This window comes from Lepisosteus oculatus, chromosome 14 (genome assembly GCF_040954835.1).
Source record: "Lepisosteus oculatus isolate fLepOcu1 chromosome 14, fLepOcu1.hap2, whole genome shotgun sequence".
Lineage (NCBI taxonomy): Eukaryota > Metazoa > Chordata > Actinopteri > Semionotiformes > Lepisosteidae > Lepisosteus > Lepisosteus oculatus.
In genome coordinates, this window is record NC_090709.1 from 23,546,704 (window position 1) to 23,616,608 (window position 69,905).

At 43.8% G+C, this 69,905-nt stretch overlaps 17 non-coding genes and 5 pseudogenes across 17 annotated transcripts; 17 read left to right on the plus strand and 5 right to left on the minus strand.

The window, feature by feature from the left end:
* Positions 1-8,108: 8,108 nt before the first annotated feature.
* Positions 8,109-8,181, plus strand: trnav-cac (transfer RNA valine (anticodon CAC)). Its single transcript has one exon. It is a non-coding gene; the product is annotated as a tRNA-Val (tRNA).
* Positions 8,182-9,396: 1,215 nt separating this feature from the next.
* On the plus strand, positions 9,397-9,469 carry trnaf-gaa (transfer RNA phenylalanine (anticodon GAA)). Its single transcript has one exon. It is a non-coding gene; the product is annotated as a tRNA-Phe (tRNA).
* A 109-nt stretch (positions 9,470-9,578) lies between these two features.
* On the plus strand, positions 9,579-9,651 carry trnav-aac (transfer RNA valine (anticodon AAC)). Its single transcript has one exon. It is a non-coding gene; the product is annotated as a tRNA-Val (tRNA).
* Positions 9,652-30,479: 20,828 nt separating this feature from the next.
* Positions 30,480-30,551, minus strand: trnat-cgu (transfer RNA threonine (anticodon CGU)). Its single transcript has one exon. It is a non-coding gene; the product is annotated as a tRNA-Thr (tRNA).
* A 259-nt stretch (positions 30,552-30,810) lies between these two features.
* trnai-uau (transfer RNA isoleucine (anticodon UAU)) lies at positions 30,811-30,904 on the plus strand. Its single transcript has 2 exons — positions 30,811-30,848; positions 30,869-30,904. It is a non-coding gene; the product is annotated as a tRNA-Ile (tRNA).
* Positions 30,905-44,961: 14,057 nt separating this feature from the next.
* trnai-uau (transfer RNA isoleucine (anticodon UAU)) lies at positions 44,962-45,055 on the minus strand. Its single transcript has 2 exons — positions 45,018-45,055; positions 44,962-44,997 (listed from the first exon to the last, which is right to left on the minus strand). It is a non-coding gene; the product is annotated as a tRNA-Ile (tRNA).
* Positions 45,056-49,005: 3,950 nt separating this feature from the next.
* On the minus strand, positions 49,006-49,077 carry trnat-ugu (transfer RNA threonine (anticodon UGU)). The gene has a single exon. It is a non-coding gene; the product is annotated as a tRNA-Thr (tRNA).
* Positions 49,078-51,259: 2,182 nt separating this feature from the next.
* On the minus strand, positions 51,260-51,332 carry trnak-uuu (transfer RNA lysine (anticodon UUU)). The gene has a single exon. It is a non-coding gene; the product is annotated as a tRNA-Lys (tRNA).
* Positions 51,333-59,720: 8,388 nt separating this feature from the next.
* Positions 59,721-59,839, plus strand: LOC138218420 (5S ribosomal RNA; annotated as a pseudogene).
* Positions 59,840-60,438: 599 nt separating this feature from the next.
* Positions 60,439-60,603, minus strand: LOC138243593 (U1 spliceosomal RNA). The gene has a single exon (XR_011192248.1). It is a non-coding gene; the product is annotated as a U1 spliceosomal RNA (small nuclear RNA).
* A 1,480-nt stretch (positions 60,604-62,083) lies between these two features.
* Positions 62,084-62,202, plus strand: LOC138218258 (5S ribosomal RNA; annotated as a pseudogene).
* Positions 62,203-62,739: 537 nt separating this feature from the next.
* LOC138245388 (5S ribosomal RNA) lies at positions 62,740-62,858 on the plus strand. The gene has a single exon (XR_011193998.1). It is a non-coding gene; the product is annotated as a 5S ribosomal RNA (ribosomal RNA).
* A 537-nt stretch (positions 62,859-63,395) lies between these two features.
* On the plus strand, positions 63,396-63,514 carry LOC138219215 (5S ribosomal RNA; annotated as a pseudogene).
* A 535-nt stretch (positions 63,515-64,049) lies between these two features.
* LOC138216824 (5S ribosomal RNA) lies at positions 64,050-64,168 on the plus strand. The gene has a single exon (XR_011180536.1). It is a non-coding gene; the product is annotated as a 5S ribosomal RNA (ribosomal RNA).
* Positions 64,169-64,705: 537 nt separating this feature from the next.
* Positions 64,706-64,824, plus strand: LOC138244138 (5S ribosomal RNA). The gene has a single exon (XR_011192752.1). It is a non-coding gene; the product is annotated as a 5S ribosomal RNA (ribosomal RNA).
* Positions 64,825-65,361: 537 nt separating this feature from the next.
* Positions 65,362-65,480, plus strand: LOC138216573 (5S ribosomal RNA). The gene has a single exon (XR_011180285.1). It is a non-coding gene; the product is annotated as a 5S ribosomal RNA (ribosomal RNA).
* Positions 65,481-66,017: 537 nt separating this feature from the next.
* LOC138218396 (5S ribosomal RNA) lies at positions 66,018-66,135 on the plus strand (annotated as a pseudogene).
* Positions 66,136-66,671: 536 nt separating this feature from the next.
* On the plus strand, positions 66,672-66,790 carry LOC138216652 (5S ribosomal RNA). Its single transcript, XR_011180364.1, has one exon. It is a non-coding gene; the product is annotated as a 5S ribosomal RNA (ribosomal RNA).
* A 537-nt stretch (positions 66,791-67,327) lies between these two features.
* Positions 67,328-67,446, plus strand: LOC138216575 (5S ribosomal RNA). The gene has a single exon (XR_011180287.1). It is a non-coding gene; the product is annotated as a 5S ribosomal RNA (ribosomal RNA).
* A 537-nt stretch (positions 67,447-67,983) lies between these two features.
* Positions 67,984-68,101, plus strand: LOC138218130 (5S ribosomal RNA; annotated as a pseudogene).
* A 537-nt stretch (positions 68,102-68,638) lies between these two features.
* On the plus strand, positions 68,639-68,757 carry LOC138216663 (5S ribosomal RNA). The gene has a single exon (XR_011180375.1). It is a non-coding gene; the product is annotated as a 5S ribosomal RNA (ribosomal RNA).
* Positions 68,758-69,293: 536 nt separating this feature from the next.
* LOC138216548 (5S ribosomal RNA) lies at positions 69,294-69,412 on the plus strand. The gene has a single exon (XR_011180260.1). It is a non-coding gene; the product is annotated as a 5S ribosomal RNA (ribosomal RNA).
* The last annotated feature ends 493 nt before the right edge of the window (positions 69,413-69,905 follow it).

Consider the following 69,905-nt stretch of genomic DNA (forward strand, 5'->3'; position numbering starts at 1 on the left):
TTTATCAATGCACGATGATGCCAGGTGTCCCTACAGCACCGACACACCTTTGGTTGTCCCACATAAAAAACATAGCCATTGCAGGCGCCCAGCCGGATTGTAGAGGGCAGGTGCCTTAAGCCTCCATTTACATTGTCCGGTAGCAAGCGAACCTTGAATTTCCTTGCTCCTGTTTTTATACCGTCAACATCTCTAACCTCAGTTCCATGGTGGACGGTGCAGTACTGGTTAAGCCAGGTGTGAATGTCCTCCGTCTTTGCCAGATCCGAGAACATAACAACATGCACCGTTTTCCTCTCTCTCTGTGTCAGAGGCTGCAAGTTGATCTTCTCAAGGGCAGGAACTTTCCCTCTTTTTGCCTCAAACACATCCACACATTGTTCAAACAGAGAATAGATAGCAAAAACAACCTCAAATGCTTTCTGACCTGGGAAAGCGAAGATGAAATCCAAGTGCCAAGGTTCAAAGCCAAGTTCCTTCTGCAACACTTTTCTGCTGAATTGCATGCGATCCATGAAGAGGTCATCCAAAAGCTCAAAACGCACAACATTCTTGCGGGATCCAAAAGTTGTCATTTCATAAACTGCAAAACAAACACTGCTTCCACAAAACAAGAAAACAATCCAACTACTCCACCTACAGGATGATCAAGGTATCACCCCTGCCAGGTAAGTATAAGTTGTATAAGGCCCTGCAAGCTGCCCGCACCCACAGCACAAAGCGCGCAGCCTAGGCCAGCTCCTCACCCCGCACGCCACTGTCTCCTGCTGGGCCCACTCTTTCGCACACTCACACGCCACACTAACACTCAAAAGGGTGGGCAAAACGAGAAAACGAGCGCGCCGTTTCCTACACATCTGCAGTCGCCAATGCGCATTCGCAGCATGTCCCGGGATGCAATTCGGCCTCATTTGCATAACACCAGACCGGCAGATCGCTACGCAAGCTCGCGTCGTGCGCCTGCCACAAACCGAACAAACACCGGAGCCTTTTCAGCAATTTCCAAAAAACGGGCCTGCTCGCCTGCCCACAAGGCTCCGTCTCTTACCCGCTCTCCAGAGCCTGCTGCCTTCTGTGCTGTTCTCTCGGCACCGCTGCAGCGCACACAACTCCTGCAGCGCGGGGAGAAAGTTTCCACGCTCCGCCGCAGGGAAGGCTCGCTCCGTGCGCACACGTCCTTTCAATGCCAGTTCAACAAGTGCTCCGCATTAGCAGCGGCGGGGCTCTGGCGTGTCGCACCTCACCTCACCTCGACATACGACATACGACACTTCTTTACGCAGAGAGTGGCGGGAGTGGGATGTCAGGGCCATATGACACTGCTTTATGCAGAGAGTTGAGGGACTGATGTCAGGGCCATATGACAGTGCTCCACTCAGGCCTCTGCTTGAATTTGTACTCCTCCTCTCTCTCCCTACCTCTACCTCTCCCTCTCCCTACCTCTCTCCCTACCTCTCCCTTTTCCCCTCCCTACCTCTCTCCCTACCTCTACCTCTCCCTCTCTGTGGGCCAACAGGCGGTGCTCACCCTGCCGTCTGTGTGGGTCCTATTACCCCAGTATAGTGATGGGGGACACGATCTGGCCCACCAGCGACGAGCAGGTTACCAGATCTAGACAAAGTGGGCAACTCTTAGCAGTATGAGCTTAGTCACACATTGCAGCGATTAAAAAAACAAAACAAACATATTATGTCCGTTACTAACGACTTTTTTTTCCTACATTGAAAGTCTCTTTCCCGGGTGATTTTCTAGCGCAACTGGGGCTCTTCATTTCTCCTCGGTGTCTCATTGCGGGCTGATTTGAAACAGACCACAGAACCTGTCGCTGCAGTGCTCTCGGTTAGGGGCTCTCATCCTGCATCACCAATCTTCCACAGGAGGGACGGAGCTGGATTTCTGTCTGGAAAATAAACTCCAGAGTGAGAGACAGAGAGCAGAGAGGGGTAGGGAGAGGTAGAGAGAGGTAGAGTGGTAGAGAGGTAGAGAGAGGGAGAGGTAGAGGTAGGGAGAGAGAGGGAGGAGGAGTATAAATTCAAGAAGGAGAAAATCCACAACACAACACAGGCGTCGGCATGCGTGGGCTACAAAAGGAACAAGTAAAATGTTTCTTCCGGGCTGAAAAGAGAAGGAAAGAAAACACACCGTTGCGGCGCTACGACACGAAGACGCCGAGCCAGTTGAGCACAGCAAACCCAACCTGTTCTCACAAGTTGCTTGCGCTTCAGGCGAAATTAAAGCTGCTGAGATAAATCAGGAAAGCGGTAACTATTAGGACTGCTCACTGTTCCTCAGGCTGGGACAGGAGAGCACACACTGTATTATTATTATTGAGAGACAGGCTCGCTGTCTGTTCCTCAGGCTAGTACAGGAGATCATAATCTGCTTTATTATGATTGAGAGACAGGCTCACTCCTGTCTGTTCCTCAGGCTGGGACAGGAAGTCACACATTGTATTATTATTATTGAGAGACAGGCTCACTGTCTGTTCCTCAGGCTGGGACAGGAGATCACACAGTTTATTCATATTATTGTTAAGAGACATGCTCACTGTCTTTTCCTCTGGCTGGGGCAGGACATGACACACTGTATTATTATTATTGAGAGACAGGCTCACTGTCTGTTCCTCAGGCTGGGGCAGAGGATCACACACTGTATTATTATTATTTAGAGACAGGCTCACTGTTCCTCAGAGCTGGACAGGAGATCCCACACTGAATTATTATTATAATTATAAAGAGACAGGCTCACTGTATGTTCCCCAGGCTGGGTCAGGAGCTCACACAGTATTATTATTATTGAGAGAAAGTCTCACTGTCTGTTCGTCAGGCTGGGACAGGAGATCACACACTGTATTATTATTATTATTATTATTATTATTATTATTATTATTATTATTATTATTATTATTATTATTATTGAGAGACAGGCTCTCTGTTTGTTCCTCAGACTGGAACAGAACATTCCACACTGGATTATTATTATTGAGAGACAGGATCACTGTCTGTTCCTCAGGCTAACACAGGAGATCACACTCTAGATTATTATTATTGAGAGACAGGTTTACTGTCTGTTCCTCAGGCTGGGACAGAGGATCACACACTGTATCATTATTATTTAGAGACAGGCTCACTGATCCTCAGAGCTGGACAGGAGATCCCACACTGAATTATTATTATAGAGAGACAGGCTCACTGTCTGTTCCCCAGGCTGGGAGAGGTGATAACACTGTATTATTATTGAGAGATAAACTCACTGTCTGTTCCTCAGGCTGGGACAGTAGATCACACTCTATTATTATTATGATTGAGAGTCTGGCTCACTGTTCCCCAGGCTGGGACAGGAGATCCCACACTGTATAATTGTTATTTAGAGACAGGCTCACTGTTTGTTCCTCAGACTGGGACAGGAGATCACTCACTGTATTATTATTATTATTGAGAGAGAGGCTCACTGTCTGTTCATCAGACTGGGACAGGAGATCCCACACTGAATTATTATTATTGAGAGACAAGCTTACTCTCTGTTCCTCAGGCTGAGACAGGACATCACATACTGTATTATTATTGATTGACAGGCTTATTGTTCCTCAGGCTGGGACAGGAGATCACACACTGTATTATATTACTAACAGATAGGCTGACTGTCTGTTCCTCAGACTGGGACAGGAGATCACACACTGTATTATTATTATAGTGAGACAGGCTCACTGTATGTTCCCCAGGCTGGGACAGGAGGTCATACATTATATTATTATTATAGAGAGACAGGCTCACTGTATGTTCCACAGGCTGGGACAGGAAATCACACTGTATTATTATTATTGAGAGACAGACTCACTGTTCCTCATGCTGGGACAGTAGATCACACTGTATTATTATTATTACTGAGAGTCTGGCTCACTGTTCCCCAGGCTGGGACAGGAGATCACACACTGTATTATTATTATTGAGAGACAGGCTTACTCTCTGTTCCACAGGCTGAGACAGGACATCACATATTGTATTATTATTATTGATTGACAGGCTCACTGTTCCTCAGGCTGGGACAGGAGATAACACACTGTATTATTATTATTTAGAGACGGGCTCACTGTCTGTTCCTCTGGCTGGGACAGGGGATCACACACAGTATTATTTTTATTGAGAGTCAGGCTCACTGTCTGTTCCTCAGACTGGGACAGGAGATCACACACTGTATTACTATTATTGACAGATAGGCTCACTGTGTCTTCGCTTGGGCTTCCTCAAGCTGGAGCAGGAGATCACACATGATATTCTTATTACTGAGAGACAGGCTCACTGTCTGTTCCTAAGAGTTGGACATGAGATCCCACACTGGATTATTATTATTGAGAGACAGGCTCAGTCTGTGTCTGTTCCTCAGGCTGGAGCAGGAGATCACATACTGTATTATTATTGATTGACAGGCACACTGTTCCTCAGGCTGGGACAGGAGATCACACACTGTATTATTATTATTGAGAGACAGGCTTACTCTCTGTTCCACAGGCTGAGACAGGACATCACATATTGTATTATTATTATTGATTGACAGGCTCACTGTTCCTCAGGCTGGGACAGGAGATAACACACTGTATTATTATTATTTAGAGACGGGCTCACTGTCTGTTCCTCTGGCTGGGACAGGGGATCACACACAGTATTATTTTTATTGAGAGTCAGGCTCACTGTCTGTTCCTCAGACTGGGACAGGAGATCACACACTGTATTACTATTATTGACAGATAGGCTCACTGTGTCTTCGCTTGGGCTTCCTCAAGCTGGAGCAGGAGATCACACATGATATTCTTATTACTGAGAGACAGGCTCACTGTCTGTTCCTAAGAGTTGGACATGAGATCCCACACTGGATTATTATTATTGAGAGACAGGCTCAGTCTGTGTCTGTTCCTCAGGCTGGAGCAGGAGATCACATACTGTATTATTATTGATTGACAGGCACACTGTTCCTCAGGCTGGGACAGGAGATTGCACCCTGTATTATTATTATTGACAGATAGGCACACTGTGTCGTCGTTTGGGCTGGGACAGGAGATCACACACTGTATTATTATTACTGAGAGAGAGGCTCACTGTCTGTTCCTCATGCTGGGACAGGAGATCACACACTGTATTATTATTATTGACAGATAGCCTTACTGTCTGTTCCTCAGACTGGGACAGGAGATCACACACTGTATTACTATTATTGACAGATAGGCTCACTGTGTCTTCGCTTGGGCTTGAACAGGAGATCGCACCCTGTATTATTATTATTGACAGATAGGCACACTGTGTCGTCGTTTGGGCTGGGACAGGAGATCACACACTGTATTATTATTACTGAGAGAGAGGCTCACTGTCTGTTCCTCATGCTGGGACAGGAGATCACACACTGTATTATTATTATTGAGAGACAGGCTCACTGTCTGTTCCTCAGGCTGGGACAGGAGATCACATACTGTATTATTAGTATTTAGAGACAGGCTCACGGTCTTTTCCCCAGGTCTGTGTCTTCTAGGATATAATGCCAGCGAACTCTTGTTTTTATGTCCACTATAACTACGCTGGGCAAACGTTCTGAGGTCAAATTCTTCCAGCACAGGGGTACCTTTAAAGCGGAGACGACGGCACCAACATTTTTTGGTGCGCCTTCTCTTTAAAGCCCTGGCCAAATATAAAGACAATAAATAATTTCCTAAGATACGCGATTAAAAAATAAATAAATAAAAATTTGAATCTCCTGCGGAACACATTCCATAAGAATCAGCGGTTTTACAGTATATATCGCCTTTAAAGGTGGCTTCTCAAAACGCTTTATGGGATAAAAACAACCAGAACAGCAGCAACAACAATATTGTATTTCGTTGCACTTTGAAAACCAAGTAATAACTTAACTATACAGTACGTGCAAACGTTTCGTATGTTGCTGTCGTGAATGCCTGCGTACCCATAAGTATCTTATTTGCCTTGAGTCTGTCTACAGTATATCTGTCCCACTACCCCCCTCTCTCCCTCAATTCAATTCAATTCAAGGTGTTTTATTTGCATGACAGATGGGTACAAGCAGTGTTGGGTATGTATATTGTAACGCTTACTGCCGACAGGCACTGTGTAAGACCCGGCGTACCAGAGCAGCGCACCGAGGAAGCGTTTGCATTTATAACTTAGTTTTTAAAATTAGTCAAGCAATATGAACTCCCGGAGTGCTGGCTGTGATGAATTAAACCGGTCTCACAGGTATTCAAAGTAGGAAGTACAGTGTTAAGTGGTAGCTGGGCTATTCCCTCAATAGAATCGCTTTAAGGAAAAGCATTTTCAGAGAGCAATCACGCTGCGATTGGGTTTATGAGCAATCTAATTACCTATTCGCTTAAAACGCTATATAAAATAAAGTTTATTTAGAGATGAATGATCAGTGTCGCAGTTTAAATAATGGGAGTCAGGAAACTAACACACAGCGCCACCGGATTTAATAATGCAATAAAAACGCTATAAAATAATGTGACTAGGCACAGAAAAAGTTTACAGCACAGTACAATAAATGCTGACCATGACTTTAGAAGCATAAATTACCTTACACTCAATTTAAACACAAGCTGTCTTTCTGTATGAACCTCTAAGCTGGTTCATACAGAAAATGTAGAAATGCATTAGCCTGATTATGATTAAAAAACACATAATTAAACACGCGTTTGCGATTTAAATCAGAACACGATTTAAATCAATATAAATGTTAATATTGTAACACATACTGTCCAGCCTCCATTTCTCTATAAAAATGTACTCTGTTGCACACACACACTAGAAGCAGGAACCGCTGTCAGAAGGGAAGATATGTTCAAAATATCACAAATATCGATCATGTTGCGATATTTTGAAATATAAAAGTCAATTGATTGTCCATAATATCGCTTACCTATTTTTTCGAAGAAATGTTTGTTAAAAGAAAAGTCCAGCACCAGCTGGATTCAAACACACAACCTGCCAGTTGGTAGTCACGCACCTAGACCAGTAGGCTACAAGACAACTCGCATGAACAGGCAGGCGAAACAGCCCTACACAGCCCTGTCGCAGTACACGGATATAATCATACCGTTAATAAATTCTTTAGATACGCGATTCCATATTATATTCCCTTTTAATCAAATTCTAAAAATATGCTTGTTGACTCCGGTATCGCGTTAGTTAAAGACTTCGAAGCTTACAATGTTTAGGGAGAAATGGAATACTGGTGTGTATTTTTTTCTTTAAAGTACCAAGACCAGCTATATACTGTATGTTTATGTTCCAAAATTAATATCGTTTATGGCCTTCACACGCGTTACAGTATGCTCCTATTCTTTTTATGCTCAGCTACTAAGATTTCCTTTCAGTGGTAAAATTCAATATCTACAACGGGCACAGTAAAAACGTTTACAGTAAGTCTTTCTACGACAGACCAACGGACCACGAGTGCCCCTGTCGGTCAACCAATCACGCACCGCGGTACCCCGTGTCATCTTACCTGCGGTACGTGTCTGTACCGCTCACTTTGAATGGCTGCATCTGTAGTTTGCTTGCATGATGCCGGGAACAGCATGGTTGTTTGCTGAAATATGGTCTAGCGGTTAGGATTCCTAGTTTTCAGCCAGGCGGCCCGGGTTCGACATCCGGTATGAGAACGTGTCGTTTTTGCCTCCTGCTTTCCAAAAGATCAGCACCGTGTACGAAGGAGCCGCATTAAAACTACTCGAACGTGCAAAACGTGCGAGAAGAGGGGGCGCTTGTTTCCAACCGAAACTTCTCGCGTGTGAGACGAGCTGATCATCGCTGTGGGAGGGTTACTCTGGTAGACAGGGCTGACCTTCAGCAACAGGATTTATAGTCTCCAAGATGATATTTGCACTTTCTGGAGAGGCGATTTTCTCCACTTCAGTAGCCCGATTTTGTCGATTGCGTGGAGAGGGCTGTAGAATGTGGCACCGCCTTTCCTGCTCCATCCATGACAGGCGTGCTGGTCTCTGGAGAGAGAGCACGGTCCATCAGCGCACTCCAATAAACGCACTGGAAGCAGCTGAATCGCATTGGCGAAGCTCAGCGCTGGGCCGCTGGGCACGTCTTACCACCGTTTCCGTAGTGTAGTGGTTATCACGTTCGCCTCACACGCGAAAGGTCCCCGGTTCGAAACCGGGTGAAAACAGCCTTCTTTTGTCGCCACGCACAAAAGGGGATTGGGGATTCGCCTAGCGCTGTGATCGAACAGACCCACTCACCTCTTAGTGTGGCGGGATCTGCACAGTCGCAGCGCATCCTGCTTTCACTTCAATGCGCGTCCTGATGTACCCCGGTCTCCCGCGTGACAGGTGGGGACAGGTGACAGGTCCTATACTAACGAGGAAGACATCGCTCTCTCTGACCCCCGGCATCGTGTCCCGACCCAGCGTGCTGGAAGCCGACGCATGCTGTGATTCCTTTACGGAGCAGAAATGACAACCGAGGAGCCGAGAGATCATTTCATCATTTCGCGTCTGAACGGAAAACACAAACAACCAACTCGGAATGACTTGCCTTTGACGCTTTTCAAAGCGTTCTTTGTGCACGACGACTGCGCCGCCTAGCAGATACAAATGGGTTGTACAACTTTGAACTAGCAAATGGAAGAGGGCTAAGCCCCCTCTCTTTTAGCCCAGGTTCGATCTGTCTCCCAGAATCACCAGGGCGCACACACACACACCCGTGTCGTTGAAGTGCTCTGCTTCATTTCTAAGGGCAACTCAACATTCACTCCTACCCCGAGTGCAGAAAAGACAGCGTCCGCAGCAACAACAGCTCAGGTCTCTGCACAGGAGCTAAGCTGCCCCCATCTCCTCTGCTCTGCGGCTCCTGCGGAGTGGAGTCCTGCCTGGAGCCGTGTTTGCAGGCGGCGGCTCCCCGCGCCCTGTCTGTGCGTCATTTCCAAGAGCTTCTGGGAGGAAGAGAGAGCCCTCCCACTCGTGGGCTTTTCCACGGTCTGTGTGAGGAGGGTGTGTCCAGTAGCTTATCGAGCGGAAGCCTGGGGTGGCGGAGAGCTGTGATCGTGCAGACCTTGAGGTGTCACCTCTTTGTCTGCTTTCCCGCCCCCCCTCCGCCCAAGCTCTGCTCCAAAGTAGCCCGGCAACCCCTCACACCTGCACGTGTCACAACCTAAGGTGTGGTCATGAGACACCCATGGGGTGTCTTTCTGTTCTTGCTAATTGTTTCCTGCCCGTTGCAGGCAGAAGTCCATGCGAGGAAGATGCGCTGGACAGAGCTCAGAGGGCGCACCTGGGTGGCTTTCCTTCTGAGTGACGTTCCTGCAACACTCTCCCGCTACTCTTGGTGCGCTCATGCCGCAACACAGGAAGGCTGGAGCAGGTGGCTGTGGGCTCCGCGCACTGCCGAAATAGCTCGATTGGGAGAGCGTTAGACTGAAGATCTAAAGGTCCCTGGTTTGATCCCGAGTTTTGACATTTTGTTTCATCGCGCCCTTTGTTCCTCTCTCCAGCGCCCCCTGCCTAAAGTGACGTGTCCCTTTCTCAGCCTGAAACGCAAGCGAGACACCAGCAGCGGTCCCTGCAGGTTTCCGTAGTGTAGCGGCTATCACGTTCGCCTAACACGCGAAAGGTCCCTGGTCCGAGACCGGGTGGAAACAGCCTCGTTTTGCACGCTCCTGTACTTCACAGAGGTCTTGAGCGTCCGGTCATTTGTTCCCAATGTATTTCCGGTGCCTTCGTGCACTCTTGTACCAAACGCACGTTCCTTCTGTACGCGGAGCCGATCATTTGCAATTGGGCTGTGCCAACAGACCAGGACGAGCTCTTTCGGCTCAAAAGCAGCGCAGGACCTGCAAGAACAACAGAAAGATTAGCATCCAGCGGGGGCCTCTTAGTGAGCCCAAGATCTCATCAAGAATCGGCTCCAGCAACAGGGCTGGGCGCATTGTTCCATTCTCCGACCACTCTCGGTGTAAACAAGTCCCTCCTGGTCTCTGCTTGAAATACACTTTCCTGCGTTTGCTTTGGTGTAACTGGCTTCCCCTGCATGGGCGAATGTGAAGAAGATCCTTAGTAAGTCATTGAAGAAAACCGAGAAGAGGTCGGAGTGGCCTCTGTCGTTCATCAACGATCCAGTCAGGCAGTACTCCTCTGTAAAGCACCGTTCGTTCACATCGATTGGCTTTTTTTTGCCTTCATTCGTGCAAGTAGTAAAAGCAGACGCCCCTATTCTGCCATGACCCGGCTTCAAACCGGGGTTGTTGCGGCCACAACGCAAAGTACTGACCGCTATACAATCACGGCGAGTTACCGAGACACATGTGGTAGGACGGAAAAGGCTGTGCTCTCTTCGTGTGACATAATTCGGAAAAGTCCTGACGTTGCATTTCAACTGAGCCCCAGTATACATCGACCCTTCGACACTCCGAGTGACAACTCTCTTGCGTGTTTTCTCATATTTATGTAGTTTGCTTGCATTATACTGGGAACAGCGTGGTTGTTCGCTGCCATATGGTCTAGCGGTTAGGATTCCTGGTTTTCAGCCAGGCGGCCCGGGTTTCAACATCCGGTATGAGAACGTGTCAGTTTTGCCTCCTGCTTTCCAAAAGATCAGCACCGTGTACGAAGGAGCCTCATTAAAACTACTCAAACGTGCAAAACGTGACCGGGGAAAAGTTAACTTGAAGGTAGAAAACGATTTTGGCACGCCTGTAGGGCTTTCGCGAAATCTCTTAGAATTACAAAAACACATGCTTTGTGTATAAAATACATTGTGAATGCTTTCTCAGCCTTCACTTTGTCGTTTTTATGACGTTTTTTTGACCACACTCGAATATTCTTTTGTCCATATCTTCGCAATGGAAGCACAGAACGCCTTTAAACCAAATGCATTTTAAAGACCACGACTTGCGGATATTTCCACAGCCTCTACACCAAACTATCAGTGTGCTAATTATCTTTTTTTAAACCTCCGGTTTTTCATCGATGCGTAATTACGCACGAACTGGAACCTGGGGACCGCTGTGTGCACACGTTCACAACGCGAGAAATACTGTTCAATACGGTCAATATGACCATAGGAAGCAGAAGAGCGCAGTCTCCAATTACCCAGACTGTAAGCACGGGAATAAAGCTTTGTTTGATTTCTGAAACCCCTCCTTTACGTCCTGTTTTCATTCAGGTAAGGGTCAACTATATTGACAATACTACTGACAGCAGGAAGATTAAAATATTCTTTACTCAGCGGCTTATTAAAAACAGCTCCCATGATGTTCCAACCGACTTTTTACACAGAACGCTGACACAGCTTTGTGTTCTGAATCTCTTTTTCTCGTGCTTTTATTTAATGTGGCACAATGCACTGGGATAGGGGTATTCTGTTCACAAACCAATAGCATTTAAATCACAACACCCACAATGCTGCATGTAAGTGTTTTGCACATTAAGCAGGTCCTCTGACTTTTCCCAGCTTTGTTTTGGGTTGTGGCCCCTTTATTTTTTTATGATTTTCTGAAGATAACACTAAAGGTAATACACTGGGATAGGTGGGTCTTTTTCATGGCTCAATAGCAATTCAAATACAACAGCCACACTGCTGAAACCAAGTGTTTTACACACCAGACAGGCCCCCGAACCTCATACAACCTTGCTGTGGCTGTGGCCCCTTTCTTTATGTTTTATGATTTTCTGAAGATAACACTACAGGTAATACACTGGGACAGGTGGGTCTTCTTCATGGCTTCATGATTTTTTTACTGTAATCAAGTGTTGTGCACACAAGGCAGGCCTCCTGACCTTTCACAGTCATGCTTTGTTGTGTGAAACTTTAATTCTCTTTTTAGGATTTTTTGAACATCAAAACTTCCAACTTTCATGGAGATGAACGGGGTGCTCTTCAATAGCTTTTTCATATATACACACAAGCGTATATAACCAAGACACTCAGAACAAACAGAATCAACCTGAAGTCATAGAAAATCAAGAATGCCCCCGAGACACCTGTACCCCCCTCCTGGACCACTCTGGTATCAACACCCCCAAACCAAGCCATACCAGCTAACAAGACTCAGAATCGGTGTAACCCTCCAACTTGGACCAAGAGCAGGATGGGACAAGAACCTGCACCACACTACGCACCCCTCAGACCTGTGGTCAAGGGCTGGTGGAGTAGGGAATATGATCAACGAATTTCTGAAGTTTTCTAAACTCGAAAAAAAATAGTTGGAATGACAATATGTGGTCAACACTGTCAAACAGAGTCCTTGGAGAGGATTGCCCCAGCAACAAGAAATGGTTATCAGTGATTTGGCATGAAGATAGAAAAAAAGTAAGAACCCAAGTGCTTAGGGTGCAGAAAGAGGAGAGTATTGGTAGGGATTCCAAACCAGATGACAGTACACAATCTATAGTCAGTATTTCAAGTCAAAGTGAGGGACATAGTTTGGAAGGCAACACAGAGCTCAGAAGTTCATCAGAAGATACAAAAGATGCATGGGCAGCACACGGCAGCACAGACAGTGGTGACATGTTAGAGGGAGAAACAAAAAAAAAAAAAAAGCCTGAAGAGCACAGTGAATATTCCCAGGGGGCAAGCTCGTCTGGGACGTCACCTCAGGATAAAAGGGGATTAAGAAAGATTATGTCTGTGCCTAAAACTTTCAAAGTATGTCTAAAGGCTGAACAATGGAGAAAAATAGCACCTCTAAAAGGTACATCTAAACTAAGACGACCATGGACCCAGATCTTATATATCGAGTTCAGGAAGATAAATCCTTGCTGCCCAATAGCCTTCAAATACCAATACATCAGGAAAGAGAACAGCAGAAAAAAAAAACTTTCTGATGATAAAAGCAGTCTGTACCTTCAGGTCCTGCAATGTTAAATACATAATGACAACAAGACACAAACCAATGGGCAATGATGACATCACAATTTATGTTGTACAAGTAGGGCAAATACAGCACAGTAAAAGGGAAACAATTTCAACAAGCACGTCAGCCTTATCGTCGAAAGATTGCCAGTGCCCTCGCAAAAGGAATCAGCAATGTATACTACAGGAACCTGAGCAGAACTCCGCTTGCTGAAATTGCAGCAGGCAATTTATCTAAACCACTAACACAGAATGTCCGGAAAGTCATTTCATCAGAGTTCAGGAACATAAACGCATTCACTATGATTCAGTGATTGAATTACATATGGCACAAAAATATATGAAAGCATGCGACTTCAACACTGTCCATTTTTCAGGATATATACAGATTTTGCAGTTAGACACATTTGCTGCCTATCTTTACACAGAACAGAGTATGCGAAATCTTATTGCCCATCTAAAGATGAAGGAGAAAGTCAGCCTTTACCTGGATGCGACAGGAGGGGTAGTCAGAAAAATTCCATCGGAGAACAAAAGAATTTTGTACTACAGTCTTACGTTACCTGGAGGTGGAAAAGAAAGCCTCCATTACCAGTGTCTGAAATGTTGACAACTGACCACACCATTGTCAGTATAGAACGTTGGCTACGTAAATTCATGTTTGACATCTCAACATGTAGTACCAAGAGAGTGCAGCATGTAGAAACTGACTACAGCTGGGCCCTGATTCACAGTGTTTTTTTTGCCTTCAATGGGGACACCATCCATGCATACTTAAATTGTGCAATGAAAGTCTGCCAAGGCAAACTTAAGTACACAGAACTTCAGATGTTCACTGTTCTGCACCTTTGCTCTGCCCATGTCATAAAGGCTGTCTCTCAAGCAATTAGTAAAAAAACAACAGACAAAGGACTGCGAGACTTTGCAACATTTTCCTTTGCCATCCTGCAAAACAGCACAAATTTGAGTGTCGCCAGAAATGTTTTCAAACACATGTGTATTGTACTCTCAAGCAGGAGGTTCACAACTGAAGTCCAATCTAGTGTCTGCCTCCTTAACGCTTACATTTCTCAAACAACCACACCAGACCAGATGGAAAAGGAAGCAGAAGTCAAAGACACAGATGAGGTACTGTACCCAAAAATGAGAGGCAGACTGGGCCGCTCAAAGGTTCAAAGGTATTTATGAAGACAGCATATCAGCTCAAGGACATGATGACTATGGGACACAACACAATGTGAACCCCTATTTCTGTGAAGACATAATAAGATTTCTGTTGCAAAGATACATGGCACTATTTCCACTGTGGAGTGGAATTTTGTTGGGTGACCTGGCAAGATATGCTTCAGACAGCAAAAAAGACATATCAATGTCAGAGGTAGCACAGACAAGAGCCACTAATTGTCATGTTGAGACCTGGTTTGGCATTGTCAAGCATTCAATACTTCAGCACAGGAGGAAACTGAGGCCAGCAGAGTTTATTACGATAATGAGACAATCCCTCCAAGGCCGGTACAGAGAACATATAATCCAAAATGCTCTCCCCAAAAAGGTTTTGACGGCTCCATTGATCACCACTAAGACACGTCATGAACATGCACAGGAACAATGGGCAAAGAGAGCACCAGGTGTAGGCAAAGAAACAAAAAATAAATTCTACAGCGCACCACAGAAAATTCCAATCCCCCAAAAAATGAGAACACAGGAAAAAAAAGTTAGCAATAGAAATATTGAAACAAATGAAAAATCGCCAGATGACAGCAACGGCCTGCAAGTACAGCAGGGGAAAGCAGGAACCACAGAATATAAAGAATGGCAGCACAAAGAAGAAAGGAAAGTGTCACCCAAGCAAGCTGCCGTGGGCATGGCTGAAGTGATCACACCACACTGTGATGCACGCCCCATCTCAAAACTTATAAAAGAGAAAACAGATTTCAAAAAGAAGGTAGGATTTGTATTTTGAATATTTCTCTGTGTGGATATTCACTTCTTTTTCAGAGCTTATGAATGTCATCTTCTACTACTGTAGGTGTTCTTTGTCGTTTCTCTCTAACTTGTTATACTTGTTGACATACTTGTGTTATACTTGTGGTGTGTAATCTCAATTTTCATTATGTTAGGTCCAGTGATCTCTTGTATATGCTTTTGGCTTGGTAAATCTTTTTTAGGTACACGCCCTTTGGAACATCAATCCGAGTGAATTAGTGGTTGCAGTTTTGCCATTCATGCACAGTGCAGACACATATATTCTCAGACACTCGGAGTTTGTGTCTCTGAAACCAGATGAGTGGCTCATAGGCGAGGTAAGATGAAAGTGTTTGATTGCATGCATTTGTTAAGGTTTCTGAGCTTTTGTGTAATCAAATGTGTGTGAGTGCGTGAAATCATATCTTCTTCAATTGTATTTGCTTTTTCCATAAGACCATTGAGTGTTACTTTCAAGTAGTGAAAGAATCCATGGACTTGGGGAAGAAGGTTTTCCAAATGAACCACTACACAACTAGTGTAATCATGAGTGGGAATAGAGAGCACATGGCTAGACAATGTTTGTCCAAGGTAAGGACATCAAACACAAATGTTGATGGATTACATTAGTGAGGGGCAAACATGGTTTTTCACTAACTGATGATTGTTTTATCAATAGAGAAACAAGGAGAGCTACAAGCAATCAAAACAGGTCACAACTGTGCCCATGGTGCTGCCTAAAGAAACTACCTTTATAGTCAGAAATCAAAATTCAAAGGTAGCACACCATCCATGTGAGGCAGCCTGTCGTGCTAATCTCGTCATTCTTTTCATTACAGGTCAACTTTGAAAACTATGAAGCCATAATTAGTTTTTTTTTAACACTGGTGTCCATTGGAAGTTGTTGGTTAGTGTGGTGCAGGTAATCCAAAACAGCGTAGGTTTATAATTAACCTTGGAACCATAACACAGTTCAAGTGATTATCCCTGTTGCATCTAAAAAAATTACAATGTATTGGTTCCTCTCCTGTTAAAAAAGGCGGACATGGATAGTGAGTATCCAAGGCAATAGTGACAGTGCACTTTTCCTAAAATATTATTGTGAATACTGCTGTGTAATAAACAGAAAACCAAGTGTCATGAATTACACCCCCGCAGGCAGGCGCTCATGCATTCCCACGAGCTCCTCCCATCCCAAACGTGCATGCACCAATCTTTCCTCTATTTAAACCCTCGCCAGACCCCCTTTCAGTGCTCACGATTGAGATCTTCTCCCTGAGCTTAGTTCCTAGTTTACATTCTGCGATACTACTCTTTGACTCCTGGATCTTGACCCTGCTGTTCTTCTGCTACGTCTTTGCCTCCCGACTTTGTACCTACGCGCCTACTACTCCTGGATTTTGGACCCTGCTCTTCTTTCCAGACGACGCCCACGCCTACCGATTCTGTACCGACGCTCATACTACGACTACCCGGATTTTGGACTCAGCTACTTCTCCGACTACGCCTTCGCCTATCGTTACCCTTCCGAAGAGCTCCGCATAGAATCCCTATCCTCCGCAGTCACCCCCTCTGTGACACCAAGCAGGTCAAAGTGTCATGTAGGAAAAAAATAAGTACTGTTAGGTCATTTCCTGACTGTCTTTGCTGAGGTTTGCAAAATATTACATGTTAAATAATATATAAATAAAATATTTAAATATTAAAAACGTTTGTGTCCACAACATTAAACTCCTGAAACTGCCTGTGTGTCTGGCCCCACATTAAATGCAACTTCATGTCTGATGACGGGCCATTTGTTTCTTGCAGTATCTGTATGCTCCATCCCAGAAAGTCTTTGTGTTCGACCCTATGGGGAGTGACGAGATGGCAGACTCCACAGCAGTGGCAAAACGTTTCAGGTAAGAAATCAAGCATTGGTTTCGTGGTGAAACTCAGCATGGGCACACATTCATTTCACATTCATATTCAGCATGTCAAATATGTCCTCATTTATCAATAACCTATTATTTTGATTCACAGGGACTTTCAAGATGCGAAGGAACGTCCTAGGAAAAGAAGACTGGTTGAATATCATCTGGCACCCAAGTGTGATTGGTCACACCAAGCAAGCAGATGCCTCAAGCTGTGGGGTCTTTGTGATGCAGGTCAGCATAACCTTTCCATGCAGAAATTTTGGACTGTCTCAAAACTATTGTATGAGAGATTTTTAGGGAAATAATAATTGTGACAAACCTTCGTCTGTTAGATGGGCGCAGACATCGTGAACAATTTCCCGGATATTCCAACATACATCAAGATGAACAGCAGCGCCAAAGAAATAAGAAAGTTGCGGGAAGACCTGTCAATCAGAATTCTTGAAGCTTCAGGTATTGTACCATTTGATCATCATTGCCTGCGTTTATTGGTGTATGTTGTTTTCCTGAAGCATGCTCTGTCTATGTAACAAGTCTGAATGAAAAAAGATTCTCGATTTATTTATATGCAGAACTCATTTGGGTATTATTTTTGTACTGTATAACACAGAGATGAAAAGTTAATTAAATCACATTTCGCACAGTTAAAATTCAATGACACTTTGGCCTTCGTCGTGGTTGACACAACCATAGTCTGGGAAAAGTGTGGGTCTTGATTGCCCATAGTGAAACAAACTTATGGCCAGCAGCCATATCACCCTGCAACTCACAACTGGCAACCCACTGAAGCTAAGCAGGTGTGAGCCTGGTCAGTACCTGGATGGGAGACCTCCTGGGAAAAACTAAGGTTGCTGCTGGAAGAGGTGTTAGTGGGGCCAGCGGGGGGCGCTCACCCTGCGGTCCATGTGGGTCCTAATGCCCCAGTATAGTGACGGGGACACTATACTGTAAACAGGCGCCGTCCTTCGGATGAGACGTAAAACCGAGGTCCTGACTCTCTGTGGTCATTAAAAATCCCAGGGCGCTTCTCGAAAAGAGTAGGGGTGTAACCCCGGTGTCCTGGCCAAACTTCCAATTGGCCCTTACTAATCATGGCCTCCTAATAATCCCCCTCTATGAATTGGCTACATTACTCTGCTCTCCTCCCCACTGATAGCTGATGTGTGGTGAGCGTTCTGGCGCACTATGGCTGCCGTCGCATCATCCAGGTGGATGCTGCACATTGGTGGTGGTCGAGGGGAGTCCCCATTACCTGTAAAGCGCTTTGAGTGGAGTGTCCAGAAAAGCGCTATATAAGTGTAAGCAATTATTATTATTATTAAACTGGTTGAACATGGCTGTGTTATCATGTGCCCCCTTAAAGTCATAGCAACAAAAAAAGGGTAACAGGTGTTGACAGGAGTATTCTGAGACATGACAATGTGCGGTTTAAGAAGCAGTAGAACACCTAATCAGGAAAGTGCATACGAAAAGGTCTCTATCAAATGGTCTTCAATTATGCAACAATGATCTGTAGATAACATTGGAGAAATCAGTCTATTTGGCATGTTTATTATAGCTCCTCTCCAGGACATGTGTCTGATGTGTGGAGAAAACACTGGTGCTGCAGACAAACTGGGAAAGTGAACATCATTTCTATCTGTATGTGTAATTGTTATGTCCCAGTGTGTGGTCTGTGTTTTTTTTATGTTCCACACTGCTGACCCTTTGATTGTTCTCCCTCCCTCATTGGCCCACAATTACACCACTGTTCTGTATGACATCATGATCAATCAGCTTCTCAGCCAGCGTGCATCTTATTCACTATATAACATGGAGGTTTTCTGAAGGAAGAGCCTTTCGTTTGACTTTGGTCCTGCTTGGTTTTGCTTTGCTTCATTTAGTTGTGGTTATCGCTTTGTTTTGCTATTGTTTTGGCTTTGTTGGTTTGTTGTTTTCTGTTCATTTCTTTGTACTTTCGTTTGTTTGTGTTTGTCCTTGTTTTGCCATTATCTTGCCCTAACATGTTACATGTTCAACCTTTATGTTCTTTTGTACCCTGTTCCTGTCGATTAGTCTCGTTTTCCATTATCTGTATTCCTAGTTCACTTGTGTTTTTGTGTAAACTTTTGTGTATAAGGTTAGTTCAGGTTGTTGGGTACATTCTACACACTTAAATGATTTTGTATTAGTAACAATAGTTAAGTACGGGTGAATGCCATTTTTCTTGTATGGTTTTGAGTAGTCAGGGGAGGTTAGCTAGGGTGTTGAAGACGCAGAAGACCGTGTGTTTCGGGTTTTCTTTTGCAGTCAGGTTAGCTTTCCCTCACTTTTTTTAGCCAGCTCCATTTTGTTTGGTTATTTTCTTTTCTTTGGCACCACTCTAGTTCCCTTACCCCTGTGTGTTATCGTGTCTTACCAGTCACTTATTTAACTTAAAATCATCACCCACCTTTGTTATTGTGCTTCCTAGTCACTTACCAGAACCCACCTGCTTCCAAAAGAATTATTCTAAATGTTACACCCCTTTACCCCTAGATACTTGGGGTCGTAACATTATTATGTGTAATGTATGCACATGATAACAAAACATGCCAATGAAATGTGATAGCTGAACTAATATAAGGTTTACTCTGTGTAGGTCCAGTGTGACAGTTGTGAAAACTGGTTCCATGAATTGTGCATCTCAAAAGAAGAGTATGAAAGCACAAAGAATGAAGTAACGTGGATATGTACATTTTGCCAACCCCAGTTTGGTGAGTATGCTCTGCATGCAAACTATCACTATGAAAGGGTTTTTTAAGCAGGACATGTAGTTTTAGATTCAACAGAAACATAGGATGACATTTTTCAGTGGATGTTATAATTGTTTGTTATTGTTAGGAAGTTTGAATTTCAGGGTTATGTTCTGGCATTAATGGTTCTATAAATTAGAGATACCTTTTCAAAAAACACTCCAAAGAAGGCATAAAAAGGCATAAAAGATTATTGATAATCTTTGCAATTTATTACATGACACAGGCATCTCGAAGATAGAATTACTGTGTATCAGGTTGATGATTAGATATGGATGCATCAAATCAATTACTAGGTTTCTTTCCAATAATATAGAAACAAAGGCACGAACATGAACACCTTAAAGAGCTTGCCATTTAGCACAGAAACAATATAATGTCTTGCTATAAAAACACAAAGTAAGAAAAAAGGAGTTTGATCAAGAGAGATCTGTCAAATTCTGCAAATACCTAGATCTTGATCTGTGACCCATTAATACTCTTTGGATTCTTTGCAGTTCGTAACCCTTCTTACGGTTTTATATTTCAGGCACTATTGATGAGTGAGCAACCACCCCCTACTCCCAAGCATTACATAAAAGACATGCTGGAAACTCAAGAAGACTGTCAATGTGTTCTCAGCAGAATTCAACTCCAAAAGACATGTAAGTACAAGTTTCAATATTCCCCCAAAAATCTCTTGGGTAAGAGTAAACTTTCAGACACTTTGCGAAAAAATAATGAAAAACACTAGAACACAAAAAAATCACTAGAAACCATTTGTTATCTATTGCCAGAAACCAAACAAAGTATTATGAAAACGGTAAAAAAGTTCATCATAACACAACACAGTCCCTTTTATATATGATTACTACACAGTGTTAACATCAAAGTAGTAGTGCAAAGAATTCTAAATCAACAGTATGTCACCATGACATGATTTATTCCACTCCGATGTAAGAAAGATCAAAGAAAACTGGCTTCTATCCAACAGAGGTGTATCTAACGTGATTCCTTATTAGGTTACCCAAATAGTACCATCTCTACAGTACCTTTCAGACAGGACACAGTACTAAAAGGATTCTAACCGAAAGAATAAAACACAATCACATCATCGAAGTCCGAACCCCACTGACTTTCAATATCATACTGTGTACATCTCCAGGCTTGGAGACTCATCAAAAAAGAACAGCCTATACACCAAAATGATCCTTTTCTTCCAGTAAGATTATGGCATTTGCAGGATGCTGTCTAGATCAATAAACAGATTACATTAATAATAGCGAGCAGGTAGCAGAGCATTTAGGCACACAGCCCCTAAATTGTAGAAATATGTCATACCTTATTAAGGATGCCCCATACCTACAAGCATATTTAACAATGCTGTAGTCTTCTACATCATCTCTGTAGTCTTATTGATCCTGAGTGATCTAATTCTTTAGGAAGTGCAGAAACAGATATCAGGTGGGTAAGTAGACAACCACGTTGCAATTGTTTTTTCTGTGTCTAACCCATTTTTTTTCTCCACACCATGCCTGCCACTGTTCTCTCTTCGGTGCCTTTGGTTGATATTGAGCTCTGTTCCGCATGACAAGGGATCCTCCTGGATTTCTGAAGCAAGGAACCCAGCCGATATGAGTCCCTACAAAACTCAAGATCCTGTACTGCTCAACCCAGTGGATGGGACATACTCAACATTAATATCTAGCCTGACATAATACAGGCAATAGAATTCACCGTGTCAATCTGCATGGTGGTGCATGTGAACTGTTTCTAGTAACTACTTGTCATACCTGGAGGGGAGGTCAATCATCAGGCCTTGGACCCCCAGAGATTTTTTTGATTTTCTCTCCTTCGTGCCTGATGGTTACACAGTCACATCTGCATACCACACCTTCACTGTGATTTGCTACAGATACAGCTTATTTAAAATGTGAAATTAGGAAAAACTAAAAGAAAGCGTGAAATAAAAAGAATGTCAAATCTAAAATTTTCAGATGTTGTGATGAAGCTTTTGACTCATGAATAGCACCCCCCCATCCCAGTGTAATGCATGTTTAATGGTGCCGTATTGAAAAAATAATTAAAAAAAAGGTTTCACAACCCCAAGCAAGGTTGTATAAGGTGAGGGGGACTGTCTGGTGTGTAAAACACATGGTTGCAGCATTGTGGGTGCTGTAGTTTAAATGCTATTGGTTTGTGAACAACATACCCCTATCCCAGCGCAGAATGCCACATTAATTAAAAGCATGAGAAAATGAGATTCAGAATGCAAAGCTGTATTAGTCTTCTGTGTAAAAAATCGGTTTGAACATCATTGGAGCTGTTTTAATTAAGCTGCTGAGTAATGAATATATTTAATTTTCCCGCTGTTAGCACTATAGTGTATATATAGTTGACCCTTACCTGAATGAAAACAAGACATTAAGAAAGGGTTTCAGAAATCAAACAAAGCTTTATTCCTGTGCATACAGTCTGGGTAATTGGAGACTGCGCTGTCCTGCTTCCTATGGCGATATACTGTTTTTTTTCACACAAAGCTGTATTGACCAGTATTTCTTGCATTGTGAACGTGTGTACACAGCAGTCCCCCGGGTTCCAGTTAGTGCGTAGTTACACATCAATGAAAAACCAGAGGTTTAAAAAGATAATTAGCTCACTAATAGTTTTGATGGCTTAAAAATGACAGTGAAGGCTGTGAAAACGGTCACAATGTAGTTTGCACACAAAGCAAGTGTTTTCATAACCCTAAGAGGTTTTGTGAAAATGCTACAGGTGTGCCAAAATCATTTTCAAACTTCAAGCTAACTTTAACCTGGTCAATGACAGTACCTACAGGCTATCGATAGGTTTGCTGGCACTGTGGGTTTGTTGTTCCTGACAATGTGCACGCTGAGAAATGCGCACAGACTGGCTTTCTTTCGGAATGAAAATGTTACGGCTTGTACCTCATGTAAACACAGTTTTAACCATTAGCACACTCATATATATCCTGAATCAAGAATGAATATGCCCTGGAATCCGCTGTACCACTTCAAACTGAAAGTCAGATATTTAGAGTCTTGGTAAAGACTTTTTACAGGAAGAGATGTCATGCTTCAGCTGCTCTGGCCTGCAAAGTACAAAGGGGCTTCATTTGAAATACCCGATTGTATTTCAAAATCCAAGGTATTTTTGCTGTGCTAGAATGTATAATTTATTATAAATGTTTTATTCACAGCCTCTTCTTCAGGAAGCCTCGCACACACTAAACAATATTCAAAGACTATAGGAACAGTAAAAAAGAAAGCAGTAAGATGGATGAAAAAAGATTTTGACGTCTCTTCCGCAACTGATGAATACTCCTGTGTGATGTTATTTCTTACATGGATTCCGTTATTTTGCCACAGGCTGTGGGTCTCTGTTTTCAAAAAGAGCAAGTAAAAAGTTTTGTAAAAAGAGCAAGAGCACCTGTTTGGAGTGTTTACGACAGCAGCGGGTCTCCAAACAGAACTTCATCTCCTGAAAAGTGCCCCTCCCTGCCACACAGGTTGCTGTGCCTGGTGCAATGCATATCTCCACACATCCCTCCACCCCCAGCAGAGCACACACCACCTTAGGACACTCCATCATGTCCTCTCTGCTCACCACCACCCAGAAATTGGCTGATGCCATCCCCACTGTTTCTCTCCCCTCAGGAAGCACTATCTACACAGCAGAATTCACAGATGCCAATGCCATGTACAGTTCTCCCAGATGTCCACCTTTTGCCCATCAGCCAAGAGGAGTGGGGGATTGAATGTGCAGTGTGTCGGCACAGAGGGGACAGCCAGAGCCGACCGCTACGCCGCTCTTCTGTTTTGTAATTTTGTGACTGGGAGTGAACCACATCCGTAAATGTTGACTGGTCCAGAGGGAAAAGGGCCTTGCCTTGCATTCTCCGCGAACACATAGGCATGTTGAATTGGAGATTCTCAAAACTTACTTTGTGTGATTGGAAACTGATACATGATAGGATAAACAAAATGCTTCAAAGAAAGAGGTGCTCTTTCTCTCTGGTTTTAGTCTGTGCAGCAATAAAACAATCAGATTAAACAAGAGAGAGTGTGACGTTACTTTTCGTCAATGAAAAAACAGTCTTTTCATGTTTATTTAAGTGTCCTTCTTTCATTTGGATTGTATGAAACAACTCGGGAGTTATTGTTATGATTACTCTATTATCGAATCCTCAACTCATTCACTTGTTATTTTGGGAACATTTTGACATGTTGCTTTTAGCCGTCGATACTGTTGAATTCGCTCAGTTTGTAATGTAGGGTGCTCTGAACAAGTTAAACTTTGATACAGGACAAATGTATACTTTTAAAGCTACTACAGTATAGCTTGTGGGAAATACAACATCACACCGTATGCATAAGGCACGTCTTTGTTCACGATTTAAAACTACAGTCCAGAAAAACATGACATTTGATTGCTGGTTGCCTTATGTTCAAGGGCAACAATGAGACCAGAGCATGAAAATTCCTTCCCCTCCCCCAGCAGAACTGTTTAATCTACATAAACACAGTGGGGTGCAACACCTTTGAGAGAAGTATGGAGCTGCGTTGCATAAAGAGTTTGCAATGGAATATACAGTAGTAGGCAAAAGTTAATTTCAAGCTGAAAAGAAAAGACTCAACATGTCTCCTCTATACATCTTCCATTTAGACCATCCAATGTCATTTATTATTAATATATTCCATATCCCATTAAAATCAGAAAGTTTCTTACAAGTGTAAATCCAACTATTTTCCTTTTTTTGTTAAAGGAAAACTCATGCCAGGAGCTGGGTTCAAAAAAACTATAGCTGAAAAGGGCAGGCAAAATGTTTAAGTAATCATAGGTGAATGAGACAAATTGATGCAGATGTTTAGAAAGAAAGTGGACTACAGTACTATTTTGAGCTTACAGCCTATCCAGTGTTATTCATTATTAATATCTTTCATATCACATTCAAATGAATGTTTTTTTTTAATTGTAAGAGGCAATACACAACATGTGTCCTCTATAACACTTCAGTGTACATTTTAATCAGTTTAATGTTTAACAATGTTATACAAAGCTTAAAATTATTAAATTGCATATACCGTTTAGACTGTTAAATTCTGTAATTGACAAACAATTGTCCCTCAGCATTGACAGGGATTCAAAACCAAGTGTTTTCTGGCAACAGACCAAATGCTGCACATGAGAGCTTTCATAGCTCCACCTGGTGGTTTTACAAGATATTTCACCCTACTATGATACATCATGCGGTATCCTACAGTTCTTTGCAGAACGAGCACTGCGATTTACTGCAGCATACCTTGCACATTTTGAATGATTGGATCTGTACTTCTACTCAGTCTGGTGAATTCTTGATAAACCAAACTGGTGCCCTCCCTCTAACTCACCATTCCTCCCTTATGGTAGTGGATGTAGAGAAACCCATGTATATAAACCCATAGGGTCAATTGCAATGGACTTCCCGAGTTACAACACAGCCGCGTACCAATTTAGTATGGTACATTGTGGAGATCATCTCCCACTCTGAGTTCAATTGCAGCAAAAAACATGTGGAACAAAGTTGGAGCTCAGTTCAACTTGTGCTTAATCCGGTTCGGCGTTGTTGTACTAATTAGCCCGAACTGCAGGGGACTGTGCATCAGAACACTTCCGATTAGTAGGATAATACATACGCCATGTTAATATACAATTACTTTTCTGTTTCTTGTTTATATTCAAACTAAATTTCCTGGCAAATCAGTTAGTTTTTAATTTAAGAATTGCATTTAGGCTACAATTCATCTTATGAGGCTACATTGTTATTAATGAGATACCCAATTGTAATTAGTCATGAAACAAATGAGAACTGCAGCTGTGCATTTGAAATTAAACACTACTGTATTATTGCAGCATTAATTTTGTTTAACACTCCAGATGAATAAGCAAACCCATTGTTATAGCTAAGTCGTCACAAAAGACACCGACTAATAACCAGTAAAGTTAAAGTTTTATTTTTAACAGAGCTGGAAATTAGACTTATAAAAATACTTGAGCAATAAAAAAAACCAACAACAAAACAATTGTTCCTCTGACCTTCTAAGCATTTTTTTAAGGCAATACATTTCTTTAGCAGGGTGTGCCTTGTGCTTACTTATCTGAATTTTGATTTTCTCTCTCTCCTGTGTCAGTTCAGATTAAGCTCTTTAATCTGTTCCAACATCTTCCTTTCAAAGTGGGGAAGTGCTTGCTGGCGTGTTGTTTTGCCAAGTCGTGCTTATCCTTTATGACGGTATCTTCTGACACCTGGGCACAATCCAACAACATTACAAGACCAGCACTATAACAGGAGTCATAAAAACACAAGAAGCCACATTGAACGAGCTTTCAGAATTGTAAAACAACGCTTTGCTTGTCTGTCATTTGGTTTGCATACCAGTCCATCAAGAGCTAGCACAACCCTGGCTGTTTCAACACAGTCATTGGATCACAGCCACAGGACAGAAAAGGGACTGTAAACCATCATAAATCACTTTTAAGATGCTGAGTTTTTTCCTTTAACATGCTTGGGTGCCATCTATTTCCTCCTCATCCTGCTTTCCTCCGATAACCACAATTACGGAGACCCATCACTAAAATATTTAACAAATCTATCCAGTTGACTCCTCGATTTTATAGAACACATTAAAGCCTCACGCTACATTTATATAAATAATAGCTTAAGTTCTGTTCTCTTCACTTCCAATGAATGGAGAAAATTTGAAAAGAACAGTAGTCTGTCGTTAAGTGAAGGGAGAATGTGTGATCCTAGCTGCAGAATAATTTTAGTTTCAGTGGTCTTTCTGATGTATGAGTTTGGAAAACCGTGCTCAGTACCATCGAGGTGTAAGAGGGTCAAGGATGAGCAGGAAACTTTGTTAATAAGGAGATGGACACCGCCCAACATGGGGCTCAAACCCACACCCCTGACCTAAAGAATCACATGCTCTACTGACTGAGCTAGCCGGGCACCAGTGTTCTCAAAGACGGTTTTCCAAACTCATACATCAGAAAGACCACCGAAACTAAAATTATTCTGCAGCTAGGATCATACATTCTCCCTTCCCTTAACGACAGACTACTGTTCTTTTAAATTTTCTCCATTCATTGGAAGCTTCATTTCATACCTCTCTGCACCCATTCTGACTTCACACCTCTTGATTGGCCTCTCTTTATGTCCCCTGCTCCCGCCTCTCACTCTTCCTCCCTCCCAACCTTTGTTCTCCCGCTACTTTACCTTTGCCTACTGCCCTGTCTCTCTCACACCTGAAGAAGGCTCCACGGCCGAAACGTTGTGTTCTCTTTCTTCTTTTTTTCAGCATGGAATAAACCTTTTACTTGTTCCTTTGCAGCCTACGCATGCTGGCGCAGCTACCCACTTGAACTAAGACCATTAAACTGTCTGGTGATATTGCTGCACGGGGCGCAATATCACAATAGAACACGTTACTGTAAAAAATGTTAACATTCGTGAATGAGTATTTTTTTTAATTATACCAAATGTCCGTTAAATAATGAATGATGTTTTTCAGACCATAAACACTATTATATGAAAAAAAAACATTTACTATATATCCATTTAACTTGTTTTTTTAAAAAAAAAACATTACAATACGGTAGATGAAAATTGTTGTTCAGCGCTCTTGTATTAAATATACTCTACCAGCCTTTTAACTCATGTGTCAGAAATAAAGTGTATAAAATTCGCTAAATCAAACAAAACACAAACGCTACGAAAAAGAAAAAAAATGTGTTTATCCTGCAATTTTATCTCGTTGAAACGTTTTTTTTTTTCTCTGTGGCACTAACGGGCTAACGGTTAGGATTCCTGGTTTCCTGATTACATAGAAATGTGTCTCTCTTCCCTTACGATGTCCAAATGATCAGTTCAGTGTAGAAAAGAGCACCGTAAAACCCCGTCAGGCGTGCAAAACGTATAAATGAAAGAGATCGCTTTGTTTCTGCCCGCTTTCTCACTGAAGCCCTTTAGAAGGTTATAACCGCTACACCGCGCGATGTGGGGAGGGGTGACTTACAAGCAGAGTTGACCTTTGAGAAAGGACTCGTCTCGGGAATATATTTCCACATTTTGAAGAGAATTTCTCCATTTATGTAGCCTGATTTCCACTATTGCTAGAGAGCTGTAGAATCTGGAATAACTTATCCAGCTCTGGGAACAGTGTGTAGATGACAGGTTTGTGACTTTCTCATGAGCACGGTATATGAATCCATCAGATTAAAGACACTGTGAGCATTTGAATAAAATTAAGGATAGTCTGTCCCAGCTCACCGCGATGGTATAGTGGACCGTACTTTGTGCTGTGACCGCACTACCCGCGCTTTGAATCCGGGTGACAGCAGCCCAAGACAAGAGAGTTTCCTTCGTCTATGTTATTTCAGTGAAGGGGGGGCATGCGTGTACAGCGAGCGATCATCGAGTTGATGTGTTGCCCCATATAAGCAATGTGAACCAACACTGCTTTACAAAGGAGCACTACCTGAGCTTATTGTTGGTAAACTGGAGACCAGACCGACCTCTTCTCTGACGAGAAGAAAAGGACAGGAGCCGCAGTATTTAATATGAATAAGAGATTTCAATTTTCTGTGGCGCAACTAGTACCAAACACGTAATCTCGGGGTTGTGAATTCGAGCTCCACGCTGGTAAGAAATCATATAGGTTATGATAAATGTACTTTTTTAAATAAAAAGTAATATTATAAAACTTTCTCGATACGAGTTTGCAGGTGACATGTTCTTTATAAAAATAATCTTTAGTATGGGATCAATAACCGCGCCTGAACAAATATCGGAAAGAATCGCCTGTCACTAAGGTATTTAAGTAAAGTAGAGATATAATCAGAAAACCTACATATAGGAAATGTTAGTTACTTTGTATGTGCTTTAGCGTTTTCTTTTATATACCGAAAAAAAGGTTCAAGGCGTTCTAGTCGCTGTACTCCTCGTAGATAATCTCAACGAAATCACAATACAGTACAGGACACGCAGTGAGGAGCTCACGCAACGAATAGTCTTGAACATGCCAAGCGTAAAGGCACACTGCACATCTGCGAAACATCACATCCTAGTTTAGTTACAGTGAGATTATAGACTGGAAGCTAGAAAGTCTCAGATCACTTTTTTATTAAATGTTCAAGCAAACACAAATACCTTTGCAAGAGACATTTCAGAATCCCAGTCAAATCCAGTATGATTGCTGGATCCCTCGAATTCGGCAATATCACAGATCTGCAGTCCACGTGCAAGACATACCGCCCAGAGCATTTCTAAGACAGGAAATACATTTTCGTTACGAAAAGAGATATACTGTACGTAGAGTGAAATGGTCTGGTACGAGTCCTAAGTTTGAATAGTTCAAAATAGACGAAAAAGGGTAATTACAGACTCTTTCGAAATGTAAGAACATTAAAGCTGTGCGGACCTTATCTTGATTTACCTAGTTTAATCGTTTTCAGAAAGTGTAATTTTATTATTTTATGTACCCTTGACGATTCTACTGATGTTATAAGTGCTCTTGTTTATATTGAATCTATTTTGTTGTTCAAATAAAAAGTAAAAAAAAAACATTCCGGATGCGTCTGCTGTAGAAATAAAATGACATCAAAAGCGTTGTACGTAGAGTTCTGAAGCCTGCTCCACAGAAGAACTAGCTGAGATGAAACGTTCGATATTCTACTGACAGGGCTATTCCCATCAACTCAGTTTCTTTCTGAAACAACGTTTTCCAAGAAAAACTTACACTTTGCAAAATTTGAAATAAAATACTTGCTTAAAAGTGCAGATTATTTTTTTCCCAAAAACTGTAAAAGGAGAAAACCGACCTGTTGGAGTCTCTGTCGTACCATTGCTCAGTGCGGTCAGGTCGGGACTAAAACGATAGTAAGGTTCTGGTTCAAGCATATCTAGGCATGCCTTTCTCACTGTTCCATCGTGAACATCATCTAGAGAAAAAGTGGCATGTAATGTTTAATACATTATTGGCCTTATTAATAATTTGAGGGAATATAAATGCTTTGCATGTATCGAATTACAGCACGTAACAACTGAGTACCTGAGTCGATATCACCGGGCAATTTCCAATAACGACCAACATCAGACACTTCAAGAAAAATAAGATTCCATATCTTGGAATGTAGGGCGGGAGAATTCATTTATACTCCTGTTGCATCTTGAGCTAAACTTTTTTTAAAAAAAATATGACGCAGATTTTCTCAAGATACTTGTAATCGCCTTAAAGAGAGTTTTCATGAAAACGTACATCGGCTAGCTCTCCACTGTTAATTGACAGAACTTTTGAAGAAACTGTTCTTATATAAGCAACATACAAATTAAACATCTTAATGAACATGAAGGGAAATCTATGGAAGCCCGTTTCCGTCAGGGAGTAAAAAAAACGCGCTATGATATCTCATTGTATGTCTTTTTTTACTTAAAAGGGTCTTCTTTAGCTCAGCTGGCAAGACCTGGGTTCGAGCCAATGCAGTGAGGCACGAACTAGGGTGGGAGCTGCGAGGGCACAAGCCCTACAACCCGAATCCGTTACAATAACAAAAGGACAGACATTGAAATATGGGCTATTTCGAAGTCGCAAATGTGAGATATAAAGTAGGAATTCTGAGTTACTAAGTCGCAATTCTGAGTTGCTAAATCGGAATTCTGAGATACCATAGCGGGTTTTTTTTTTACTCCCTGGCGGAAACGGGCTTCCATAGAAATCCGGGTTGTGAATAACAACTCTCACTACACACGATTGAGTTCTTGAGGCTGGCACCTAAGACAACTCAGCCATCCTGACAAGCAGTGGAGGATGCCCGTTACTTTGTCAAAGGATTATTAACTACTTTTCTTTTCTTATTATTACAGAGATTTCTACATTGCAAGACAATTGACGATTTAGATAAAGGTATATCGTGGCACGCAAACCAGGCACGGACGGGGTTTGAACCCGCGCTCTTAGGTTTACGAAACCGATGCCTTACCACTTGGCCACCGCGCACACAGTCTAGTTTTTTTTTTCCCATCAAGGCTAATACATTTTGAAAAAAAAAATCTGTGCGCAAATTGCAATGGCAGGAGAAGTAAAGAATATAGTTCTTCTGTGGAGCTGGCTTCAAGAATTTTTTCATTTTCTTCCCTTGTAGTTTCCTCGCTCTTTTACTGTCCCTTTCTCCCACGGAGAGACGGAAAACATGCCGAAATCGTTTTCACCCTGTGTTTGTGCAACGTCAGTGTGTGAAGGGAAAGCAATCTACGTAGCTCCAGTGGCGCAATCGGTCAGCGCGCGGTACTTATACAGCAGTGCACAGCGGAGTCATGCCGAGGTTGTGAGTTCGAGCCTCACCTGGAGCAGTGTGGCCTGTCTTTAGCTACCGAAAGCAACCGTCCACTTTAGATACTGTTACTTATAGGTCGTCCTTAACACCTTATCTAACGGGATTGTAGCTTGTTAGGTGTTTGCTGGAGATCCAGTCTAAATTAACATCAAAGGAACAGGTAAAGGTTTATTCCACGTCACACCCGAAGAAGGGTCCACGTTGTGTTTCCTTCTCCTTTCAGCATGGTATAAACCTATACTTTTTCCTTTGCAGCTGACGCAGGTCACTACTTAAATTCCCATCAGCTGTGGACCCCCAGCTGATCTCTACACAGATAGATGAGAGATATCTTCTTAGACGAGAGGTCTGCTGGGACTAAGGGAGCACGATGGGGTACCGAAGACTTGAAAAAGCTCTCGCATTAGATTCTGTTTTTGTTGTTTCCCAGATTTGTTTTTAATGTTCTTTTTGTTTTGAAGTTGTTCCTTTAAGTATTTGTTTATTTTATTTTCTGTAGTCGTTAGACTACTACAGTGATTTACCTAGGTTCCCGGAAGGCTTCTTGCATCGTGGTTGTTGTGTTTTTGGGTTACAAGTATTTTTTTTCTATTGATAGGACCCCACGCATTACTGTGGGACTAGTTAACTTAAGTTCTTACATTGTACCTGAAATTACCACATAAACTACTACTCTGTTTTCTTTTTTTTAAATAAAGGCACAAATGATGTTTTTTTTTTCTTGCAGCTGATTGGCAATGACCCTACAACGGGTCATTGCAACGAACGTGGCTGCTGAAATTTGTCTACTAAACCTGTTCTCAATTGCAACAAACCTAAAATAACATATGCTGCCCATTAGATGTTACCGATGTAGGAGACTAACTTAAACCACCTCTTCACAGGGTTTATGTAGTTCAGTAGAGGAACAGTCGATCGCATTTGAACTGTTCTGAATGTAGTGGAAATAATATAGTCACAAAGTAACGAACATACGCACCACTTGCTTGAAATATTTACTGTAGCTAAAATTGTTTTCTAGACACCACAACTATTCACAATGAATTTGATGAATACATGTCTTTATTAATAAAAGTGTAATTTATTAATAATTAAGATTAATGTATATCTTTATTAGTAGCTGTATTACCGGTAATGCATGTACAGTCCTTAATATGGGATAGTGAACTTTCAGGTATCCTGGGGAGGTAAGAAAACTGAAATGAAGGAAATACATATTTAAAGGGGGTGTAAGTCTTAAATGTGTTCTGTTACATCTGGGTGTTAACTGAATAGATTGTATTACTTATTGTGATTTGACACATGTCTGTCTCAGGAGACAGCAGAAAAATTGAGGAATTTGCAGGTACAGAAAATAACTTGAACTGAACAGGCAAATGTAAGGTTATGTTAAAGAAAAATAAACTTTGTCACCTTTTTCAACATGATTATTTAAGACAGTTTATCGGAACCGTATCTCTCCTCGATTCTGTGGCTGTGGTCCAACAGTAACGGTGGTGAAACAAGCAGAATGTGCGGAAAGAATTGGAGACGTAACGGGAGACTCATCCAGTCGATAGAAGGGTTGTGTACGCTGAGAAGTGTAGTTTAAAAGCTTAACGAGCCAGGGAGGAGTCAAACCTGCAATCTTCTGAGCCAAAGTCAAACACATTATCCATTGCACCACTGGCTCTGATACCCTAAAGCCACCACTGTGAGCTTTGTGCTGCTATTAGTAATACCGTAGCACTCCGGTGTTCACAACAGCCCCCCACCACCAGGAACTCAAACCCAGGCCTCCTGCATCACTCAACAGGGACCTAGCCTGTTGAGCTAAAGAGCAATCTCCCTTCAGTCCTGCGGCTGTGGCCCTGCTATTACAGGGAAGGGCAGTGACATCACCGCTCTGGTAAGCCGGCTCTTACACACTCAATGGTGGCCGTATGCGTTACACTCTCCCCCGCTTAACTCACCAACCTCAGCAAAGGGCTATCCCATCCCACTGCTGACACCAATGTAACGCTCCAGGGTTCACATGGGCATCCTCGCCACTGCCACATCAGGTCAGTCCCCCACCGTCAGGGACTCAAACCCAGACCTCTGGCATCACTCAACAGGGACCCAGCCTGTTGAACTAAAGGGAGTCCGTCCCTAAGCTCAAGCGGCTGGGTCCCTGTTGAGCTATGGTGGCGGTCGCAGGTTTGAGTCCCCGACGGTGGGGGGCTGACTTAAGTGGCAATGGCAAGGGTTCCCACCTGAACCCCCAACCATTACAATACTATACATCGCTCCAGTCCAAATTTTCTCAATTAGATTCATGTGTTTTCTACTTGTATTTAGCTACTAGGTCTTTCGTTTGGTCTGTTTTAAAAATAGCATCTCAAACGATTTTATGTGTCATGCTGAAATTCACACACGGGGGATGTCACATGAAAGACAATCACAGATAAGATGTTGCATTTAAAAAGAAATCCAGAGTGGCAGTAGAAAACAAAGCCTTATACACGAGATGCAAGTGCTCTACCACTGAACTAAACTGATAGGCACTTTTGCCTGCAGCTCTTTAATTGAGTTAGGGAGAGTGAAGGGTCTACACAGTGTACAATTTAAAGGTCGAAGCAAGACAATCTGATGCGAGGAGAATTCACAAAACGAGCCTCTGCTTTATCGTTTACTGAGCATTCAATGAACATCTAAGTGAAAGACATATTCACTATTTTCACTTTTTGTTTAAAGAACCCTTTTATCATGTTCTGCACTCCCGGTGTTTAACGGTGTTCTTTTCTACACTCCTGATTTGAGGATCCCCAGGTAAACAAAATTCCGATATATTGAATAGTATTTATGTTTACATTTATATTCACTCGTGCCAAAAGCTTGTGTTCTCTGCATATATCAGGATGTGGAAAGAGGCCCAATCACATCTGGAGTAGATAGTATTTAGGTCAAAGCTAATTCAAAGTGCATCTCTGGGTGTGTTTGAATTACCTACGTGTTTGACTGAAGGACAAGCTCACGGTGCCATAAAAATTGACATTCGTCATCTTTTCTTCTACATTCACAGGTTTTACGCTAAAGACAAAAATGTTTTTTTTGTCGTTTTCATGCCAGCTGGCACTAATTATTCTGCACTGACAGGGAAGATTAGTATTTTATCTATCACAATATGTGTGGAATTTGTTTTTAAAAAAGTTGTTCCAGAAATGAACACTTCCATTAAAGTTAAGGCAGACACCTGTTGCTGTCCACAACGACCAACTCTGCATGGCAAGAGAGGAGAAAAGCACTGTGGTGATTTGAACCCAGAAACTTATTTACTAGACATGCACGTTAACCAGCTAAGCCACAGCACCAACAGAGCACTATCCTTTTACAGCCTCTTAGACACACCGCTCTGAGATACCTGCGTTCTGTGTGCGCTGCGCCTGCTCGCTGAGCAAGTGATGAGAAATGGCTTTTATCTGGTAATTTCAAGTCCAAGGAGCTCAATATGCTTTTTATGTTTGACATCTTCAAGGAAAATGGTGAAATCGCAGGTGGAAGAGGAAAATGATCCTTGAGTAGAGGAAAGACGACCATCTTGAGTACTAACTCATGTCAGGAGGCTAACTTCTGGGATGAGGTGGTGGGGTGGTAAGGCGATGGACTACTAATCCATTGTGCTCTGCACATGTGGGTGTGAATCCCATCCTTGTGAAGTTCAGCAGTTGACAGATGTGCCTTTTTAAACTGGGTGTGCTTTCGTTTCGTCTTTCGCTCCTGTACTACAGCAGTAATATTTCTAGATGTGCATGAACATGGTATAGTAGGCTGACGGCAGGAACACGGGGTCCACAAGCAGTGACAGTATCAGAGGTGTCTGCAGTGTGTTGGTTTGTGAGCACTAATAAAATAACTTGCCGTGGAAGCACGTGTGCCTGCATTAATACAGCTCCATTGAGCAGAAAAAGCAACACAAACACCGACTTGTCAACAGGAAGTTTCCGTAGCTGAAAACACAGCCATTGTGCTCCAGGTGAAGCTTGTGTCGCAGGATGTGGGTCATTGAGGCAGTCACGGTCTGGGATTGATTGGGTTATGTTGATTTGTGTTACAGGGTGTGGGTTATTGAGGCAGAAACAGGCTGTGATTGATTAGGTTATGTTGAATTCCAGGATGGTGTCAATGTTGCCTCTCACTCAAGGGGGTGACTGCAGTTGTCCCAATTAATACAGGAACAGTCAGTAAAAACAGTCAAACCCAAGTCGTTCAGGGAGCAATTAGGTATCGAGACTTGGAGGTGTGAGGAGTCGCTGAGCCAGTTTTAGCCAGACCAAGGGGTGAACTGATAAGGTTCCATGACACCTAGCTCAGCACTCCCACATTCCTCAAACAACACAAGCTTCCTCCTGGAAAAATACTGGGCAGACCTGATTCTGACAGGGACAGTGGAAACCCCCCTGAAAGGGATTGGCTAAGGAGAGGGATAAAAAAGACCTGAGACAGAACAGAGGGGGCTCCCGATTCCCACTGGATCCTGGAGACGACACAGGCAGCACAAGGAAGCTGCAGGGTGCAAGACCCCGCTGCAGAGTGCAAGACCCGGAGGAACTCTGCAGAGACTTCTAATACCTGGAGGCAAGGATCTACTGGTTCAGTAACTGACGACAACGAGAGACATTGGCATTGGAACAGAGGTACTGTACAGAGACTTTTAACACCTGAAGGTGAGGAACAAGGAAACTGGCACAGTTAGCCGATTCAAACTGAGAGGAATGTAATATAGTCGCAGAGGATTTCTATTGTTACCTGAACAGAGACTGGGGAAATAGGACTGGGCGATACCCCTCTCCTCAAAGTGGGCCATCAGAGACTACAGGTACTAAGTAGAGACGATCGAGTAACCTCTCTCATGTATTTTACAGAAAAGACTGCTGCCCCTCTGTATTCATTTTGACCCTGGGAAGGACCTTTTGCTGCTGTGAATTCTGTTTTCGTTGTGTTTTTGGGTGACAGTGAATGTGAATGTAGTTGGAAAATAAAAAGGGCACTTATACAATACAAATGCTTGTCGCTGGTCTGTGTGTGCATTGGTGATTCTGGGAGACAAACAGAGCCTGTGGTAATGTAGAGGGGCCCTAGCACCCCGTTTGTATTGCTAGGTGGTGTAGATGTACACGAAGCAGGAACATCCCTCGCCCTTGGGTTCACCTTACTGTGACACCTTCTTCATCTATGTTTTTTGAGTGCACTGCAAATGATCTTAGTATCGAAATGCCGTCCCACATAACCGATCCAAACAAGCTGCTTTACAGAGGAGCACTGCCGGAGCTTATCGTTGGCAAACTGAAGACCAGGCCGACCTCTTCTGTGACTCTTGAACACTAAATCTCAAGGTTGTGAATTCAAGCTCCACGCTGGCGGGAAATTCCATAGGTAATGATCACATTTTCTTGCATGCTAATCAAAAGAAATATTAAGAAACTTTTCCCGATACCAGTTTTTTAGAAAAGTAAAGGCACACGGCACATGTGTGCCACATCACGTCCGAGTTTAGTGACAACTACCTCAGAGATTGTAAAATGGGTAGTTTCAGATTAGATCACTTTTTTTTATCAAAGGTTCAAGCAAACCTGAATACTTTTGCAAGTGACATTTCAGAATCCTAGTCAAATCCAGTACGATTGCTGGATCCTTCGAATTCGACTGAACTATAGCACAGATCTGCAGTCCACCATTAGAATACTGTGGGTGTGTTGTATAAGCCATACCGCCCAAAATAGTTCTAAAACGGGAGATGCATCCTCATTTAGGAATGTGGTATAAAGTGAAATGGTCTGGGAAGAGTCCTACGTTTGAACAGTTCAAAATAGACGTAAAGGGGTATATACGGACTCTTTCGAAATGTAAGAACAAGCTGTGCGGACCTTATCTTTATTAACATCGTGTAAACGTTTTTCATAGAGTGTAATTGTATTATAGCATGTGCCCCTGAAGATTTTCTTGATACGTTATATGTGCTCTTGTTTGTATTGTATGTAGTTTTGTTGTTCAAATAAAACGTAAAAGACACAACTTTCCGGATGCGGCTGCTGTAAAAATAAAATGACATCAAGGGTGCTGTACGCAGAGGTCTGAAGCCTGTTTCATTTAAGAACTATATCCAGAGGTGTTAAAGAAGTCTAGATCTCACTACGAGAATGGCAGCATCTCAAAAAAAGCAGGTGCAGTTCGTTACACAGTCGTAATGCCACTAAGTCGGACCAGAAGAGCGAAAGCCACCTGGCTTTCTCTGAGCAAGTAATGTGACAAAGAGACACAGTACAGTGGTAACCGACCCTCTTCCAACTGACTTCAAAGGGGAGGGAGCTGCTTTTTGGCAGTCCCTCGAGAAACTAAGCAAAGTGTTTAAAGATACTTTGTCAGCTTGACATCAAGGCAGAAAACAAAAACTTTCTTGCGTCCACTCAAACCAAATGCGGTTTGCCACCTTTTGCGTTATGCAGGGAATGACGTCTGCCGAGATCACTTTTGAGTCAATGCAAATCGTAGTGTGCCCTCCATTTTAATGTTGGTTGTGCTGGCGTGCTGCTTCTGTCTGTGAAACTTTATGCAATCAAGGCATTTAATGTTTTTTTTAATAATTGGAAAAAAATGTACTATTTTTTTTCTTAAATATTGATGGTTTAAAAACTTATTTAATGTGAAACGGTCATTGTGATTGTAAAACGGTCAAAATGTTAGTGAAGAAATCAGTAATGTGAGGAAAGGTGAATTGTGGGAGCCTCTTGACTCCCCGTGTCGTGCTGTGTTTCTCTCTCATTCTACTTGGAGTGGTGCCGTCGCTTCTGGATAAAGTCTGTCTTGGGTCATTCCGGACAAGTCAGGTATGACTGTGCTTCACCACAAGAAGAGACACCTCACTTGCGAGGATCCCAACAGTATATTTCCCCTTTCAGAGCCCATGGGAGTGAATTTCATACACAATTAAAAAAGCCTAATTTTATTTAGAGGCTTCAGACACTTTTTTAATTAAAAAAGTGGCCTGAAACGCCTTAGCTTTCAGGTTTGCTAGAACCTGTAATAATAAAGTGGTCTCAAACTTTCATTGTCTGATGTAGCTGTCTCTAAAGTTGGACATGATGTTTTGGAGATGCTGAGATATTGAGAAGAACTCAACTACATGGTGAGAAGTCTGGGTTCAGCACCAGCAGATGGTGAAAAACTCTTAGCTGACCCCAACCTAATTTGAACGCGCAACTTTCTGAGCTAGAATCAACTGCACTACCACTGTGCCACACCCTATAGTCTTCTTTAGCTCCCCAAAGGAGAAAAATCAGTGTCCCAAAAAAAGTGATTCCCGAAATGTCTTTAACAGAAAGGAAAATTTAGACAGGCTTCCATTTCTGCATTAAGAACTGTTTGTGCTGTCCTGTAATTGAGGAAATATACTTTGTTTAACTTTTTTTTCCATAAAGTCTGATTGTATTATTTATGTGCCCCTCACGAGTCTATTAATACGTTATATGTGCTCTTGTTTATATTGAATCTATTTTGTTGTTCAAATAAAAAGTAAAACAAAAACAAATTCCGGATGGGTGCTGCTATAGAAATAAAACAACATCAAGGGTGCTGTACGCAGAGGTCTGTAGCCTGCTCCACAGAAGAACTTTATCCAGAGGTGTTTAAGAATTCGAGATCTCACCATGAGAGGGGAAGCATCTCAGAAAAAGCAGGTGCAGTCGGTTCCATAGTCATAACGCCACTGTTGGACAAGAGCAAAACCACCCGGCTTCCTCCGGGCAAGTAATGAGACAAAGAGACAGGACACAGTGGTTAGTGTGGCTGAGTGGTCTAAGGTGCTGGATTAAGGCTCCAGTCTTGTTGGAGGTGTGTGTTTGAATCCCACTGCTGCTAAGAGTTTTTGTGTTACAACCACCAAGTGGAGCAATGTGTTAAAAGCTACTTTATCAGCTTAACATCAAAGCAGGGAGAAAAAAGTGTTTCTTCTTCTCAACACAAATTCTTTTTTCCACCTTCAGCAGGGAAGTTTGTCTACCAAGATCACTTTTGAGTCAGTGCAAATCAAAATGCGCCCTCAATTTTAATGTCGGTTGTGCTCCTTTTATCTGTGAAACGTTAATGTTCTGCATTTTCGAGTCGAGTCATCCTCAGGGGTAGAGCTGATTAAGTCTTTCCGCATAGGGCTCCATCAGAAATAACTTGTCTAAGTTCCAAAGAGATTGTGGGTTTCACTTCAAGCAATCATAAAGCATACCTCACATGTCAGATCTAAATGGGGAATTTGTTGGTTACAAAGCTGAACGTTTTTCCATGTTCTGCTAGAGTATCCACTGGCTTGCCTTTATCAGCTGTCTTGGAAAGATAAGTTGTGCTTCGTCTCAGGAAAAATCATTAGTACTGTCATTTTATTCTGTGCATATGGCCGATATTTAAAGTATATAAAAATCACGAGTTCATAGATTTATCCAAATATCAACGGCACCTTGTAAACCTATGATAAGAATTCCTTCAATCCAATAGTTTCACTCCAGGGAAAAGGCAGGGAAACATAGAGAATTCTTATTTAAAGACAACATCCGTATTGGATTGCATGTCAGCAGGCATCACTCAGAATTCCTAATATGATTTTGAATTCAGTTTTGCAGTTCTTCAGTGTTTTACTACTTTCAGAGAGTCCTTTATTGACCTTGCTGAAGCAGAGAAGCGACATAATCACAGATGTGACCAGTTTTTCTGCTGTTTCTGGTTAATAATGATTATTATTTTGTATTTTGATTAGTATTTTTCGTAGCGTTCTTCCTCAGCTTTTAAGTTATTTGGTGAGCAAGAACCACTGAGAACGAGTCTGAATCAATCAAGAACACATACGGTACTGCTGTCCTGTGTACAACTGCTTCGTCCTAATTGAGCTTTTCAGTGTTGAAGAAGACGTTTCCAATTTCGATTGCTTCTTTCAGAGGATGTGCTACAAGATCACAGATTCATTTGAAAAGATTTGGAGATGTATTGGCTGGGATTCAAAACTGGCTCAATTGCATGAAGGCACCTATACTCAGCAACGAGAGGAAAGGAGAAGGGGCCAGAGGTAGTGTGGCTGAATTGTCTAATATGCTGGATTTTAGGCTCCACTCTCTCAGGGGCGTGGGTTTAAATCCCACTACTGCCCAATGTTTTAAGACCTTACTTCCTGTGATTTGTAATATGGTCAGTAAAAGCACTTTATGTAAGTATTTCTTATGTCAGCGTTACAAGTCACTTACTGCTCCACAGGTCCGGGGTTCAATCCCTGGCATCTTCAGGTGTTTTATATTACTGTACTCACATTGCAATCTTCTGTTGAGTGAGAACTCTTTGCTCGTGTTCATAGAGAGCCAGGTTTACCTTTTGAATCTCACCCGGGATTTCCTGAGAGATCATTCAGCGAGCGAGCCCTCCCTCTGGACTCCGCACTGAGCTGAAAGCTGCACGAATTCCTCACTGCGTGTCCTCTACTGTTACAGGTGGTCCAGCGTAAATGTGCAGCACAGTGATATGAACAACTTGAACTTTTTCTGTATGTGAAGAAAAATGCAAAAGAGCATGTAAAGTATTGATCATATAAAATATCCATGGTACAACTCGAGAAAAAACTGAAGCACAAAACAACGACTTTTGATGATTACAAGAGATTCAAGAAACACAACCGTCCACAGATGGGTTCGGATCCTGAACGCATAAGTCAAAAGAAAAAAAGCGAAGTAAACTCTCTTCATTGTCTTATAGTTTATGTAATAAAACATTTTTTTTCTTTCTTTATAATTTCTTACTGTTGATAGACGATTTATTGAATTTTAACAGAATCACAACTACAAACATTTGGGGTTAAACTGTTATTCACATACTCTAACAAAGAGAAACGTTAGTCTTTTCCAGTGTGTGAGCCAATTTCTAAAAAAATTAAAAATAAGTTATAGAAATTGAATTGTTCTACTTTTTAGGCTTGCATAGTCTTATTCATATTTCAGTTAAGCCTTTTCTTCTGTAGTAATTTCATTTGATATTAAAATTAGTCCTGATTTACAAGAATTTTGTAATAAGTTTCAATTTAGAAAAATCGTGCCCAGAAGCTACCAAAACTGGTAATGTTCACATAATGTGTAATGCCAAAGCAGCAGTTGGGGTGGGAAATAAAAGGCATTTCTTGGTATGAATCCTAAAACTTCATAGATGGCGTTCTAGGACTTCTCGCTTCAGATAAAGCTGTTAATACATCATGAATTTCTACTCAATCAATATCTGCAGTGTTATCACTACCAAACGCTAAATATAGATCCTGGCAATAATTCATGAGTTGTTCATTAGAAAATTGTTTATGTTTTTTTTTAAAACAGGACGAAGGAGTAGCAGCAGGAGTAGCAGCTAAATGTATTGGCGCTACATAAACCTACAGTAGTTTCCAGTTTTGCAGAGAAGTGACATAATCACAAATGCGACCAGTTGTGCAGCTGTTTTTGGATAATAATGATGAATGTGAAATAAAAAACAGCTCCTTGCATTAAGAGCAAGAGCAACCAATGCGCTCGCTTGTTGAGTTGGGTATTTTCCGAGCTACTCTTCCTTAGCTGTGTACAGGTTTGATGGGTTTACTGAGACAATTATTCATGTAGCAGTAATCACGAGGTGGTTCGCTGTGGTTTTTAGAAAATCAATCGTCAGAACAACTAACAACGCACACACACATGTTCAATACACGAGATACAGTTATTAATATAAATTGTGCACCAAACATATACCAGTCTGCCTGGATACAAGCGGCAGACCTTACTGTGAGGATTATCAATATACAAGGTATATAATCTCGAAGAGATGCAAACACAAAGAGATACACAACAGAGAATATATGTCAATATATATCGTTCGGTTACAAAATCGCTAATCAGCGTTATTACCCACTGTTACTCTAAACTCGGAAGTAAATGCAATACTCGTGAATTAAATTGATAACAACTTGTGTTGAGGTACAATTGAATTCTCGAGACGCAATGTAGGACATGGGGTTTACTTATCCACTGTGTATGGATTTGGAATTTCCCGGCACGAACACCAAACCAGCTGACAGGCTCTGTTGCAGCCTTGGTTCCAGTGGTTGTCCAATGGGCGTTGTCCCGGCGTCCTCTGGCTACCGGCCAACCAGTAGAGGTGCAGCTCGGAGTTGGACGGGCGGAGGAATCTAACTGCGACGCGCAGGGCAGTCATTGCTCCGAGGGGATCTACCAGCAGTCCAGCTGGCTAGTAGAAAGTATCTATGCACAGAGTGTGACCGCGAGTCCGCACAAGTCACTCTTTTGCCCGGGAAGAAGCTGGTTCGTTCCCGGACCAGCGCTGCTACTGAATAAGCTATTCAGGTTGTCGACGAGGGTCCAACTGTAGGCTGCCGTTGATCAAGCGGAGCATTCACGTTGGTAGAATTCTGAGTACGTATGGGATCCTCGGCCTCGCGCTTAGAACAAAGTCCAAGTCCCAGTGCAGACAACAGCAGTTATCATGTGATTGTCTCTGAGGATGCGCGAAAATGGCCAAGGAGAGCCCCGATCTGAGCTTGCGCTCCCTTTTTAACCAAGACACAGATGTGTGCTGATTGGTTGAGATTTTGGCGGGCATTGGAGACCCACGTGGTGTTACCACGCCCTGCAAATCCCTGATTGGTTGATCAAGGTGAGATACGAGTCACTTACTCCTGACACTTAGGAATGCAGTCCAGATGTCCATTTGGCACTCCCTAGACAGATAGGCGCCAATGGATGACCATTGATCATGATAGCCAGGCTTATCTAAATGCATCCCTGTTTGGGAGCTGTCCCTTATCAAAAGAAAATATCTTAAATCAGCCTGCATGAATACTTTCTCTGTGGCTGCACCACAGAGATGGAGAGTGAGATGGGGCCTCATTTAGGAAAGCACAGCAACGCTTAATTCTGTCTTATTACCAAGTATTGCTGCTACAACTGCTTAAATTCAAACTAAACAGGACTATGGGAATGAGATTTGATTTCGAACTGGGATTTAAATAAATAGGACCACTGCACTACATTGTGCTTTATGTAAGACAAAAGGTGGGCTTCCTGTGTTTTCGATAACTCAGTTGTAAGAGCGGAGGAATATAGTGGAAACAGCTGGGAACTCTTTTCTCTCTGGTTTGAATCTGGCTGGAAGAAAGGTGTTTTTTATGTTCTTTAATCAAGAAGTGAAAATTTATCTTTCACTTAGTTGTCTTATTTTCTAGGCTTGTAGACTCCTCACTCTTCCTAAAAGAAAGTGCTGCAGATAAAGATACAGTAGTTGTCAGAAGTTTAGTTCAGTGGTAGAGCACATACAGGCTGTATGTGGTTGTTTTCAATCGCCGGCGTCTGCACTCTGGATTTCTTCCTAAGCGCGATATCTTTCCTTACTTGTGTGTGAATTTCATGCGCGACACATAAACCCTTTGTCTGTTTTATAAAGATTATATTTTAAATCAGTTAAAACAAAAAAAGTACCAATTATATACATGTAGAAAACACATGTATCTAATTTGAAAATTTGGGCAATGTATTACTAGTAGTGGAGCTGAGCTCACAGAAGAGCAGTTGATATTGTTAAACCACGTATTTTTTTAAATGACGCTACTAAGTACTGGCATCGTGTTTGTGCAGTCCTACCCAAGCTTTCTATCGATTGGATGAGTCTCCTGTTCCATCTCCAATTCTTTCCGCACATTTCACCTGTTTCACCACCGTTATCATTAGACTATAGCCACTAATACGAGAATACTGTTCTGAAAGACTGTCTTAAATAATAATGTTGAAAAGGTTAATGATAAGAGTTTTTTTCATTAAGGTAACCATACATTTGCCTGTATAGTACAACTTATTATCTGTATCCGCAAATCCCCGATATTAATGCTGTCTCCTGAGAAACAGAAGTGTAGAGTCAAATAATATTACAACAAATCTATTCAATTAACACCCCTATGTGAACGAACACATTTAAGACTTACACCCCTTTTAAATATGTATTTCCTTCATTTCAGTTCTCTCCCCGGGATACCTGAAAATTCATTATAGTATAATAAAGTCTGTGCATGCATTACCTGTAATACAGCTACTAATATAGATAACATTAAACTTCATTATTAAGATATTACACTTTTATTAATAAAATATGTATTGATAAAATTCCTTGTGAATAATTGTAGTGTCTGGAAAGCAATTGTTCATTACTTAATGACGATATTATTTCCACTACATTCAGGACAGTTCCAATGTAATCTATTGTTCCACTTCGTCTGCTTAGTCTCCTACTTTAGTAACATCTAATGGGGAGCAGTTGTTATTTTAGGTTTGTTGCAATTGAAAACAGGTTTGCTACAGAGCTGCTGACAAATTTCAGCAGCCAGTTTGTTGCAACTGACCCGTTGTAGCTACCAATCAGAAGCAAGGAGAAACAAACATTAGGTTTGCCTTTTTTAAAAAAAAAAGGAAAACAGAGTACAGTAGTAGTTTATGTGGTAATTTCAGGTACAATGTATGAACTAAAGTTAACTAGTCCCACAGTAATGCGTGGGGTCCTATCAATAGAAAAAAAAAATTGTTGTAACCCGAAAACACAACAAACACAAAACGAGAAGTCTTACGGGAACCTAGGTAAATCCCTGTAGTTGTCTAGCAACTATAAAAAAACAACCAAACACAACAACTTCAAAAGAAAAAGAACATTAAAACAAATCTGGGGAACAACATAAACACATAATCTAATGCGAGAGCTTTATCAAGTCTCCAGTGCTCCTCTCGTCTCAGTAGACCCCTCTCATATATTTGTGTACAGGTCAACTGGAGGTATACAGCTGATAGTAATTTAAGTAGGGAGCTGCATCACAGCATGTGTGGGCTGCAAATGGAAAAGTATAGGTTTATTCCATGCTGAAAATAGAGGTAAACACAACGTTTCAGCTGTGGAGCCTTCTTTGATTGTGACTCGAAATAAATCGTTACTTGTTCGTTTGATGTTAATTTATCTCCATCAAATATCTAAGAGTATCTAAACTCGACAGTTGCGCTCAGTAGAGAAAGACACTGCTCCAGGTGAGGCTTGAACTCACAACTTCGGCATGACTCTGCTGTGCACTGCTGTATAAGTACCGCGCGCTGACCGATTGCGCCACTGGAGCTGTGCAACTTCTGTTCTTCATACAGACTGACGGTGCAGAAACACAGGGTGAAAACGGTTTCGGTTGTGGATCCATCTCCACCTGGGGAAAAGGAACAATAAAATAGCAAGGAAAATACAAGAAAAGAAACTGAAAGAATTGTGCTAACAGCAAAGGGGGACGGAGGGAGGTGGTCGGACAAGTAAATCAGCCTGGCAGATTATTTGTATCGACATGTTTTGAGTCAATCAGCAAACAGATTTATCTTCATGTGCCTTAAACCGTGCAGTTTGTATCTTCATTGTAGATAGGTTTCTTCAGAAGTCCAGTAAACTTACAATAATGGAGAACTAGCTGACGCACCCCGTCGTGAAGACCCTCTGTAAAGTGATTACACGTTTCATTTTCAAGTCGCCTTCTTTACACGCAATTGCAGCCCGGACACTGAGAGAAAGCATGAGAAATGGCTTCAATTTCAATGTGAAAGCGCAGTACAGGTTCGATGGCTTCACATCTCCCATCAGTCAAATAAAATTGCAGTAAAGCGATCTAAATATGACTCTGAAGTACTGGGAAAGATGATTATTTTGAGCGTGCCTCCCAGGGTCTGCTACGAGGCTTAAGTTGGCTTCTTATTCGCCAGCTTCTTATGCGTGTTTTTCGTTCCACCTTAAATGGTGCTGCTGTGATGTTATGTCGCCTTTCGCCTGTAGATGGCTCTCTTCGATCAGTACTAATCCGGCTGGAATACTGCAGACATCTTCACTGAAAGGGAATATCCAAATAAATAGCGACTGTCCAAATTATATTTTTGTATGGAATATATTTCAGAAAATCGCAAACCAATTTTAAAAACTCACCACAACACGGATTTACACTGAGAAAAGGTGAATGCGCTTTCTGCTTATTGCTACGGCCTTCCCCCCGATTATGAAAATGTCTCACAGTTCTGACACCGACGTGTGAAAGACAATGTAACAGACTATCAAAATCCTGAAGTCCAAGAAATTTTAAGGCACCAGTTTTTTAAATATGATCCTGGCATGTCAGAATACATTTCGAAAAAGTATGGCATGAATTGCACGAATTGCAATGGCACAAATTGTTGAGAATATCACTGACCTTGCCGATATTTGCAGGGGATACGAATGTTTTGCACATGTTGAACTACAACAAGTAAAAATTGAGCTCCTTAATCAATATCACCGGGAATGTCCAATAATGACGAACATCAGTAGCTTCAAGGAAACTTAGACTCGCACATGGAGTTTTATCTTCGAATGGAGGGTGGGAGAATTCATTTATACTCTCGTTGCTCATTAGCTAAACTATTTTAAAAATATGACACGGATTTGTTCGACTGCACCAGCTAGCTCTCCTCTGTCAATTGACAGGACTTTAGAAGAACATGTTCTCATACAACCAACATACAAATTACACATCTTAAGGAACATGAAGAGAAATCGTGTACTAAATAACATAAAACTGTCGCTGCAAATTATCACCAAGCTGTTTTATGTGTCTGACCACCTCTTTCCTACTTTGCAGCGAGCACAAATCTTTCTGTTTCTTCATCGCAATTTTACTGTCTCTTTCCCCCATGTGGAGATGGATCCACAGCCGAAACTTTAGGTCAGTTCCTGTTACTCTGTCCGATTAAAAAAGCTGTATTAAAGGCACTCCCATCTCTGCAGGAACGTTATTGCTGCTCTCAACACAATATACTGCAGCCAAATGTGATAGCGATACTGTCACTGCCTGTGGGCCACGTGTTCCTGCTGTCAACCTATTATGTCATGTTCATCCACACCCAGAAACATTACTGCTGTAGCACAAGAGTTATATAGGCGCAGTCCATAGAGCAAGAATCTCTTAATCTCAGAACTGTGGGTTCAGCCCCCACATTGGGTCCCTCTGTGTCAATTTGATCCCCCAATCCTCCTAGCATGACCTGATGGCGTAACAGTGATACCCAGTACCCAGCGTAATTCAGCTTTCTTTCCACTTGATTCAGATTTTGATATGAAATCATCGGCCGAACAAGAGTTTGTCTAAATCGAGGGAGATCTGCTCACAAGCAAGTATTAAACACTTCAGCATTTTCTGTTCGAATACCACACTTTGTCAAAACACTGCCGCTTCTTAAGCTAATAAGTAACGGTTTTTGAGCACGCATTGTATTGTTAATGCTTATATTAAAAAAGCATAAATTCACATAATGGAATTTGGACTGAACAAAGTAGTCCAGCCCCTTTACAACATTACATACCCACTGATTAAAACTTAAAACTACAGCAGCAGGAGTAACAATAATGGCAACAACATGTTTGGAGTTGGCATTTCATTTATTCTGCGGAAACATCGTATCGGAATGAACTGCCCGAGATAAAAGAGTAATTGCGGCTCCAGATCGTTTTTACAGAGCATTGCATTGTTCTGTTCATGCTGACTACACGCTTTAAATTTGTCATTTACTGCAAGCGTTGCTTTTCCGGGTTTTTCTGAAATTCCTCGCATTTGAGCCAGCACTAAAATATTTAATTCCCGTCGCTGAATACATCGTGGAACCGGTATTTGCAACGGAATGCTGTCACACATGAAACCTTTTTGTTATTCGGTTCTGAAGTTTGAAAATGAAAATAAAACGGGGGTCACTTCATAGGCTTGAAAGAACTCCAAGCAGCATAAAAACCTGCGAATTCTCACAAAGGCTGCACCTTTCTTCTGCTGCTGTTATAAATCTGCCTTAAACGTTTGAATGCATACCTTACTGCTGCTAACCACATTCACGTGTTTACGAAGCTTTTTTCTGTCCCTGTTTTTGCTAAGCAGTTTCTCCGTTTTCCTCGTACTGTGATTGTCAGTGAGCACAATAAGACTGAAACAGTGTAAAGGCAGGTAAAAAAAGACAGGGTAAAACGCCTGACTGTCGGAAGTGGGATTTGAACCCGTGCCTCTGTTTGGAGAGTGAAACACAAAGCTTAAAAGACACGAAGCTGTGAATTTGCTGTTTTAAACCGCTCGACTATCCTGAAAAAATGTGTGCTGATTGCACCAGTCGCATCCGATTTTCCGTAATTTTAGGACGATTGATACGACTGGACGAACACAATTTGTGGCGTTTAGCATGACATGGAAAACGGTAGCGGAGCATTCGGGTCCGGACTACCAGACTCAGAAACAGTTTTTACCCCCGCACTATCAAACTATTAAACTCCCAGCCTCTCTCACTCTCTCCTCACCTCTCACCTATGATCTGAAACTCACAGTGCCTTCTTTCTTACCAAAAACCCAAACACACATTGAAAATCTACCTCTCCCATACATGTCAAAAGCTCACTCCCCATCATTTCTATCCCTTTATTTCATTCTTTTGATGCATGTTTTTGCACATAACCTGTTACCTTTTTGTTGTTTTGCATACTGCCTGTTGTTGTTTTATGCACATCGGCTGTTGTCTTTCTTCTGTTATATAATTGTATTGTTGCTGTGTTTTTTTCTTTGTACTACTTATGTCCGAGAGCTAGCTAAATAGCATTTCGTTATACCTTATACCTGTGTATGAGTATAATGACAATAAACTTGGACTTGAACTTGAACTTGACATAGTCTTGCAGGCAGTATATTATTTTATCGTTTACTCGTATAAAAAAGCATGGTCTTCTCGTTCCTAAATCAGATTTTAAGTGCTTACGAACGTAACTTCCAACCTGGACTGACAGCTCACCCGATCTATTTGTGATCAGACCGTGGAGTCGGGGGCTGTACCAAGCGCACGTTCCTTCCCAATGCTGAGGCGATCATTCGGAAGATGGGTGTGAAGAGAGATAAGCTTTGTCGACTAAAAAACAAGGCAGGATATGCAGGAACACTAATCACTGGCGACAGTTATGTTCTCTTACTATTGAGATCCCTACATTGCGAGTTTTTTTAAGACTTTGAAACTGAAGGAAAGCGGTGACAAATGAAACAGGCACGGGTGGGGCTTGAACCCATGCTCTTCGGTTTACAAGACCGACGCCTTACCACTTGGCCACCGCGCCTTCGAGGAAGCATGGGAATAAGGTTGTTCAAATTATTTTTTTCTGAATCTGGTAAACTGGAGGCAGCAACAACAATAAAAGGGATACTTGTCCTTAAACTCGGACGTGATGTTCTGCAGACTTGTGCACAATGTCCTGTTTTCTTGCAGTGTAGACATTTTGCTGTTCACGCTCCGCATTCATCTGCTTTGTGCGTTGTTAGTCCGCACCTGTAACATGTAATGCCAGCCGTCCCCTGTTCTTCTATTTCTCTAGCATGACTGCGTCCTGCTGCTCGGCTTTTGTTTGTAAATTTTGAGCGAGCGCCCCGTTCAGTGTCACTTTGTCACTGTGGTCAGAAAGCATTCTTGATTCTGCTTGAGCTGCTTCATGAATTCTAGCGACTGTAAGAGCTCTTTCTAAAGTCAGCCCTTCCTCCTGCAGCAATTTATAGTCTCTTAGGTGCACATTTTTCCACAAGTTGATCTCTTAACATGTCAGTTTCCAATACTCCAAAGTCACAAGATTTAGCCAGTTCTCTTAGTGCAGTCACAAAAGCATCAACAGATTCGTCCTGAGACTAAGTTCTCTGCCTAAATTTATGCCGTTCCAAAACCACTTTTCTCCGCGGTGTAAAGTAAGCGTCTAAGGCAGCTACAGTCTGTTAATGTGTACCTTTTTCTCCAGGGAGGTTGGCGAAAATCCGCTGCACGGGAGCCCCGATACTAAAATCTGCAGTGTTCTGCTCGCTTTGAGTCCGTCAAGCACTCATCTCTCGTCGCCATAAATGTTGTGTATCTAAATTTAGAGACGTTTTTATATTATTTTAACTATTTTATTAACTACACAGATCACGCCCTTACACCATATATTCCCGCCTTCTACTCTCTCGTTCTGTTGTCTGGCGATGTCTACTCACTATACTACATTTAGCATGACTTCTTGTTGCAGTTGAGCTCAAAGCTGGAGATGATCTCCATATTCTACCGCACTATCTAGTCCGAAACGTAGTACACAGTACATACTTTTTTAAGTGAACTCAGGTTGTTAAAAAATTAAACCAGCGCCCTGTCACAGAAACGTACCCCAGTCTCCAGCGCAACAAGAGGGGGTACTCAGCACTGTACTAACGAGGAGCGCTTGTCTGCTGCTGAGCGTCAGCTCTGTTTACTGTCAGCAGTCATTGCCTCATTTCCAAAGACTTTTTCACCTGCTCTCAGCTTTTAAAGACAGTCATAAACGCTCAAGAAGTAATTCATGTCAGTTGGAAGTCTGTTTCTGTTGTCTCAGCTCTTGATAAAGAAAAGCCGTGCGTGGGAGACTCCCTCTCTGAAGAAGTTTGCCGTCACCTTGCGAGGGAGAAGAGCCATCAATCACCGAGGCAACCACTGAGACAGTTAACATTAAACACGTGAAATGCGAGATGTTGTGATTTGTTTCCCGCTTAAGGCTTCTATCGTTTCTACTCTAACGAGAAAGACCTCTTTATTAGAAGTGAGATTTTAACAAACGTCTCCAGGGTTAACTGCGACCTGAACGCAACGCCTTAGACCACCAGTCATCTTGCCTGTGGTACTTAGAGCAGCGCTCAATAAAAATGATCAGAAACCGAAAGCGCTTCTTATGCGGATCAGTATATTCCGATTCCACTGGTTCTGCAGAAGAAATAAGAAAAGCCGAACTCAAAGCACTGTGTTGCCATTACGGGTACTCTGCAGCTGCTTTAAGATCTACTCACACCGTGTTGCCATTAAGGCTACCTAGTTAAAAAAAAAAAACTTATCGTCATCTTTTTGAACGTGATTATTAGACACCCGTTAAATCTCCACCGAGGTTTCTTGAGAGATCGTTCAGCGAGCGAGTATTAAAAAACTACGTCGCTTCCAACCTCTGCTGTCACTGTAAACTCGGACGTGATGTTCTGCAGATGTGCAGTGTGCCTTTCCTCTTGTCGTATTCAAGAGTACTCACTGTGTGAGCTCCTCACTGCGTGTTCTGTACTCTACTGTGATTTAATTTAGATGATTACGTGAGTAGAGTGACAAGATCTACTTGAACATTTTCGGTTTGTGAAATGAAACGCTAAATACACTACTGTAAATACAAGTAATGGACATTTAAAATAACCACAGTACAGCTAGAAGAGTGAAAGATAAAAGACTATTTAGAATGACATTCACAATAGACTTAAGAACGGCACAACTGTCCAAACAGGGACTTGAACCCTGGGCCCTCAGATTAAAAGTCTGATGTTCTACCGACTGAGCTATCCAGGCTCTGAAAGAAGGTCGACACTGTCGGGATCCTCGCAAGTCACCTGTCTCTTGTTCCGAAGAGCAGTCATACCTGACCCATCTGGAATGACCACTGACAGACTTTATCATGAAGCGACGGCACCACGCCCAGTAGAATGAGTGAGAAATACAGCATGACATGGGGAGGTAAGGGGCTCCTAAAATCCATCTTTCCTCACATTACTGATTTTTTTCAATAGCATTTAACCTTTTTTCACATTCAGATTTTTTTCTCATTTAATAAAATCTTTTAATCAACAACATTAAAAAGAAAACAAATGGAACGTTTTTTGGAACAATAATTAAAAAAATATTTCAATGACTTGGTTGTATACGTGTGCACACCCTTTATAAAGGGAGTTGCAACAGTGCTGAAATATAAAGAGCATTTCTGTAGAGAAAACAGCCTTGATGTTAAGCTTAGGGAGCCTGTCTTTTCGAAATTCTATTTCTTCACACCTTGCACAGCCCGACAGACTAACAAATATTTGTTGGAGAAATTGGCTCACACACCGGAAGACACTAACGTTTATTTATGTTAGAGTATGTGAATAAAAGTTTAACCGAAAAAGTTTGTAATTGTGATTTTGTTAAAATTCAATAAATCGTCTATCAACAGTTAGAATTTATTAAGAAATTGTTTTATTTCATAAACTATAAGGCAATTCAGAGAGTTTATTGGTCATATCCTTTGCTTATGTTCTTTTAACTCTAGAGTTCAGGATCCAAACCCAGCTGCGGACGATTGTGTTTCTTGAATCTCTTGTAATCATCAAAAGTCGATGTGTAGTCCTTCAGTACTTTCTCGAGTTGTGCCATGGATATTTTATACGATCAATACTTGTCATGCTCTTTTGCATTTTCCTTAACAAATGGAAAAAGTTCAAAGTGTGTTTATGGAGTGTTTCACATCTACACGAAAGCACTTGTAACAGTACAGGACACGCAGTGAGGAATTCGTGAAGCTTTCAGTTTAGTGCGGAGTTCAGAAGGAGGATTCGCTCGCTGAATGATCTCTCAGGAAATCCCGGGTGAGTTTCAACAGGTGTTTTCTGCAACAGCCACAAGTGTGAAGCAATCTCTGGATTTCCTGAATTTGAACTAAATTATTAGTTCAAATAATTTAAGATTTAACAGAACTAAATGAGGTACATTTAAAACAGCAGCGCAACTCTGCAGCACGTCGAGTGTGCCTGCATTTAATTGTGTAAACCTGGCTCTCTCTGAACACGAGCAAAGAGTTCTCACTCAACAGAAGATTGCGATGTGAATATAAAGCACCTGGAGATGCCAGGGATTGAACCAGGGACCTCATCCATGCAAAGCATGCACTCTACCGCTGTGCTACATCCCCAATGGAAAAGGTAATGGAACAGACTTGTCCAGATGCTCACTGATCACAATCCACCACTCACGACGAATGCCTGCAGTTTCCCACTTTCGCGTTTCCTCTACTATAGAGTAAATGCATGGGAATGAAGAAATAAGGAAGGAAAAATAATCGCATTGAAGCTTCAAGAGACTGGGCACAAATTAATCTATTATTTTTGTATCCAGTCACACGTGCGACGGTGGTTAATTCCCAGACGGGGAAGTGCTTTTTTTCTACCTCCTTACTCGACTGTCTTTCAATTCTGTTTTATTTGAAACTTTTTGCATCTTTTAAGTGCTCTTGATTCAACTATGCATGTTTGCAGTGCGCCGAGACCTGAGAATGTTGCACTTTTGCGCTCATTCTTAGGAACTTGTGGATTTTTGATGAAATTTATTCCTAATTATGCAGACATATCAGAACCTCTTAGAAAACTAACGAGGAAAAGACAGAAGTGGGAATGGACATCGGAAACTGAGAAAGCCATTGCCGAGTTGAAAAGAGCACTTGTAACTGAACCATGTCTGGCATACTCCAAACTAGATGCACCACCAGTAGTGATCAGTGACGCGAATCCTTTAGGACTTGGAGCAGTATTGCTACAAAGACAAGAAAATAGACAGAACAAACCAGTGGCATATGCAAGTCGCTCACTTACCCCAACAGAAAGGCATTACTCACAAATAGAGCGTGAAGCCTTGGGTTGTGTTTGGGCAGTGGAACATTTTAGGACATATTTATGGGGAGGCAAGTTCACACTTCAAATGGATCATAAACCCCTCATTTATATGTTCAATCCCAAAAAGGCAACATTGTTACCACCCAGGATACAAAGACTTGGATTGAGATTATGGCCTTATGATTACAAAATTGAACACGTAGTAGGGAAAACCAATGTCGCAGACTCATTGTCACGTCTTCCTTTACCAGACACAGAAGACACTGGTTATGAAGACACCTATGTTGATAGAGTGCTTTCAATCAGCACTTATGAACTGCATGCACTGACACTTGAGGAACTTAAACAAGCAACAAACGAAGATGACACATTGAAATTGTTGATGTCCATAGTGGAAAAAGGACAATGGCCTAATCCAATTCCAGACGAACTGCAGCCATACCACAGGTGTAGGTTGGAGTTATCTACATATGATGGACTGCTTTTAAGAAGACAGAGGATTGTGTTACCGAAAACAAAAATCAGACAAGCACTGAAAATAGCACATGAGACTCATCACAGTGTAGCTCGTACAAAACAGTACCTGAGAAGCAACTTTTACTGGCCCAACATGAACAGTGATGTTGAAAGACTAATCAGGAATTGTTCCACTTGTGTGTTGAATCAGCCATTGCAGGAGGATCAACCTCTCCAACCACTTGAATTACCACCAAGGTCTTGGACAAAATTGGGCATTGCCCTGGTAGGTCCCATTCAGAATGAATACATATTGACTGTCATAGACTATTATACTTCTAAACCTGAGGCAGTTGTTGTATCAGACATATCTTCAGCCACAGTTATTAGAGAGCTGATGAACATCTTTGCACGATTTGGTTATCCACTAGAGGTAGTAACAGATAATGGCAGGCAATTCATAGGACAGTTGTTTGAATCATTTCTGACTATTGTGGAATTAAACTTGTGGAATTAATCGTGGAATTAAACACATCCGTGCATCACCTTACTATCCGAGATGTAATGGCAAAATTGAAAGATTTCAAAGATACCTGAAAAAAGCTTTAAGACACTCAAAGACACTCGCTATGTGTTATTGAGAAACACCTCTTGTAACTCCTTTGAGTTAGTGAATGTGGAAGATGGCTCAAAAATAATGAGAAATGTAAAACATCTTTGAACACTCCTCCATTGGATCTTGATTTTGAATCTGCAGAAACACAAAATGCTGAGAATACAGGACTTTCTGACGTGCAGGAAGTGCCGAGTCCTCAGACAGTGGAGAGTACATCCGTAGGAAAGCCAGTAACTTTACCCAGTAGTAAAGTAACAACCATTAGTGGCAGGGTTATCAGGAAACTGGCTCATTACAGAGACATTTAAAAATACAGGACTTGCATAGCTCTCCAAATGTTAAATTGCCCTATTTTGTTTGTGTTATCTATGTAGATGTTGCTTAGACTGCTAGAAATGAGGTGATATTTAGAAGTGACTTAAGTAGAAATTGAACTAAAATTTGAGTTGGTACGTATAGAAATTGTTGTAAAAAAGATGAATGTATTGAATAGAAATGAAAGGGTTTATATACATTTTGTTGTAATAGTTAATAACCGTTTACTGTGTGTTGATATAAAATTGTTACAATTGTATGATAAAGTTATAGACTTTAAAAATAACAAAGGAAGGGATGTAGTATAGTGAATAGACATCGCGAGACAACAGAACGAGATAAGCTACTGGACACACCCGCCCCTCCTCACACAGACCGTGGAAAAGCCCCCGAGTGGGAGGGCTCTCTCTTCCTCCCAGGAGCTCTTGGACACGACGCACAGACAAGGCGCGGGGAGCCGCCGCCTGCAAACACGGCTCCAGGCAGGACTCCACTCCGCAGGAGCCGCAGAGCAGAGGAGATGGGAGCAGCTTATCTCCTGTGCAGAGACCTGAGCTGTTGTTGCTGCGGACGCTGTTTTTTTTCTTTTCACGGGGTAGGAGTGAATGTTGAGTTGCCCTTAGAAATGAAGCAGAGCACTTCAACGGCACGGGTGTGTGTGTGCGTGCGCCCTGGTGATTCTGGGAGACAGATCGAACCTGGGCTAAAAGAAAGGGGGCTTAGCCCTCTTGCATTTGCTAGATCGAAGTTGTACAACCCATTTGTATCTGCTAGGCAGCGCAGTCGTTGTGCACAAAGAACGCTTTGAAAAGTGTCAAAAGCAAGTCATTCCGAGTTGGTCGTTTGTGTTTTCCGTTCAGACGCGAAATGCTGAAATGATCTCTCGGCTCCTCGGTTGTCATTTCTGCTCTGTAAAGGAATCACAGTACGCGTCGGCTTCCAGCACGGTGGGTCAAGACACGATGCCTGGGGTCAGAGAGGGCGATGTCTTCCTTGTTAGTATAGTGGTGAGTATCCCTGCCTGTCATGTGGGAGACCGGGGTTTGATTCCCCGACGGGGAATCGCTCTTCTTCTACCTCCTTAGAGAAAGGACTGCCTTTCACTTCTCTGTATTTTCTTTCACAGCGCTGTGCAGCTTTTCATTGCTCTTGCTTTCCTGTTCCTGATGGTAGCGGTTTACAGAACAGAAAGTCCTCATGAGACATACCCTCAAACTCATATCTAACATAAACGAGTGAATTGGCCAAATCGATTACAGACTCACCTAATTGCAATGAAAAGCATCTGCTCATCTTAACGCGCTCTACCAGTGTACTTTTGAAACCATCCGCCATTTCAATAATTCTATGAGTGACTGTGTCTTTCAGAGGGGGCAGCCGGTCGAGCTGTTTAGCAGCTTTTTTTCACACATAATACGTGTCAGCTCTTTTGTTAACAGTAAATAAGGGTGTTCAAAAAAAGTGTCTGTTTATTAGGTGTAAAAATTCCTTAACGTCTTTGATTCTGTCATCAAAGATAAACTGCAATCAGCAAAGATAAAAGGATAATAATCTTTGCATACTGCCCTGTCTTTCTCACACCTGAAGAAGGCTCCACAGCCGAAACAGTGTGTTTCCTTTCTTCTCTTTTCAACATGGAATAATCCTTTACTTGTTCCTTTGCAGCCTACGCATGCTGACGCAGCTACCCACCTGATATATAACATTCCTATAATCACAACTATGAATTTCCACTGTGGGTATTACATGTCACAACGCAGAAATGCAACAGTGACGTGTCGTAATTACAAATGTACATGATAAGTGATTTTGTCTCTCCTACCTTAGTGTCGGAATATTAAGATGTTCTGGTGACAAGGAAGGAGGGAAAAAGTAAATCAGCAGAAGGGGTGCTATTTTGTTGACTGTTAATCCTTACATGTTCATAAGGTCATATTTAAAAAATGGTACAGTAAATTTTCTTATACTTAATGATTTTCATAATTTGTCACATTACCTCAGTGGCAGAATTGTGAGACTATTTAATAATCAGGAGGGAGGGTCATAGCAATAAGCAGAAAGTGCCATCACCCTTTGCTCATCTTTGGTTAACCATATTCTCACAAGCCATGTTCTAAATGTCCCATTGTAGACTGCTATATTAACATTTCTTGCAAAATGCAAGATTTTGAGACTTTTAATAATCAGAAGGCAAGGTCGTGGTAAATATGCAGAAAATGCCAGTGAATGAATGGTTTGCTTTTGTCTTATTTACTTGTCGTCTAACATGCCAGTTTGTGTTATTGTGAGTTTTGAAAATTGGTTTTCGATTTTCTTAAATGTGTTTCATACAAAAATGCAATTTGGATAATCATTATGTACATATTCCCCTTTACTGAGGCTATGTCCAGTAATCCACTCGGATTAGTATTTTTAAAAATAACTATAGAGAGCCATCTACAAGCGAAAGGCGGCATAACATCACAGTAGCATCTTATAAGGTGGAACGAAAAACGCGAATAAGAAGCTGCCGAATAAGAAGCCAACTTCAGCTTCGTTAATGCAGCAGGATTGGGTGAGGTAAGGTGGAAAATATTTCTTCCTCTGCATCCTAACATTTTTGTAGTTGTTCCAGGACTTCTCGCCCCAGATAAAGCTGCCAATACATCACTTGTTTCTACTCCATCAATATCAGCAGTGTTATCGGTACTAAGCTCCACAGCCGAAACATTGTGTTTCCTTTCTTCTCTCCGTGAAAGTCGATTCGATTTGTCAGCGAAACCGAAACTTAACCCTTTTTATAATTGCAGGAAATGCGAGTGTTTAACACGTGTCAGAATCACCAGGAATGTCCAATAAAGACCAACATTGCAACCCCCCAGAAAACCATATTCACCCATGAAAAATGATCGTCGAATGGCTGGCGGGATACATCATTTATACTCCCGTTGCATTGTGTGGCGGGGGCTCCGTGTCCCCTGAGCGGGGCTGGAGGATCGTTTATTTGCAATTCTTTGGAAAGGAGCTTCTTTCGAAATCAATGCGTGCCTGGATGTTCGCGAACGTGCTCCCTTGTGTTGGCTTGTCCCGCACTGGAAGAGCACAAGGCAAGTCTTCACAAGACAAAAACCTCCAGTGCACAGCACACTGAAAACATTTTTTGGCTGGCGCGTTTTATTTCAAAACAGAAACAGCACCAGTCGAACAAGTCGGCCAGATGCACAGCGCCTCCGCCCTCTTGTGGCTCCTTCTTGCTGCCTTTCCGCTGCCCCGGCGGGCGGCGAGGAGGAAGCGCCGTTTCCTACACATCTGCAGTCGCCATGCGCATTCGCAGCATGTCCCGGGACGCAATTCGGCCTCATTTGCATAACACCAGACCGGCTACGCAAGCTCGCATCGTGCGCCTGCCACACACCGAACAAACACCGGAGCCTTTTCAGCAATTTCCAAAAAACGGGCCTGCTCGCCTGCCCACAAGGCTCCATCTCTTACCCGCTCTCCAGAGCCTGCTGTCTTCTGTGCTGTTCTCTCGGCACCGCTGCAGCGCACACAACTCCTGCAGCGCGGGGAGAGAGTTTCCACGCTCCGCCGCAGGGAAGGCTCGCTCCGTGCGCACACGTCCTTTCAATGCCAGTTCAACAAGTGCTCCGCATTAGCAGCGTCGGGGCTCCGGCGTGTCGCACCTCACCTCACCTCGCACAGCCCCCTCCTTGAATGTCTGGCGCTGGGCATGCCCCGCTCTCCTCCACCTTATCTTATCGCGTGTGACCACCGACAATGGCCACAATGCCGGGGAATGGCACCTGTAAAGTGTTAATTGGGGCACAGGACAGCCCGTCTCGTCTCGGGGTCTGGCTTCAAAGACAATACAGCAAACACAGCGGGGCGGGGGAAGAAGACGACATGACACATGCAGGTACATTCAGCTCCAGCGGGAAAGAGTCATTTGTCGGTCTTTTCAAGTGCTGGGAGCCGAGTAATCCTTCGCTTGTATCGTTTCTCCCCGGTGACTAGATCTCACCCTGCGACTCTCGACTGGGCTCACCCACGGCAGCCCAGCAGGTGTGAGCCTAGCCGGCACCCGGATGGGAGATTCCCCCCGGAAAAGCTCAGGTTGCTACTGCTCCTGCAAGAGGTGTGACTGGGACCAGTAGGGAGCGCTCACCCTGCGGTCTGTGTGGCTTTCTTATGCCCCAGCATCCTGATGGCGACACTCTGCTGCACAAACAGGCGCCGTCCTTCGGGGAAGGCGTAAAACTGAGGTCCCGACCCTCCATGGCCATTAAGAAATCTCTCAAAAAGAGACGTCGGGGGTGTCACTCTGGTGTTAGTGTTCCCCTTTACCAATCAGTCGGAGTCTCCTCCTAATCCCCGTCTCATATGTAACAATCAATGACAAGGCCCCCCTGTCCCGCGATATTGTACTTGTCTCCTGGCCGCTTGCTGGCGCCGTGAGATTTAGTACTCGCGCAAGAGACCGGGGGCAGAGCGCGAACGCGGTCCCCCGCCCCCCACAAAGTGTGCGCTCCAGGTTCCCTCTCGGGGCTCTGCAACACAGTGGAAAGGCAGCGAGAAGGAGCCTCTTGCTCTGCCGCCGCAAGGCCACAAGAGGGCGGAGGCACCGTGCGCCCGGCCGACGTGTTGGACTGTTGCGCTTTATGTGCTGAAATAAACACGCGACAGCCCAGAAATGTTTTCAGAGTGCTGTGCACTGGAGGTTTTTGTCTTGTGAAGACTTGCCTTGTGCTCCTCCTTTCAGTTTGTTTGTTCTCCTCCAGTGCGGGACAAGCCAACACAAGGGAGCACATTCGCCAACATCCAGGTACGCAATGCGATTTGGAAAGAAGCTCCTTTCCAAAGAGTTGCACACGAACGATCCTTCAGTCCCGCTCGGGGGGCACAGAGCCCCAGCCACACACAGCTTCAAGTAGCGAGTCAGGCGCCATGGCTTTTGCTTGCGGCCACACCACCCTGAATGTGCCTGATTTCGTCTGATCTCGAAAGCTAAGCAGAGTTGGGCCTGGTTAGTACTTGGATGGGAGACTGTCTGGGATTACCAGGTGCTGCAAGCTTTTGCTCTCTCGGCCAGCAGGGGTCACCGTTGGTGCCTTAGGCTTTGGGAGGAAAACCTGGAGGATGGAAAGGTGATCTATAGCCTCATCTCTAGAGATGTTTTGTTGCTATGGCATGTGTTTGACCCATATAAAAAAAAACCCGTTTGTAAAACGAATATCGAAGCTGCCTCTAAATCTGCAAATGAAGATGAGTCGATAAACCACTTGTTTTTCGTGTAACTATACATATATTCATTTATTACTGATTTCATTCATTGAGCAGGGATACAATAGAGGTACAGCCATTCACTGTTTGACATGTCTGCACTGGTACAGAACCTAGCAATCAGAAAACGGGTGAAACTGTCTTGAGAATTAGCATACAGTACCGAGGCCCCCATGACCAAATAAATTGGCCTTAATAATGCAGACTACAGCAAAACGACTGACTTTGAAAAGGGAATGAATGTCCGGAAGGAGTAGTGTAACCAGCTTGAAATGCTTCTCCGGACCTCTAACTAAAAGAAACTGGGAACCAGCAGTGGCTTTCGAACTGGGATCCTATCGCAGCACGTGGTGTCATAGCTCTTCCGTATCCGATATTGGACCAAGCACATCAGGGGAGAGCGCGAACGCAGTCCCCCACTACCAGAAATAATGCAGTCGAGATTCCCACATTTGGGGAATTCGCAGGGGTCAGCACAGCCGGAGTGCAATGGCCGAGCCTCGCCCTGGGTGAATCGATTTTTTAAGAACTTTATTTTCTTTTCACAAAAAAATACAGGACATCACAAATTAGAAAGCTTTACATTAATATACATACTTAAAACAGTATATATGATCACATCTCATTACATTTTGACACGGTACCAGTTACATAGCAACAATTTTTTTTTCTGGTGTAAATCACATTCTTTACTTAAACATGATAATGTTTTTCACAGTTTCTTGAGATATTGACCTATGCTCTCTATTTCCCACAGATTTTCTGCTTCCTCCCTCCTCCCTCTCCACAGATCTCTGAGGTAATAGTTCTCTTGGGTGATGAACAGGGCCAGGCTACCTGCTGCCTTGACTGGGACCTCGATGCCTTTGAACAGCCCCATGTTCCTCACTCTCCACAGGGCGTCTTTCCCACTGTTCACCACGGCCCAGATCCTGTCAAACACGTCAGGAGGAAGTTTGACAGGAGAGATGCCGTTGTAGTGGCAATGCTTGTTAATAAGACAGAATTAAGCGGTGGTATGCTGTCCTAAATGAGGCCCCATCTCACCTTCCATCTCTGTGGTGCAGCCACAGAGAAAGTATTCATGCAGGCTGATTTAAGATGTTTTCTTTTGATAAGGGACAGCTCCCAGATGGGGATGCACTTAGCTAAGCCTGGCTATCATGATCAATGGTCATCCATTGGCGCCTATCTGTCTAGGGAGTGCCAAATGGACATCTGGACTGCATTCCTAAGTGTCAAGAGTAAGTGACTCATATCTCACGCAGGGCGTGGTAATACCACGTGGGTCTCCAATGCCCGCCAAACTCTCAACCAATCAGCACACACCTGTGTCTTGGTCAAAAAGTGAGCGCAAGCTCAGATCGGGGCTCTCCTTGGCCATTGTCGCACATCCTCAGAGACAATCATGTGACAACTGCTGTTGTCTGCAAAGGGACTTGGACTTTGTTATAAGCGCAAGGCCGAGGATCCCGTACGTACTCAGAATTCAGAAAGCTTTTAAGCGCAGGAGGCGCCCTATCCCCGCTCGCTCGCTCACTCCCCTGTTCACACGTGCAGTGCGGCTTGTCCGTCTGTTTATTTGTCAGCTTTGGCGAGACACGGGTGCTTGTGTATTAGCGTGAGCGTTTTTTATTCTGATCAGGAACAGTTTTACAAGTCCGCAAAAGATCGAGGAAAGGTTTATCGCCAGCTGAAAAGAGACACAGCGCTTCGGCTGTGGAGACTTGTTCGGCTGGCGTTCGGAGAGTCGCATTTTTCAGAATTGTATTGAGATCGTTTTCCACAGAGCTCAGATGTCAAAGCACAGCAGCAGCTCTCCACAGCGATCCTCTATAGCGCCCTTTCTCCCGCAGCTCCGTCCTCATTGGAAGGAAGCAAGAGTGAAAGGCTGAAGTGAAATAGAGCGGGGACGAAGGCAGAGAAGAGAGAGAACGTGGGAAGAAGAGAAAAACGCAAGGGAAAAAAAGCAGCGTCGTAAAAGAGGTGACGGAGCTGTCCTCTCAATAAGAAGGGTGCCAGCGAGCCTTGCTCTCGCTTACGGCCACACCCCCTTGAGCACGCCTGATCTCGTCTGATCTCGGAAGCTATACAGGAATGGGCCTGGTTAGTACTTGGATGGGAGACCGCCTGGGAATACCAGGTGCTGTAAGCTTTTAAGCGCAGGAGGCGCCCTATCCCCGCTCGCTCGCTCATTCCCCTGTTCACACGTGCAGTGCGGCTTGTCCGTCTGTTTATTTGTCAGCTTTGGCGAGACACGGGTGCTTGTGTATTAGCGTGAGCGTTTTTTATTCTGATCAGGAACAGTTTAACAAGTCCGCAAAGGATCGAGGAAAGGTTTATCGCCAGCTGAAAAGAGACACAGCGCTTCGGCTGTGGAGACTTGTTCGGCTGGCGTTCGGAGAGTCGCGTTTTTCAGAATTGTATTGAGATCGTTTTCCACAGAGCTCAGATGTCAAAGCACAGCAGCAGCTCTCCACAGCGATCCTCTATAGCGCCCTTTCTCCCGCAGCTCCGTCCTCATTGGAAGGAAGCAAGAGTGAAAGGCTGAAGTGAAATAGAGCGGGGACGAAGGCAGTGAAGAGAGAGAACGTGGGAAGAAGAGAAAAACGCAAGGGAAAAAAAGCAGCGTCGTAAAAGAGGTGACGGAGCTGTCCTCTCAATAAGAAGGGTGCCAGCGAGCCTTGCTCTCGCTTACGGCCACACCCCCTTGAGCACGCCTGATCTCGTCTGATCTCGGAAGCTAAACAGGGATGGGCCTGGTTAGTACTTGGATGGGAGACCGCCTGGGAATGCCAGGTGCTGTAAGCTTTTAAGCGCAGGAGGCGCCCTATCCCCTCTCGCTCGCTCATTCCCCTGTTCACACGTGCAGTGCGGCTTGTCCGTCTGTTTATTTGTCAGCTTTGGCGAGACACGGGTGCTTGTGTATTAGCGTGAGCGTTTTTTATTCTGATCAGGAACAGTTTTACAAGTCCGCAAAGGATCGAGGAAAGGTTTATCGCCAGCTGAAAAGAGACACAGCGCTTCGGCTGCGGAGACTTGTTCGGCTGGCGTTCGGAGAGTCGCGTTTTTTAGAATTGTATTGAGATCGTTTTCCACAGAGCTCAGATGTCAAAGCACAGCAGCAGCTCTCCACAGCGATCCTCTATAGCGCCCTTTCTCCCGCAGCTCCGTCCTCATTGGAAGGAAGCAAGAGTGAAAGGCTGAAGTGAAATAGAGCGGGGACGAAGGCAGTGAAGAGAGAGAACGTGGGAAGAAGAGAAAAACGCAAGGGAAAAAAAGCAGCGTCGTAAAAGAGGTGACGGAGCTGTCCTCTCAATAAGAAGGGTGCCAGCGAGCCTTGCTCTCGCTTACGGCCACACCCGCTTGAGCACGCCTGATCTCGTCTGATCTCGGAAACTAAACAGGAATGGTCCTGGTTAGAACTCGGATAGGAGACCGCCTGGGAATACCAGGTGCTGTAAGCTTTTAAGCGCAGGAGGCGCCCTATCCCCGCTCGCTCGCTCATTCCCCTGTTCACACGTGCAGTGCGGCTTGTCCGTCTGTTTATTTGTCAGCTTTGGCGAGACACGGGTGCTTGTGTATTAGCGTGAGCGTTTTTTATTCTGATCAGGAACAGTTTTACAAGTCCGCAAAGGATCGAGGAAAGGTTTATCTCCAGCTGAAAAGAGACACAGCGCTTCGGCTGCGGAGACTTGTTCGGCTGGCGTTCGGAGAGTCGCGTTTTTCAGAATTGTATTGACATCGTTTTCCACAGAGCTCAGATGTCAAAGCACAGCAGCAGCTCTCCACAGCGATCCTCTATAGCGCCCTTTCTCCCGCAGCTCCGTCCTCATTGGAAGGAAGCAAGAGTGAAAGGCTAGTGAAATAGAGCGGGGATGAAGGCAGTGAAGAGAGAGAACGTGGGAAGAAGAGAAAAACGCAAGGGAAAAAAAGCAGCGTCGTAAAAGAGGTGACGGAGCTGTCCTCTCAATAAGAAGGGTGCCAGCGAGCCTTGCTCTCCCTTACGGCCACACCCCCTTGAGCACGCCTGATCTCGTCTGATCTCGGAAGCTAAACAGGGATGGGCCTGGTTAGTACTTGGATGGGAGACCGCCTGGGAATACCAGGTGCTGTAAGCTTTTAAGCGCAGGAGGCGCCCTATCCCCGCTCGCTCGCTCATTCCCCTGTTCACACGTGCAGTGCAGCTTGTCCGTCTGTTTATTTGTCAGCTTTGGCGAGACACGGGTGCTTGTGTATTAGCGTGAGCGTTTTTTATTCTGATCAGGAACAGTATTACAAGTCCGCAAAGGATCGAGGAAAGGTTTATCGCCAGCTGAAAAGAGACACAGCGCTTCGGCTGTGGAGACTTGTTCGGCTGGCGTTCGGAGAGTCGCGTTTTTCAGAATTGTATTGAGATCGTTTTCCACAGAGCTCAGATGTCAAAGCACAGCAGCAGCTCTCCACAGCGATCCTCTATAGTGCCCTTTCTCCCGCAGCTCCGTCCTCATTGGAAGGAAGCAAGAGTGAAAGGCTGAAGTGAAATAGAGCGGGGACGAAGGCAGTGAAGAGAGAGAACGTGGGAAGAAGAGAAAAACGCAAGGGAAAAAAAGCAGCGTCGTAAAAGAGGTGACGGAGCTGTCCTCTCAATAAGAAGGGTGCCAGCGAGCCTTGCTCTCGCTTACGGCCACACCCCCTTGAGCACGCCTGATCTCGTCTGATCTCGGAAGCTAAACAGGGATGGGCCTGGTTAGTACTTGGATGGGAGACCGCCTGGGAATACCAGGTGCTGTAAGCTTTTAAGCGCAGGAGGCGCCCTATCCCCGCTCGCTCGCTCATTCCCCTGTTCACACGTGCAGTGCGGCTTGTCCGTCTCTTTATTTGTCAGCTTTGGCGAGACACGGGTGCTTGTGTATTAGCGTGAGCGTTTTTTATTCTGATCAGGAACAGTTTTACAAGTCCGCAAAGGATCGAGGAAAGGTTTATCGCCAGCTGAAAAGAGACACAGCGCTTCGGCTGTGGAGACTTGTTCGGCTGGCGTTCGGAGAGTCGCGTTTTTCAGAATTGTATTGAGATCGTTTTCCACAGAGCTCAGATGTCAAAGCACAGCAGCAGCTCTCCACAGCGATCCTCTATAGCACCCTTTCTCCCGCAGCTCCGTCCTCATTGGAAGGAAGCAAGAGTGAAAGGCTGAAGTGAAATAGAGCGGGGAGGAAGGCAGTGAAGAGAGAGACCGTGGGAAGAAGAGAAAAACGCAAGGGAAAAAAAGCAGCGTCGTAAAAGAGGTGACGGAGCTGTCCTCTCAATAAGAAGGGTGCCAGCGAGCCTTGCTCTCGCTTACGGCCACACCCCCTTGAGCACTCCTGATCTCATCTGATATCGGAAGCTAAACAGGGATGGGCCTGGTTAGTACTTGGATGGGAGACCGCCTGGGAATACCAGGTGCTGTAAGCTTTTAAGCGCAGGAGGCGCCCTATCCCCGCTCGCTCGCTCATTCCCCTGTTCACACGTGCAGTGCGGCTTGTCCGTCTGTTTATTTGTCAGCTTTGGCGAGACACGGGTGCTTGTGTATTAGCGTGAGCGTTTTTTATTCTGATCAGGAACAGTTTTACAAGTCCGCAAAGGATCGAGGAAAGGTTTATCGCCAGCTGAAAAGAGACACAGCGCTTCGGCTGTGGAGACTTGTTCAGCTGGCGTTCGGAGAGTCGCGTTTTTCAGAATTGTTTTGAGATCGTTTTCCACAGAGCTCAGATGTCAAAACACAGCAGCAGCTCTCCACAGCGATCCTCTATAGCGCCCTTTCTCCCGCAGCTCCGTCCTCATTGGAAGGAAGCAAAAGTGAAAGGCTGAAGTGAAATAGAGCGGGGACGAAGGCAGTGAAGAGAGAGAACGTGGGAAGAAGAGAAAAACGCAAGGGAAAAAGAGCAGCGTCATAAAAGAGGTGACGGAGCTGTCCTCTCAATAAGAAGGGTGCCAGCGAGCCTTGCTCTCGCTTACGGCCACACCCCCTTGAGCACGCCTGATCTCGTCTGATCTCGAAAGCTAAACAGGGATGGGCCTGGTTAGTACTTGGATGGAGACCGCCTGGGAATACCAGGTGCTGTAAGCTTTTAAGCGCAGGAGGCGCCCTATCCCCGCTCGCTCGCTCATTCCCCTGTTCACACGTGCAGTGCGGCTTGTCCGTCTGTTTATTTGTCAGCTTTGGCGAGACACGGTTGCTTGTGTATTAGCGTGAGCGTTTTTTATTCTGATCAGGAACAGTTTTACAAGTCCGCAAAGGATCGAGGAAAGGTTTATCGCCAGCTGAAAAGAGACACAGCGCTTCGGCTGTGGAGACTTGTTCAGCTGGCGTTCGGAGAGTCGCGTTTTTCAGAATTGTTTTGAGATCGTTTTCCACAGAGCTCAGATGTCAAAGCACAGCAGCAGCTCTCCACAGCGATCCTCTATAGCGCCCTTTCTCCCGCAGCTCCGTCCTCATTGGAAGGAAGCAAGAGTGAAAGGCTGAAGTGAAATAGAGCGGGGACGAAGGCAGTGAAGAGAGACAACGTGGAAAGAAGAGAAAAACGCAAGGGAAAAAAGCAGCGTCGTAAAAGAGGTGACGGAGCTGTCCTCTCAATAAGAAGGGTGCCAGCGAGCCTTGCTCTCGCTTACGGCCACACCCCCTTGAGCACGCCTGATCTCATCTGATCTCGGAAGCTAAACAGGGATGGGCCTGGTTAGTACTTGGATGGGAGACCGCCTGGGAATACCAGGTGCTGTAAGCTTTTAAGCGCAGGAGGCGCCCTATCCCCGCTCGCTCGCTCATTCCCCTGTTCACACGTGCAGTGCGGCTTGTCCGTCTCTTTATTTGTCAGCTTTGGCGAGACACGGGTGCTTGTGTATTAGCGTGAGCGTTTTTTATTCTGATCAGGAACAGTTTTACAAGTCCGCAAAGGATCGAGGAAAGGTTTATCGCCAGCTGAAAAGAGACACAGCGCTTCGGCTGTGGAGACTTGTTCGGCTGGCGTTCGGAGAGTCGCGTTTTTCAGAATTGTATTGAGATCGTTTTCCACAGAGCTCAGATGTCAAAGCACAGCAGCAGCTCTCCACAGCGATCCTCTATAGCACCCTTTCTCCCGCAGCTCCGTCCTCATTGGAAGGAAGCAAGAGTGAAAGGCTGAAGTGAAATAGAGCGGGGAGGAAGGCAGTGAAGAGAGAGACCGTGGGAAGAAGAGAAAAACGCAAGGGAAAAAAAGCAGCGTCGTAAAAGAGGTGACGGAGCTGTCCTCTCAATAAGAAGGGTGCCAGCGAGCCTTGCTCTCGCTTACGGCCACACCCCCTTGAGCACTCCTGATCTCATCTGATATCGGAAGCTAAACAGGGATGGGCCTGGTTAGTACTTGGATGGGAGACCGCCTGGGAATACCAGGTGCTGTAAGCTTTTAAGCGCAGGAGGCGCCCTATCCCCGCTCGCTCGCTCATTCCCCTGTTCACACGTGCAGTGCGGCTTGTCCGTCTGTTTATTTGTCAGCTTTGGCGAGACACGGGTGCTTGTGTATTAGCGTGAGCGTTTTTTATTCTGATCAGGAACAGTTTTACAAGTCCGCAAAGGATCGAGGAAAGGTTTATCGCCAGCTGAAAAGAGACACAGCGCTTCGGCTGTGGAGACTTGTTCAGCTGGCGTTCGGAGAGTCGCGTTTTTCAGAATTGTTTTGAGATCGTTTTCCACAGAGCTCAGATGTCAAAACACAGCAGCAGCTCTCCACAGCGATCCTCTATAGCGCCCTTTCTCCCGCAGCTCCGTCCTCATTGGAAGGAAGCAAAAGTGAAAGGCTGAAGTGAAATAGAGCGGGGACGAAGGCAGTGAAGAGAGAGAACGTGGGAAGAAGAGAAAAACGCAAGGGAAAAAGAGCAGCGTCGTAAAAGAGGTGACGGAGCTGTCCTCTCAATAAGAAGGGTGCCAGCGAACCTTGCTCTCGCTTACGGCCACACCCCCTTGAGCACGCCTGATCTCGTCTGATCTCGGAAGCTAAACAGGGATGGGCCTGGTTAGTACTTGGATGGAGACCGCCTGGGAGTACCAGGTGCTGTAAGCTTTTAAGCGCAGGAGGCGCCCTATCCCCGCTCGCTCGCTCATTCCCCTGTTCACACGTGCAGTGCGGCTTGTCCGTCTCTTTATTTGTCAGCTTTGGCGAGACACGGGTGCTTGTGTATTAGCGTGAGCGTTTTTTATTCTGATCAGGAACAGTTTTACAAGTCCGCAAAGGATCGAGGAAAGGTTTATCGCCAGCTGAAAAGAGACACAGCGCTTCGGCTGTGGAGACTTGTTCGGCTGGCGTTCGGAGAGTCGCGTTTTTCAGAATTGTATTGAGATCGTTTTCCACAGAGCTCAGATGTCAAAGCACAGCAGCAGCTCTCCACAGCGATCCTCTATAGCGCCCTTTCTCCCGCAGCTCCGTCCTCATTGGAAGGAAGCAAGAGTGAAAGGCTGAAGTGAAATAGAGCGGGGACGAAGGCAGTGAAGAGAGAGAACGTGGGAAGAAGAGAAAAACGCAAGGGAAAAAAAGCAGCGTCGTAAAAGAGGTGACGGAGCTGTCCTCTCAATAAGAAGGGTGCCAGCGAGCCTTGCTCTCGCTTACGGCCACACCCCCTTGAGCACGCCTGATCTCATCTGATCTCGGAAGCTAAACAGGGATGGGCCTGGTTAGTACTTGGATGGGAGACCGCCTGGGAATACCAGGTGCTGTAAGCTTTTAAGCGCAGGAGGCGCCCTATCCCCGCTCGCTCGCTCATTCCCCTGTTCACACGTGCAGTGCGGCTTGTCCGTCTGTTTATTTGTCAGCTTTGGCGAGACACGGTTGCTTGTGTATTAGCGTGAGCGTTTTTTATTCTGATCAGGAACAGTTTTACAAGTCCGCAAAGGATCGAGGAAAGGTTTATCGCCAGCTGAAAAGAGACACAGCGCTTCGGCTGTGGAGACTTGTTCAGCTGGCGTTCGGAGAGTCGCGTTTTTCAGAATTGTTTTGAGATCGTTTTCCACAGAGCTCAGATGTCAAAGCACAGCAGCAGCTCTCCACAGCGATCCTCTATAGTGCCCTTTCTCCCGCAGCTCCGTCCTCATTGGAAGGAAGCAAGAGTGAAAGGCTGAAGTGAAATAGAGCGGGGACGAAGGCAGTGAAGAGAGACAACGTGGAAAGAAGAGAAAAACGCAAGGGAAAAAAGCAGCGTCGTAAAAGAGGTGACGGAGCTGTCCTCTCAATAAGAAGGGTGCCAGCGAGCCTTGCTCTCGCTTACGGCCACACCCCCTTGAGCACGCCTGATCTCGTCTGATCTCAGAATCTAAACAGGGATGGGCCTGGTTAGTACTTGGATGGGAGACCGCCTGGGAATACCAGGTGCTGTAAGCTTTTAAGCGCAGGAGGCGCCCTATCCCCGCTCGCTCGCTCATTCCCCTGTTCACACGTGCAGTGCGGCTTGTCCGTCTGTTTATTTGTCAGCTTTGGCGAGACACGGGTGCTTGTGTATTAGCGTGAGCGTTTTTTATTCTGATCAGGAACAGTTTTACAAGTCCGCAAAGGATCGAGGAAAGGTTTATCGCCAGCTGAAAAGAGACACAGCGCTTCGGCTGTGGAGACTTGTTCGGCTGGCGTTCGGAGAGTCGCGTTTTTCAGAATTGTTTTGAGATCGTTTTCCACAGAGCTCAGATGTCAAAGCACAGCAGCAGCTCTCCACAGCGATCCTCTATAGCGCCCTTTCTCCCGCAGCTCCGTCCTCATTGGAAGGAAGCAAGAGTGAAAGGCTGAAGTGAAATAGAGCGGGGACGAAGGCAGTGAAGAGAGAGAACGTGGGAAGAAGAGAAAAACGCAAGGGAAAAAGAGCAGCGTCATAAAAGAGGTGACG